The sequence below is a fragment of the Triticum dicoccoides genome, chromosome 5B (genome assembly GCF_002162155.2).
Source record: "Triticum dicoccoides isolate Atlit2015 ecotype Zavitan chromosome 5B, WEW_v2.0, whole genome shotgun sequence".
Classification (NCBI taxonomy): domain Eukaryota; kingdom Viridiplantae; phylum Streptophyta; class Magnoliopsida; order Poales; family Poaceae; genus Triticum; species Triticum dicoccoides.
This window is the reverse complement of record NC_041389.1, coordinates 522219183-522291271: the sequence shown is the minus strand read 5'-3', so window position 1 is coordinate 522291271 and position 72089 is coordinate 522219183.

The window sequence follows — 72089 nt, the reverse complement described above, 5'->3', positions numbered from 1 at the left end:
CTCGGTACAAGGAGGACCCGTAACAAAGGAGCTTACCACAGATCCGAAGACAGGCGCTTGAGCTTGTTCTGGTAAGGAATACAGCCCCGCGTAATTAGCTACATATGGTTGCATTCAAATTAATTCCCTAATATTTCTAAATGGTTCAGGTTCCTTCTGCAGGACACTGAAAGCAGTAGCGCGGGGTCGTCTTAGAGCTCTCCTTTCGACACCCCTTTAAATAGAGCGTTGAATGTAATGAAAAACAAGGATAAGCTCAGTAAGCAGTCGTCAGCTGGTTGTGTGGCCGGCAAAGGCTTGTACACAAAATGGTCGTCATACTATACTGCTGGTGGGCGAAAGGAGAAAAAGACCAGCTCAGAAAGCCAGTCACGTGAGGTTCAAGAACTCAAGGCACAAGTGGCGCGGATTCCGGAGATTGTCCAAGAGCAAGTGCAACAACAACTGGGAACGACGCTCACCGCCATGGTGCCTACCTTGATTCAGGGGCTGACGACATGGATTGCGGGCGGCCAACAGGGGCCGCCCCGGTTCCCAGCTTCACGGCCAGCAACTCGCACAACGCGCAGGCGGTGCCATTGGTGTCTCCGGCGGAGGCGGTATTCGTGTCTCCGGCACCGACACAGGCATTGGAGCTTAATGCACCCAGGTGTACGCCGGCCGACACCTCGCCAGCAAGCGGCCCCTCTGTCAGTTGCATGCCTGCCGTTGGCGGTGCCTCGGCATTAGCCGAGCTCGACGGCATCATGGTAACTAAGCCTCTCGGCCAATGACTTCATCTCCTTGCCTTTGACTAGGCATCCCTGACACCCTACATGTTTTCACAGGGTGCCGCCGATGTTCCGTGCACTCTCCTGCACTTCATGGGCGGCGAGTTGGTCAATGTCGCCAAGGGCAGAATCGTTCAATCGGGCAACCCCGTGTTCCACGGTAATCCGATGCCACCCACCGTGTATAGGGTTGAACTGGTTCGGGTGCTGCCAGGCTGCGACGAGTTGTTACCTCTGATTCGACCCGCTGGGGCAACGAAGATGATGTGATGACCCTCAGCGCCTGCGTAAGCTGGCCCCTGCTTTGGCCGAAGATCCAGATTCATTTGGGGCGGGGGATACCACCCCACAGACAAGACCGCCACTCGTGCCGAAGCCAATCCATGGCAAGACCGCCGCAACGCTACCGGACATGTCGGACATCCCTATGGCACAGGATCCGGACATGCATATGGCACAGGATCCAGACGACGACGACAATGACGACAGTACATTCACCAACGTCGATAAGTACTTTGCCAAACATGGGTATGGTGACGAATTCTGTGGGCCTCCTTCTCAAGAACCCAACCCTGAAAAAGACGACCACGATCTAGCTGGTACCGCGGAGAAACCCAATTGCAATATGCGTCGTCTGGCGTTCAGTTCTCAGGAGAATCCTCCAGCTGCCGCCTTCACCGAGCCTCAGATAGCCGAGGTGCGAAATATTATCAGCCCCAACACACTCAAGAAGGCGTTCTATGAGCAAAACTCGATCCCATTACAGCAGATCAAGAAGAAGGGACGGAAACGAAAGACTAACAAGGGCGCCGGTGCGAGCCAGCCGGCACCGAGTATGATCCATGCTCAGGACGGGCCACCTTCACCTAAGGATATCTCGAGGAGGGTGCATGTGGCGGGTAGGGCGATGCGACCGACAAATATGCTCAATGCTGCAATCGGTGCTATGCGGAGTCTACATGACAGTGTTCTTTATTTGGAGAAGCAGTGTCTCTCCTAGAATGATGTGGCATACCCGGTTTTCGTGGCCAAGGTGCCAGAGGGCAAGGGATTTGTCGATAGCGCCATCGGGGGTAACAATCGTCCTGTGGTTTGATGACATCTTTGCTATGTTTAACCTTCATCCGCTGCACTACACCTTCGTTCAGCTATTTTCGCTGAGTATGGAGATGCGGATCATTAGAGACAAGACCCCAGACATCAGGATAGTCGACCCCTTCTACATGCGTGCCAAGATCTTGGGCAGCGCTGGGGACCGGCAAGTCACGAGTTCACACCTCGAAGGCGTCATTCTGGCAAACCCAGATAAGGATAACTTCCTCATGCCTTACTGTCCCGAGTAAGTCATCCCCTCACCACCCCGTAACATATGATTTCTTAGATTTCGATCGTTCTTTTTTTTCTAACATTCCGTGTTTTGTGCAGTGACACACCTTGCACACTCATCCTCTTAAGCCCGAAATATTCCATGGCCACGTATTTCGACCTGGACCGTGAGTCCAAGATAGACTACACAAATATCAAGAAAGTTCTTGATGATGCTCTCCCCGGCTACGCCACATCTGGAGGCACCTTTAAGAGGCAAGTTCATAGGTACAGCAAGCACGTGTTCACCAACAATACGACATTCCCCTACGTCAAGCAGCCTCATGGCGGTCAGAAGGATGCCTACTATGCACTCCATCACATGTGGGCGATCGTACGGGACCATAATGACCTTCTGCTACCAAATAATCTCAAAGATTGGGTCGCAAGCTTGTCGGCAATCCAGGACGCGAACATCAGACAAGAATTCTTTTGCATCCAGTCAGAGTTTGCAGAAATCATCCATCAAGATTTCCTTCGTACCTCGGGGCATTTCTACCTTAGATATCAACCGTCCAATAGTGAGATAGACACAACGCTACAAATGCAGGCTGACAACGCCCGCGACTTCATGACCATCACGAAAGATGGCGGCTTCATCCACGCTCCAGTCCCATGAGTCGAGTCGAAAGTAGTGATGCTATGTGTAGTTCTGAAACATCGATTAGCTCATGTTGTAATTAAACTTTAATGAACTTGTATGTCTCTTTGGTTTGGACAGTCGTTCAACTTAGATGTAATCAATGCTATTTATTAGTAGGACCATGAATCGTGCTATTAATGTCTTACTTTTCTCTTCCGATCCTTTTGTTGCATACTTATATATTGCTTATGTATTGTGTGTGAATTGCTACTAATGTTTTGTTTGGCTAGTGCATAGAGATGCCGTCGTATGTCGTGTACAAGGGTAAGGTTCCCGAAGTCTACGACGACTGGGAGGAGTGTCGGAGACAGGTTCACCGTTTTAGTGGTAACAGTTACAAAGGGTACACCACTAGGGCGGAGGTGGAATCTAGATATGCGCTATCTAGCGGGAGAGAGGAGGGAGCGTTGGAGGAACCGGATGAAGACCAGTTTCATCGCGATGATGCTCATCGTGATGACCGCAGCTCTCTTCTATGTGATGGTAGTTTAGATGATCAATATCGACTTGTAATGCGAAGACAAACTCGCTACTCGCGGTCTCGAGACTTGTAATGTTTCTATCTTTGTTCGGTCTTTTGAATTTGGAGACTAATATGATGAATTGTATTTGGAGACTAATCTTCTATTGTATTCGATGAATCTGCTGTTGCTGTGTGGTGCTGTCTATATTCTGTCTAATAATATATTTTGTAACCTGTGCAAATATCAGAAAAGAAAAAATCCCTAATATTCATACTAATGGCGCACCACTTAGCACTCTAATGGTGCACTTTAGAAAGGATACTAATGGCGCATCACCCCCAAGTGCGCCATTAGTATGCCAAAGCACATGGGTAAATATGGCCCCCTAGGAGGCATACTAATGGCGCACATTGGGCTATACTAATGGCACACTGCTTTGTGCGCCATTAGTATACCAGATACTAATGGCGCACCAGTGGTGCGCCATTAGTATTTAATACTAATGGCGTGGTGCTAGTGGCACACCAGTAGTGTGCCATTAGTAGGCAAAACTGGTGCGCCACTAGTAGGCCTTTTCCTAGTAGTGTAATTAATGTCAACATATCTCTCGTTGGACTAATACTTCTACCTAATATGTTTCAGATAAGTTCAACAGTGGAGTGGCATGGACAAGAGGATGTGAAACCCCTTCAAGATGCTAAGGACAAAGGATTGGCTCAAGCTCAAAGCTCAGGACTCTACATTTTCTATTTTAGTGATCCAATATCACATTGAGTCCATAGGAAAGCCAATACTATTAAAGGGGATGAGGTGTTGCTTAATGGCTTGCTTGCTCAAAGTGCTTAGTGATATGCTCCAAAGCCCTCAACCACTTTCTCATATCCACATACATCCCAAACCAAAAGTCAAACTCAGCCCCACCGATTTGATCTATCCGGCGTGATAACCCACAAGTATAGGGGATCGCAACAGTTTTTGAGGGTAGAGTATTCAACCCAAATTTATTGATTCGACACAAGGGGAGCCAAAGAATATTCTCAAGTATTAGCAATTGAGTTGTCAATTCAACCACACCTAGAAGACTTAATATCTGCAGCAAAGTATTTAGTAGCAAAGTAATATGGAAGTAGCGGTAGCGGTGGCAAAAGTAACAGTAGTAGTTTTGTAGCAATTGTAACAGTGGGAACGAAAAATTAACTAAGCAAAGATCAATATGTGAAAAGCTTGTAGGCATTGGATCAATGATGGATAATTATGTCGGATGCGATTCCTCATGCAATAGTTATAACATAGGGTGACATAGAACTAGCTCCAGTTCATCAGTGTAATGTAGGCATGTATTCCGAATAGTCATACGTGCTTATGGAAAAGAACTTGCATGACATCTTTTGTCCTACCCTCCCGTGGGAGCGGGGTCCTATTGTAAACTAAGGGATATTAAGGCCTCCTTTTAATAGAGTACCGGACCAAAGCATTAACACTTAGTGAATACATGAACTCCTCAAAGTACGATCATCACCGGTAAGTATCCCGATTATTGTCACTTCGGGGTTAACGGATCATAACACATAATAGGTGACTATAGACTTGCAAGATAGGATCAAGAACTCACATATATTCATGAAAACATAATAGGTTCAGATCTGAAATCGTGGCACTCGGGCCCTAGTGACAAGCATTAAGCATAGCAAAGTCATAGCAACATCAATCTCAGAACATAATGGATACTAGGGATCAAACCCTAACAAAACTAACTCGATTACATGATAAATCTCATCCAACCCATAACCGTCCAGCAAGCCTACGATGGAATTACTCACACACGGCAGTGAGCATCATGAAATTGGTGATGGAGGATCGTTGATGATGACGACAGCGATGGATTCCCCTCTCCGGAGCCCCGAACGGACTCCAGATCAGCCCTCCCGAGAGAGTTTAGGGCTTGGAGGCGGCTCTGTATCGTAAAACGTGATGAATCCTTCTCTTTGATTTTTTTCTCCCCGAACGTGAATATATGGAGTTGGAGTTGAGGTCAGTGGAGCCTCAGGGGGCCCACAAGGCAGGGGGCGTGCCCAGGGGGGCGCCCCCACTCTCGTGGACAGGGTGTGGGCCCCCTGGTCTTGATTCTTTCGCCAGTATTTTTTATAGATTCCAAAAATATTCTCCATGAATTTTCAGGTCATTCTGAGAACTTTTATTTCTGCACAAAAATAACACCATGGCAATTCTGCTAAAAACAGCGTCAGTCTGGGTCAGTTCCATTCAAATCATGCAAGTTAGAGTCCAAAACAAGGGCAAAAGTGTTTGGAAAAGTAGATACGATGGAGACGTATCAACTCCCTCAAGCTTAAACCTTTTCTTGTCCTCAAGCAATTCAGTTGAGAAACTGAAAGTGATAAAGAAAAACTTTTACAAACTTTGTTTGCTCTTGTTGTTGCAAATATGTAAAGCCAGCATTCAAGTTTTCAGCAAAGATTATGAACTAACCACATTCACAATAACATTTAGGTCTCATGTTTACTCATATAAATGGCATAATCAACTAGTGAGCAATAATAATAAATCTCGGATGACAACACTTTCTCAAAATAGGCATAATATGATATAACAAGATGGTATCTCGCTAGCCCTTTCCGAGACCGCAAAACATAAATGCAGAGCACCTATGAAGATCAAGAACTGACTAGACATTGTAATTCATGGTAAAAGAGATCCAGTCGTAGTCATACTCAAAATAAATTAACAGTAATGGATGCAAATGACAACGGTGCTCCCTAACTAGTGCTTTCAAATAAGAGGGCGATGACTCAACATAAAAGTAAATAGATAGGCCCTTCGCAGAGGGAAGCAGGGATTTGTAGAGGTGCCGGCGCTCGATTTTTGAAACAGAGATAAATAATATTTTGAGTGGTCTACTTTCATTGTCAACATAACAACCAAGAGATCTCAATATCTTTCATGCTACACACATTATAGGTGGTTCCCAAAGAGAAAGGTAAAGTTTATACCCCCCCCCCACCACCAACAAGCACACTCCACGGCTGGTCCGAAACAATGGGTACCGTCCATACAAACAACAGTCCTGGGGGAGTTTTGTTTGCAATTAATTTGATTTGATTTGAGCATGGGACTGGGCATCCCGGTTACCGACCATTTTCTCGTGAGTAAGGAGCGGAGTTCACTCCTCTTGAGAATAACCCGCCTAGCATGGAAGATACAGACATCCCTAGTTGATACATGAGCTATTCGAGCATACAAAATAGAATTTCATTTAAAGGTTTAGAGTTTGGCACATACAAATTTACTTGGAACGGCAGGTAGATAGCGCATATAGGAAGGTATGGTGGACTCATATGGAATAACTTTGGGGTTTATGGAAGTGGATGCACAAGAAGTATTCCCGCTTAGTACAAGTGAAGGCTAGAAAGAGATTGGGAAGCGACCAACTGGAGAGACAACAGTCATGAACATGCATTAAGATTAATAAACACTGAGTGCAAGCATGAGTAGGATGTAATCCACCATGAACATAAATATCATGGAGGCTATGTTGATTTTGTTTCAACTACATGTGTGAACATGTGCCAAGTCAAGCCACTCGAATCATTCAAAGGAGGATACCACCCTATCATACCACATCACAACCATTTTAATAGCATGTTGGAAGGCAAGGTAAACCATTATAAACTCCTAGCTAATTAAGCATGGCATGAGCAACTATAATCTCTAATTGTCATTGCAAACATGTTCATTCATAATAGGCTGAATCAGGAACGATGAACTAATCATATTTACAAAAACAAGAGAGGTCGAGTTCATACCAGCTTCTCTCATCTCAATCGGTTCATCATATATCGTCGTTACTGCCTTTCACTTGCACGACCGAACGGTGTGGATAATAATAATAGTGCACGTGCATTGGACTAAGCTGGAATCTGCGAGCATTTAATTCGAGGGAGAATACAAGGTAATATGGGCTCTTGGTTAAATCAACAATAATGCATATGAGAGCCACTCAACATTTTCATCATGGTCTTCTCCTCTTGACCACCAAAGAAAATAAAAGAAATAAAACTATTTACATAGGAAAACTACCAACAAGCAAAAGAAGAACGAGAAATCTTTTTGGGTTTTCTTTTAATTACTACTACTACAAGCATGGAAAGTAAACTAGCTAAAAGCTACAACTAATTTTTTTTGGTTTTTCTTAAGGTTTTTAAAACACACAAAAAGAAAAGTTAAAAGAAAATAAACTAGCATGGATAGTACAATGAAAAAGTATGAGCACCGACAACTAGAATGAGTGTGTGAACATGAATGTAATGTCGATGAGAAATACGTACTCCCCCAAGCTTAGGCTTTTGGCCTAAGTTGGTCTATGGCCACGGCTGGCCTGGCGGATATCCAAAATTGTAATTGGGGTTGTACTGAGATGCAACAGCTACTGCCCTCCGGGCTGCAGCTTCGAGGCGTTCTGCTTCCGGCCTCCTCTCGTACTCGTTTTCCTCCTCCCTGGTTATGACATATCTCCCCTTTGCCTGAAAGTCAAAGAAAGTAGGAGCAGGGAGAGCAATATGGACAGCGCGACGTCTATCAAAGATTAGTCGGTACTGGAGAGGCTGTTCATTCCTCTTAAACTGATGGCGAACCATAGCATTGTAATCTAGATAAGCAGGAGGCAACTCCATATCATTTTCACAAATGGGTACTTCAAGAAAATTAGCTATACGGGTTGCATAAATTCCACCAAACAAATCTCCGCTAATACTGTTGTGATGCAACCTTCGTGCTACAATAGCTTCCAAGTTATATTGTTTATCTCCTAATACAACACTCTTGAGAACATTAAGATCAAGAATGCACATGTGACATGCCTCGTCCTTACCGTTAATGCATCTGCCTATAAAGAGAGCAAAGTAATGTATGGCAGGAAAATGAATGCTCCCTATGGTAGCTTGCGTGATTTCCCTAGATTCCCCCACAGTTATACTAGCAAGAAAGTCTTTATATTCAGATTTGCGAGGTTCACTAGCACTACCCCACTGCGGGAGTTTACAAGCAGTATTAAAATCCTCTAAATCCATGGTATAAGATTTATCATAAAGATCAAACGGGACCATGTGAGAATTGCGTGATGTTGTAAACTTAAACCTTCTCACAAAAAAATCAGTTAGGTAATAATGCTAGGGGCACTTATCTGACACGAAGCCCTCAAGTTCAGCATTACGCACATACGCGTCAAATTCATCCTTAATTCCTGCTCGTACCATGGAATTTTCTGACGGCCATTCACAAGGCCGCACTTGAGCTTCTCTTGGTGGTTCATGGTCCGGTCACGTATTGCAGGCCTGGGTCCTTCCTTCCTTGAAGAACCACCTTAGTATATTTTCCTAAACATATCTCTCCCTCTGAAAAATTTCTGAAATTTTTAGTAACTCCAAATAAAAATGAACCAAACTCAACAAGATTGAGAGAAACTACTCCCACAAGTGCCTAGAAACTATGTCATGCATTAGAACTACTTGAGACCATATAAATTTGACATGCAATCTCAAGAACAGGGTAACCTTAGCAGCAAAAATTTGCAATGAATAAAGTACTAGAACAAAAACTAATTGGACCATTGGAGGAGTCACATACTGAAGAACAAACCCCCAAAGCAGTTTTTTGAATGGGGCTTTGAGCAAAGAGATCGAAAATTGCAGCAAAACGAGCTAGAACGCGAGTTTGAGCTATGTGGTGATTTTTTCTGGAGGAAGACGGAGTGTGTGGTAGCAGGAATAAGTGGAGGGGGCACGTGGGGCCCATGAGGCAGGGGGCGCGCCCAGGGGGGTGGGTGCGCCCTGGACCCTCATGGCCAGGTGGTGGCTCCCTCTGCTGTGTTCTCGGTGCCAGTTATTCTTAAATATTCTAGAAAAAAATCATATTTCAATTTCGGGCCATTTAGAGAACTTTTATTTTCAGGGTATTTTTTTATTGCAAGGATAATTCAGAAAATAGATAGAAAAATAGTATTTTTGATTTATTTATTATGAATAACAGAAAGTAAAAGGAGGGTACAGAAAGTTGTGCTTTCTAACTTCATCCATCTCATGCTCATCAAAAGGAATCCACTAACAAGGTTGATCAAGTCTTGTTAACAAATTCTTTCTGAATCGCATGAAACCGGAGAATTTTTTAATAGCACTAATTTACCTCAATGGGGATATGAATGTCCCCAACAATAAGAATATCATATTTCTTCTTGACAGTAGGAAGAGGAAATTCAAAACCTCCAATAGTAATCGTTGAAATTTTTCCAATAGAATTGATACTGTGGACTTGAGGTTGTTTCCTCGGAAAGTGTACCGTATACTCATTACCATTAACATGAAAAGTGACATTTCCTTTGTTGCAATCAATAACAGCCCCTGCAATATTCAAAAGGGTCTACCAAGAATAATCAACATACTATCGTCCTCGGGAATATCAAGAATAACAAAGTCCGTTAAGATAGTAATGTTTGCAACCACAACAGGCACATCCTCACAAATATCGACAGGTATAGCAGTTGATTTATCGGCCATTTGCAAAGATATTTCAGTAGGTGTCAACTTTTTCAATTCAATTCTACGATATAAAGAGAGAGGCATAACACTAACACCGGCTCCAAGATCACATAAAGAAGTTTTAACATAGTTTCTTTTAATGGAGCATGGTATAGTTGGTACTCTTGCATCTCCTAGCTAGTTTCTTAGGTATTCCACCTTTAAAAGTATAATTAGCAAGCATGGTGGAAATTTCAGCTTCTGGTATCTTTTTTTATTTGTAACAATATCTTTCATGTACTTAGCATAAGGATTCATTTTAAGCAATCAGTCAAACGCATACGCAAAAAGATAGGTCTAATCATTTCAGCAAAGCGCTCAAAATCCTCATCATCCTTTTTGTTGGATGGTTTGGGAGGAAAAGGCATGGATTTCTGAACCCATGGTTCTCTTTCTTTACTGTGCTTCCTAGCAACAAAGTCTCTCTTATCATAACGTTGATTCTTTGATTGTGGGTTATCAAGATCAACAGCAGGTTCAATCTCTACATCATTATTATTGCAAGGTTGAGCATCAACATGAACATCATCATTAACATTATCACTAGGTTCATGTTCCTTACCAGATTGTGTTTCAGCATCTGAGATAGAAATATCATTGGGATTCTCAGGTGGGTCAACAACAGGTTCACTAGAAGCATGAAAAGTCCTATCATTTTTCTTTTTCTTCCTCTTAGAAGGACACTAGGTATATCAACATTAGTTCTCTGATAATCTTGCTCAATTCTCTTAGGGTGGCCCTCAGGATACAAAGGTTCCTACGTCATTTTACCCCCTCTAGTCATAACTCTAACAACATTATCCTTTTCATTATTATTTAATTCATTGAACAAATCATTTTGAGCTATAAGCACTTGTTCTACTTGAGTGGTAACCATAGAAGCATGGTTTACTAATGAGTTTAAGTTCACCTTTAACTCTAGCCATATAATCACTCAAGTGTTCAATCATATAAGCATTGCGTTGCAATTGTCTACCAACATAAGCATTGAAGTTTTCTTGTTTAACAATAAAATTATCAAACTCATCTAAACATTGGCTGGCAGACTTATAACGAGGAATATCACCTTCATCAAATCTATAGAGAGAATTTACCTTTACTACCTGTGTCAGGTTACCAAGACCATGTATTTCTTTAATAGGTGGTAAATTCTTAACATCTTCAGCTTTAATACCCTTTTCTTTCACAGATTTCTTTGCCTCTTGCATATCTTCAAGACTGAGAAATAGAATAACCCTTTTCTTCAGAGTTGGCTTAGGAGTTGGTTCAGGAAGTGTCCAATTGTTTTCGTTAGTCAACATATTATTCAATAACAATTCAGCTTGATCAACAGTTCTTTTCCTGAAAACACAACAGGCACAACTATCCAGGTGGTCTCTGGAGGCATCGGTTAGTCCATTATAAAAGATATCGAGTATTTCATTTTTCTTGAGAGGATGATCCGGCAAAGCATTAAGTAATTGTAGAAGCCTCCCCAAGCTTGTGGGAGACTCTGTTCTTCAATTTGCACAAAATTATATATTTCCCTAAAGGCAGCTTGTTTCTTATGAGCGGGGAAATATTTAGCAGAGAAGTAATAAATCATATCCTGGGGACTACGCACACAACCAGGATCAAGAGAATTAAACCATATTTTAGCATCACCCTTTAAGGAGAACCGAAATAGCTTATGGATATAGTAGTAACGAATTTTTTCCTCATGAGTGAATAGGGTTGCTATATCATTTAATTTAGTAAGATGTGCCACAACGGTTTCAGATTCATAGCCATAAAAAGGATCAGATTCAACCAGAGTAATTATCTCAGGGTCGACAGAGAAATCATAATCTTTATCAGAAATACAGATAGGTGAAGTAGCAAAAGCAGGGTCATATTTCATTCTAGCATTCAAAGACTTTTCTTTTAGCTTAGCTAATAATTTCTTAATATCAGATCTATCATTGCAAGCAAGAAAATCTCTAGCAGTTTCTTCATCCATAACATAACCCTCACACACAATAGGCAATTTATATTTAGGGGGAGAATCTTCATCATCACTTTCATCAATATTATCGGTTTCAATAATTTCATTCTCTCTAGCCCTAGCAATTTGTTCATCAAGAAATTCACCTAGTGCCATAGTATTATCAAGCATAGAAGTAGTTTCATCATAAGTATCATCCATAGCAGAAGTGGCATCATCAATAACATGCGACATATCAGAATTAATAGCAGAAGCAGGTTTAGGTGTCGCAAGTTTACTCAAAACAGAAGGAGAATCAAGTGCAGAGCTAGATGGCAGTTCCTTACCTCCCCTCATAGTTGAGGGATAAATCTTGGTTTTCTCATCATTCAAGTTCCTCATAGTGACCAGTAGATATAAATCCCAAGTGACTCAAAGAATAGAGCTATGTTCCCCGGCAACGGCGCCATAAAATAGTCTTGATAACCCACAGGTATAGGGGATCGCAACAGTTTTCGAGGGTAGAGTATTCAACCCAAATTTATTGATTCGACATAAGGGGAGCCAAACAATATTCTCAAGTATTAGCAGTTGAGTTGTCAATTCAACCACACCTGGATAAATTAATATTTGCAGCAAAGTATTTAGTAGCAAAGTAATATGGAAGTAACGGTAACAGTGGCAAAAGTAACAGTAGCAGCTTTGTAGTAATTGTAACAGTGGCAACGGTAAAGTAACTAAGCAAGGATCAATATGTGAAAAGCTCGTAGGCAATGGATTAGTGATGGATAATTATGTCGGATGCGATTCCTCATGCAATAGTTATAACATAGGGTGACCCAGAACTAGCTCCAGTTCATCAATGTGGTAGTGGGGTCCTATTGGAAACTAAGGGATATTAAGGCCTCCTTTTAATAGAGTAACGGACCAAAGCATTAACACTTAGTGAATACATGAAGTCCTCAAACTACGGTCATCACTGGTAAGTATCCTGATTATTGTCACTTCGGGGTTAACAGATCATAACACATAATAGGTGACTGTAGACTTGCAAGATAGGACGAAGAACTCGCATATATTCATGAAAACATAATAGGTTTAGATCTGAAATCATGGCACTCGGGCCCTAGTGACAAGCATTAAGCATAGCAAAGTCATAGCAACATCAATCTCAGAACATAATGGATAATAGGGATCAAACCCTAACAAAACTAACTCGATTACATGATAAATCTCATCCAACCCATCACCATCCAGCAAGCCTACGATGGAATTACTCACGCATGGCGGTGAGCATCATGAAATTGGTCATGGAGGATGGTTGATGATGACGACGACGACGGATTCCCCTCTCCAAAGCCTCGAACGGACTCCAGATCAGCCCTACCGAGAGAGTTTAGGGCTTGGCGGCGGCTCTGTATCGTAAAACGCGATGAGTCCTTCTCTCTTATTTTTTTCTCCTCAAACGTGAATATGTGGAGTTGGAGTTGAGGTCGGTGGAGCCTCAGGGGGCCCACGAGGCAGGGGGGCACGCCCAGGCAAGGAGGCGCGCCCCCCACCCTCATGGACAGGGTGTGGGCCCCCTGGTCTTGATACTTTCGCCGGTATTTTTTATAGATTCCAAAAATATTCTCCGTGAATTTTCAGGTCATTCTGAGAACTCTGCACAAAAATAACACCATGGCAATTCTGCTGAAAATAGCGTCAGTCCGGGTTAGTTCCATTCAAATCATGCAAGTTAGAGTCCAAAACAAGGCAAAAGTGTTTGGAAAAGTAGATACGATGGAGACATATCACGGCGCCACCGAGTTCACTTGACATAGCTACTGCTAGAGACCCTAATCAATTCGGTCTCACTGATGGGATCTCGGTCTCACCGAGATGGGCTTGCAAACTCTTTGTTGCCTGTTGCAATAATTTCAGTCTCACCGAGATTTGCAATCGGTCCCACCGAGTTTGCTTGACCAACTCTCTGTTTTGCTTATTACCAAAATCGGTCCCACCGAGTTTGTGTAATCGGTCAAACCGAGATGAGGTTTTACCCTAACCCTAGCACATCGGTCCGACCAAGTTGATCATATCGGTCCCACCGAAATGCCTAACGGACACATTTTGAACTAAATCGGTCTGACCGAGCTTTCTGATTCGGTCCCACCGAGTTTGTTAAATTGTGTGTAACGGTTAGATTTTGTGTGGAGGCTATATATACCCCTCCACCCTCTCTTCATTCGTGGAGAAAGCCATCAGAACATGCCTACACTTCCAGCATTCATTTTCTGAGAGAGAACCACCTACTCATGTGTTGAGACCAAGATATTCCATTCCAACCACATAAATCTTGATCTCTAGCCTTCCCCAAGTTTCTTTCCACTCAAATCATCCTTCCACCAAATCCAAATCTGTGAGAGAGAGTTGAGTGTTTGGGAGACTATCATTTGAAGCACAAGAGCAAAGAGTTCATCATCAACACACCATGTATTACCTTTTGGAGAGTGGTGTCTCCTAGATTAGTTAGGTGTCACTTGGGAGCCTCCGTCAAGATTGTGGAGTTGAACCAAGGAGTTTGTACGGGCAAGGAGATCGCCTACTTCATGAAGATCTACCCTAGTGAGGCAAGTCCTTCATGGGCGATGGCCATGGTGGGATAGACAAGGTTGCTTCTTCGTGGACCCTTCATGGGTGGAGCCCTCCGTGGACTCGCGCAGCCGTTACCCTTCGTGGGTTGAAGTCTCCATCAACTTGGATGTACGATAGCACCACCTATCGGAACCAAGGATAAAAAATCTCCGTGTCTCCAATTGCGTTTGCACACTCCAATCCCATCCCTTTACATTCTTGCAACTTGCATGCTTTACTTTTCGCTGCTCATATACTCTTGTCATGCTTGCTTGATATGTATTGTGAATGTTTAAACATGTGCTAAAACTCCACCTCAACTTGAAGAAATTAAAAACTGCCACTTTTCTTGCTAAGAGTCTATTCAACCCCCCCCCCCTCTAGACACCACTTCTCGATCCTTTCACGGGCAGCGGGAAGAAGGAGATGAGCAGGGGGCTCCGCCCCTCTCCCCATTTATAGCCAGAGGGAGGCCAACCGCCGGCATCCACGATCCCAAGTAATGATGATTTTTCTGCATGCAGCAGGCTCTAGTCAAGTCAGACGGTTGCCGAGGCAGCGTGGGGAAGCGGACACGCCCACGTCCCATCAAGCGCCACGTGGCGACCAGGTACGCAGGCGGTTGGGCCCGTGGCGCTCCGCCCTTGCCCTTTGGCTTTGCCTCGAAGCCAAGTCCGAGCGCGCCTTGGCCCCGGGGGCTACTGTCGGTGTTCTGGGAATCGGGGTACCCAGACTTGCCTGCCTGTGGCCCGCGGCGTGGCTCTATTGGCAGCCTGGTACGACCCATCTTCAGCACCAACAACACAAGACCCTCGCGAGGGGCCAAGCCTCGCGAGGCGGATGACGCCAAGGCCTCCAGAAGGAGCTGCCTCCTTAGGCTGGCTCTTGAGAAGCGGAGATTTCTATGCGAGTCCTCACCTCGTGAGGTTCATATGATGCAAGCCATGGCGACCAAGGCCAGGCGGGCGCCAGCGGGCGTAGGATGGTAGGTTTCCTCTTTGGTTCTAAAGAGGCAAGCACAGGCGCGGAGTACCGATGCATCAAAAAAAGGTTTCCATTTCCATGCTACAAGACCAAGGCCGCCAGGAAAGCAGGATGGAGGTCATCGCCGAGCCCACCATGACCTCACGACCAGAAGCTTTGCAGGCGAAGACCACCTTTCGTCAGGATAAGATGTACTAGTTGTCCCCCTTCGAAATTGGTCGTTGTGGGATCCCTTCCCGCCTTCATTTTGGAAGAGGACCAAGGCCACTATAAATATAGCCTAGCCACCACCATAGAGAGGGATCCGGATCCAGCCGATCCACACCCTCGTCAGCTCACACAAACACAAGAACACACCTCCTGAGGTTGTTCTTCCACTGTTCTAGTTCATCCTCAGCCCACCTTGAGGCTAATCCACCATAAAGCGGGAGTAGGGTTTTACACCGCAAGGTGGCTCAAACCTGGGTAAACTGCCGTGTCCCATTTCCTTCCAGTTCATCGAGCTAGGCCGTGAGATCGACAAGTTGGCAGACTGGGGAGGTTGAGTTCTTCGCACGCACCCTAGATGGGTCTGCGGAGCCCCGAATCTGATAGACATTGATCAAAGAAGGTAGCTTTGTGATACCAAGTAATCTTCTTTCCAAGTGACTGAAAAAAACTTTCCTGAAAATGCCACCTTAGTGATCCGTGGCATGGCCTGTCACCTCACTGATCCAAGGCATGGCCTGCCACCTCGCTGATCCATGGCATCCCCTCCCATCTGGCTTCGAACTCCCAAGTCCAAACCAGCCTTCTTCCAAAACCATCTCCATCTCTATATATACTAGAGATAGCGATCCATCCGCGTGTGGGGTGCGCGTGCGACGTCAACTTGGACTTTGTACTAAATAAGAAAACTAATGAAAACCGACAAAGGAGCAAAAAAGCAAAGAAAATAAAATAGAAAGGTATAAAACTGAGAAAGAAACAAAGCAACCCGAAAGTAAAATAAAGAAACAAGAAAAGAAAAACTGAAGAAAACCAATGCAACAAAGTGAATACATTGAAAACCAAGAAAGAAACAAATAAAAAGGAAAAAAACTATGAAAACAGTAAAGCAAAACATAAGAATAAAAGAAATGAAACATGAATAAAACAGGAAAGAAACTAAAAAAACACAAAAAAGAGAAAACCAGGAAAAAAACCCCAAAGAAAACCAAAAAATAGTGAAAACCAAATAAACAATGAAAACCATAAAGAGAAACATGAAAAATGAAAGAAAGAAAAGAAAACCCACCAAAAACTGGACCAGTCCAATCGTTGTACAAAAAACAACTTAAAACTGAAACTACAACAACTCAACACAACAACAGAAGCAAACGGGCGAAAACTGGCGAGCGAGAACGCGCTAATGGGCTGGCCAATATGCGCGGGCGCTACGGGCGAGGGGAGCTACCATCTCCCTATAAGCGAGATATAGCTCCGGTATGTCTGTTATGCTACACAAAGATGTATGATTGGATTGATCAGACCATATCCAATATAGTGCACAAGAAAAAAAAGTACATGTGTCCATCGTCCATAATATAAAGATGCACATTTATTCATGTGTATGCTAGTGAGTGGCTATCCAGGCTGTTTTAAGTACTCCCTTTGATCCATATTACTACCTCTCAAACGGATGCTTTTAGGAGAGAGTTATAAATCTAAGAGCATCTTCAATTGGACTTCCCACTTCTTTATATGTCTGTGTATGCATGATAGTCTGAATAAAAAATTCCATCCAACCAGCCCATAGTCAGCCCATATGTCTTGGTTGTTCGTTACCCCTCAACTCAAACCATATGTAGGGTGGATTTGAGACCGTCTAGATTCTTATGCGACGTCAGACTCATACCAAAGCCCTCAAATCAACCTCCACTCTCGTTTGGCATGTTGATGACCCACAAATATAGGGGATCAATCGTAGTTCTTTCAATGTAAGAGTGTCGAATCCAACAAGGAGCAGAAGGAATTAATAAGCAGTTTTCAGTAAGGTATTGTGTGGCATCGCGGTCTTCTCACCAAGTCACAGCAAGTGGGACCGTGTGTGCATGCAACTAGCTTCCCGGGTGTGACCGGACCCCCTCATTCGGACCCTAGATTTGAGATGGATTTGAGGGGTGCCGGCTAGTCCGGACGTTTAGGGACAAAGTGGGGGTCCGGTTGGGTCATATTTTTTTGAACGGGTGGGCGTTTCGGACGTTTAGGAAGAAAGTGAGGGGTCCGGTTGTAGATGCTCTTAGACTGTAAGCCATGATGCCCTCCGATTCCAAGAATGTACAATCTCCTAAACGACACGAGGATGACAACCTTATCAATTGTGTGTACTTGATAAGGTTGCCATGTCTTGTTTCTTGCTCGTATCGGGTGGTCATCCAACAAGAAAGAATTACCACTTGTATCCATGCAAAAAAAGCCAGATAACTCCCACACATCATGTTCGAGCACATAGCAACTTCAAGCTTTTTTAGGCAGGTTTAGTGATGCGAGGATAACAACCAACATGCGTGCCACTCGAATATAACATCCTTGCATGAATGGAATTTGCCATCCTTGTATTTGACTGGAATCTACCATCCTCACATGATTGAATTAAAATAAAAAAAGTTAGAGCTGGAGTGTCACGAACCTGACATGTGGCACTTATCAATTGGGAAAAATAATTACACTTGATGAATGAATGAGTGGTATTAGTGAAAACCATCATGCATGCATGGTCATCATGAAATACGTACGTTGCTGTGGAAAGAAAATATTGTGTCGTGCTGGGCGCACGGCAGATGCCAAGGGATGGCTAAAGAGAGGAGGAGGCTCGAGGGCACTGGTGGGCTCCAGAGGCGAGGTTGGCATGAGCAGGCGCGGGACGCCGGACATACCCAGGTTTGTGGCTCTCCGGAGAGATAATACCCCTAGTCTTGCCAAGTGTAGTTGGATGATCGATAGTACAATGTCGCTCCTGGAGCTGTATGGAGGAGGAAGGAAGCTGGCCAAGGCTTGGTGTCACGATCGGTTTTCTGGGTATTAATTTCCCAGAAAATGGCCTTTGTGCTCACCAGCCCCAGGATTACTGTTAGCTGATGAGGCACCAACTTGATACAGAAACTCCAAGCAAAAATACATAATATGTAGTACAAGACCATTCTGGCCTATGAGTACAACATAAGGTTGCTAGTGGTTGATGGCGGAAGCGGTTTGTGGATCATCAGCGTTATGGGACTCCATTTCCCACAGGAACAGCTGAACAGGTTAACTCCTATCTTCGTGAGGCTGCTATCATCGTTGCTTAGGTTCCAGGGCTGTCATCGCAATGCTCCTCTCCATGCAAGAAATCTGGCCAAGACAATAGCCAAGGACAAGCCAGTGAGTACTTTCAATGTACTCGCAAACATTATGAACACGGGTATAATATAACAAATCATGCTCTAAAATATTCTATGATCACAACGTCAGTCAAAAAATAAAATCCCTGATGCATGCAAGCAGGTTATTTATATGCAACATGAATATGTAATCAAAGAGTAGTAATAAAATGCACTGATCGGGTGTCTGAAGCGACGCCTCGAAAGGATAGTAAATAACGAGCATGCCTCAGTCGGGCGTCTGAGCGACACCACATAAAGGGCTTATAAAGTAAATAAATAACAGCATGCCACAATCGGGCGTCTGAGCGACACCACATAAAGGGCTTATAAAGTAAATAAATAACAGCATGCCACAGTCGGGCGTCTGAGCGACACCACATAAAGGGCTTATAAGAAAAATAATCACAGTGAATATCCAGGAGGTAGAACCGTCCCAGGGATACTCAATACTTCAAATAATATAAAGGGGTTAGTCCATGATAATAATAATCATCATCATCATAAGTCACACATCATGATCCATGTTCTGGTTTAGTAGTTTCTCCTCCGAAGACCGACGCTAAGACCGACACTTGACCCATCCCAGACTGTAATCCTTAACCATGGACACGGCTATTCGAATAGATTTAATCTCTGCAGAGGGTGTACTCTTTACCGACGAGTAACGGATTCCTTCAGTCCATTGGGACTAATTCCGTCTATGGTCTTTTAATTGAAAACACACCTGACTTGCACACACCAGCTTAACTTACCGGTGTCTGGAATCACACACGACACATGTCAAGCAAAACTCTAAGTGGGGAGGCTACAACCTCGAATAGCATGGGATCAAATTTATATCGCGCGCTCTAAGGGGTGCCCCCCTCTCGGTCCCAACCGGAAACACCCATGCCCCCGGACCAGGTGGCCTGCCTACCAGCTACAACCGGTATCTTCCACCATGGCCTCTCTGTACGGTGTGTGCTAGAAAGGGGTTGACAACTTAATGAACCGTACCCTGCCTGCTGCAGGGACTAGTGGTAGTACGAAACAAGTATGGGGGTTACTGGAACAAGACTCGATCTATGGTCGACTCGGGAGGTTTAAGTATTCCCTGCATGATTAGCACAACAAATATATTCCATCCAACAGACAGAATCACTACTCGTCATACCCCATCATGCCATACCGGACACACTCGTCTCGACGAGGAACTAGGGACAAGCTCAGGTCTACCCAAGACAGAGACTTTCCCGGCTTCCTTCCGACAGGCACAAAAAGCATACGAGGATGATTACTGTCACACGCATGTCCATTTCCAACAGCAAGGAAATCTCCAATATGCACTCATGTGTATGATCGTATCATCACATAAAATAACGAGTTCTCCGTATCACGGTGGTGTTGTAACCGTATCAAATAACCCACAAAGATATTATGCCAGGGTTCAAAATGCTTGCCTTCAAGTTGTGGAGGGGTGAGGTGCACTCCAAAACTTTTGAAAGTTATAATCTCCCCTCCAAATTCCTATTTTCAAAAATATTCAAATAACACATACTTTGAAAATAGTACAAAAAAGTTTCTTGAATTTTTTTCAAATAAATATGAAAATAAACTAGACAATATTTGGGAAACAACAGAAAAAGAATCAAGTCATTTGGAGTTTTATTTAAAAAGATAAGCCCAGTCAAAGTTTAGTCAAAGTTCTGTTTTTAAAAAAAAAGAAAAAGGAAAACGGTTCGCCTGGACTACGTCTTCTGAGATTCGTCGCGTACTTACCGGAAATACGCTTCCACTAGAGGAAAACATATCGGCCGGGTTGCGCCACTAGTGGCTTGGGTTGGCTCACCGACAGGTGGTCCCCACCGGTCGGGTTCATCTTCTCCCCCGTGCGCGCCTCGACAAAGAAAGGGGCCATTTCCAACGGCGATACCCGGTGACACAAGCCACCATTCAATGCGCTCGTGATATGGGGGTGATCGGGAGGAGGCAACGCATCCATCTGAAGTGGTTAGGGGTGCGGGGGAGCTCGAGGGTGAGAGCACCTTCCTCCATGGCGGAGGGGAAGCTTCGGGAGGGAATGGGATTTGGCATACCGTGGCTCCCGGGTGAAAATGGAAGTGGGAAAGGGTTTTCGGGGTCATGATGGAGCTAATGGTGGTGATAGGGTAGAGGGAGGGGCTCTGGTGTTGTCGGAATGAACAGAAGGGCGGCGGTGAGCGTCTCGGCTGGAGGTGAAGGGGATGGCCTCTGCGGGTCAATTTGATGCGCGGGATTGGTCTAAGGGGAAGATACGGTGCTACCTGAGGCTGATAGAGCGAGGGGGTTTCGTTTTATAGGCGCCAGAGGTCGGTCCGTCGGCTTCCCGAGGATAAGCACGACGGCGGCGGCACTATTGCAGAGCAGGGGAGGTTGGGACTGGCTGGCAGAGCTTGCAGAGGTAGGCGACGGGGTTGTGGATGAGCACGGCGGGCTGGGGTACTTAGGGGCGCACCAGGTGTCCCGTACGGCACCGACCACAGCAGGCGGCGATGGAAGCTAGCTTCTGGCTTGCCGGAGACGTGGCGAGGGGCTGTGGTGCTCGTGAGGGAGTACATGTCGAGGCTTGGCCCTACGCTGCGAGCGGCAGAGGGTCAGGATAAGCTCGGGGAACAGACCAGGGGCGCGGCGGCTCGGGCGCGGCACATGCAAAACACGCGCTCTGGCCGCGCTCCGGGCACACACGACAATCGTTCGACGAAATGCCAGAGCGACCAAACTTGCCTGAATGCCAATGTAAATCAAAAGACCTAGGTTAGAGACAGTTATAAGGCTACTAGACAACCTGGTTTGGACAGAGGGGGAAGTTCACAATACAATCTTACAACCATACCAAAACTAGCCATGCGCTACAGGTGTTTGATGAAATGCCAGTGGCATATAAAGGACTCTCATGGAAACAAAACATTCCAGATTGGTGTCTACTTCATTCAAAAAGATGGTGGTGGAGTTGGTTTGGTAAAACAAGAAACTTTACAATGCAAGTTTTGGTGAAACTCAAATCTGGACAGAAAAGGAAAGGGGCAAGCTGGTCAACTTAAAACATGCCTATGGGGCTGATCTCTTGGACTTAAGGGTTTTGCAGGGTGGTCTATAAGCAGGAAAAAGAATCATGGGTAAAGGAGCAAGTTAAAATATGGTTGCAGTACAAATCATCAAGTTGGACCAGAATGAAAATGAGGTTGATTCACTCAAATTTATCAAAGGACATAACTGGGTTTTTGCATAAAGATGGATAATATACTCCTACTGACATCCCATAATTTTGGTGGAAGTTTTAAAGAAATATTTAAATAGGTTGCAGTGCAAAAGTGAAATCTGACCAGATTTAAAAACTTGTGGTAAACTCAAAACCTTCAAATGACTAAGGAATATTTTTGCATAAAAGTGATTTAGGGACATCATATGTCACCCCCAAATTTTGGTGGGATTTTTAAATAAATTTATCAAAGGGTTGTAGTGCAAAAGAGGCCCTGAAACTTATAAAAATCATTTTTAAAGAAATAAGGCTTAGGGAAAAATAATTATGCAAATAATCCTACTGATAAAAGAAATGTTTTTCTTGACAGGTTAAACAAGTCCAATAATATAATTGGAAAGTTTTCACTTGGGGTTAAACTCCATAAAAATAAAGAAAAGAATGGTTCTGAAATCAAAAGAGAATCCAAAAAATAAAAGTTTAAGTTTCCTGGCAAAATTTTAATTTAATGAAACAAGGTTAAAATTTTGGGGTGTCCCCGGTGTTGCTGTTGGGTGGCTAGTCCTATGCTCGCTGGCTCTGTCTGTTTATCACGGGCATATTTTGCCTTACATGTCATATGCTCTTCTCCCTCTTTCCTGGGGGGTTTTATAGACCAACCCACCCAGGGCTACAATGGTAATATGCCAAGTTGGTGGGTCCATATTGTCGATGTTCGAGACGCCGGGTTGGGTTCCGCTTGAGGGCTTGAGTTTCGCTGGGTTCCCCTAGGTGCGGGTCCCGCATGCCTAGGGGAACTGTGCGCCATCTTGTCGATCGTTAGGGCGTGACCGAGTCGAGTCGTGTACAGTGCTCTCCGTCAGGCTGCCATTTGTTGTCGTCAGCAGTGAGGGCGGGAGCATTGTTGTCATGCCATCCTTGTTCAGCGGATAGGTGTGGGGCACTGTTGCCACGCTCCGGCTGACCACAGGCATGGGTGGAAACACTATGTCTTGGTCATCGGTGGTTGAGGTCTCGTCCCATTGTACGGCCTGGATGGGATGGGAGCTGACCTGTGGCTGGGTTGTCGTGAACGCCACGGGTGGGGCTGGTTTGCTGGGGAAGCCTTGGTTGCACCGGGTCGGGTTGTCTTGCGCCAGTTGCTGAGGCCGGGTCGACGTACCTTGCCGGGTCGAGCGACCCGGCCAGGCGCATGCCGGTTTGCGGGGCGATACTGGCCCCACTATTTTTGAAAAGGGATCCGGGTTCCGTTGCCTGCCTGGGGTTCATCCCCCAACAGTAGTCCCTGAAGCTATGAAGGTCCGCCGTCTTTGGATGAGTGGGCCTTCGCAGTTCCCCCCTTTAGCAAGGCGGATTATGTGAGTGCCGGGTCCGGTAGCACCCACTGTGTGTCGGTTTTCTCGGAAACTGGATCGCGGCATCCCGGTCGTGGCAAGAACCGAGGAGTCTGTCGAATCTTGAGGCGATCCATTGGGCTTCGCGCAGGTGCCATGTGGCGCCCAGAAGTCGGAGGGGCCTGACAGGCCACGCGCATGACGGGACTGGGCGATGGGCCGGGGCCCGACGCCGCGCGCCCTTGGCCCACGTGCGTGGATTTATTGCAGCGTATGGGTGCCGGTTACACTTCCCCGATCAGTTATTGCACATGTACGTGCGCACTTATTGTGGGGTAGTGGAACAGGTGCGTGCAGACGATCCCACTCCCCCACGTTTGAACCGGGGGCTATAAATCGGGGGGGGGGGGCAGGGGCGGTGGACATTATTCTCGCTCGCGCCCTCCTGACCCTCTCCTTTCGCCCTGCCCTTTGCAACCGACGCACTGCGGCGCCCGCTGCTCCAGGCAGAGCTTCCTCCGTCATCCATCTTCGTCTTCCTCTTCTTCTGATCATGTCGCTGTCGTCGGGCTCCTGCATGGGCTCGAACGTCACCGCCGACGACATCACCCGGCTCTGGTCGTCGCGATGACTGCCGCGGGAGACGGACGTCGGTGTTCTCCTGCCGTGCGGAGAGCAGAGGCCTCGGCCTGAGGAGCAGGAGTGCGTGGTCTTCCTCACGCACTTCGAGCGCGGATTTCGGCTGCCGACGAGCACCTTTTTCCGCGCGTTCATGGAGTTCTTCGGGCTCAAGCCGCACCATCTTGGCGCCGGCGCCATTGTGCAGCTTTCTGGCTTCGTCACACTCTGCGAGGGATACCTGGGGCTCGAGCCCATGATCGACCTCTAGGCGCGCTTCTTCTCCTTGAAGCGGTAGGGGCCGTCGGCCGGGGAGTTCGCCGACTGCGGCGCCGCCATCAACTCGAAGCAGTCGGGGGCCGATTTCCCCAAGATCCCGCTGGAGAATTCTGCCAAGAAGTGGCAGAACTCTTTCTTCTATGTCTGCAACCAGGGCACGGACCACATCAACCTTCGGCCCTTCGCCATCACGCAGCCGCAGGCGAAGACGAACTGGGGCTACTCGCCCCAGCGCCCATCGTAGGAGATCGTAAATCTCTGCGAGCGGGTGATGGTGATGAGGACGCGGGAGGGGCTCACCGGCACCGACCTCCTTGCCACGTTCATCACCCGTCGGGTCCTTCTGCTTCAGAGGCGCTCCTGCCTCATCGGCGATATGATCGGCATGTAGGACCCCAACCGCATGGGGTCGACATGTCTATCTGCGGAGCAGGTCGCGCGTGGTGTGAACGACATCTCCAAGGCCAACCTTGGAGAGGACTGGCGGTTCGGCAAGGCGCCATAAAGCCAGGAAAACCCGGTGCCGCAGGTTAGTTTTTAGTCTTCTTATTTTGCTGCCGCACATCTTCTCATCCGCCCTGACGCAACGCGGGAGATTCTTCTGAACGCGATTCGGCATCCTTATGCCCGGGCTCCGTCGCAGGTGGCACCTGCGGCACCAGAGGAGCCCGCGGCTCTTGGCGAGGAGGAGGTGGCCGAGTTCGACACCGGCACAAGGCGTCGCGCGGGTAAGTCTTGCATCTTTCTTTCTTCATTTGAATTGTTGATCGTGTCGCACTGCGGGCGATGCTGACGCCGGCTGTTGGTGTAGTGGCATTCGGCAGGGGAGGCGGCGACACGGGCGGAGCTGGGTCTTCTCATGGGGCGGTGCCGGGCCGCCCGCATGGAAAACACAGCGTCGCGCTGCGACCCCGGGCCCCGAAGCGCACGGCGGACCCGGCGGTGGCCAGGAGGCCGACCAAGAAGAAGCGCGGCAGCGGTCATGGGAGGACAGCCCCTGTCCCGGTCTTGACAGGGTAAGCTTCATTTCTTGTTTGCGCCTGGGTTTTTCGAGCTTAGTCTTGCTCCCTTTTTTGCTCATTCTACCTTCTTCTTTAGGTCGCCAATCACGTTGGCCAGGGAGGCGGCGGAGGCCGCGGCCGCCGAAGGGGCCGCGTTCCGCAGGAGCCGGTCCGACCTCGCCGAGCAGGGAGAGGTGGAGAGGCGGGACGACTTGGACCTCGGCTTGGATCCCAATGATGCCGAGGCCTTGGCCTGGCGGGACAGGAACCGGGCCGAGGCGGAGCTGGAGGCGGCGGTGGTCCAGGCTTGGACCGACACGGCGGCGGCATGGGCGCGATCCGGCATGGAGCCAGCCTGGCGCGAGATGCCAAAGGGTATGGTGGTGGCGGCGACGGTTTTTGAGCCGTCGTCATTGAGGGAGCGCGGCCGTGGAGGCCGGGCTGAGGTGGTGATCCTCGACCAGGAGGTCGTGGAGGTGGGGAGCGATACCCCGCCGCGGGCCGATGTGGTCGAGCGCGCGGGGGTTGATGGTGGTGGGAGCGGCGTCGTCTCGGAAGAGGCACTGCGAGCGGCAGCTCCAGAGGTGCCGTCGGCCATGGGGGAGGTACCGCGGGTGGTGGTGCCAGAAGCCACCCCTGCAACTACGCCGGAGGTGGCGACGCAGGGCATCCCAGCGTCCGAGTCGTCATCGGCGCCCGGAGGGACGTTGGAGGAGGTGCTGGCCGCGTCGCAAGCGGCCAGTGGGGGGCACGCATTGGTGCCCCCGCAGGGGGGCGCCGAGCCGCCATGCTGCAGCCAGCGCGGAGCGGGGGCGCCACTGTCTTCGGGCCCCAGACCCAAGAGGAGGCGGTGCTGGACGCTGTCAACCACCGCCTGCGGGGTCGGACGGAGCGGCTTGAGGCCTTCGCCCAGGCCGAGGTGGAGCGGACGCGCGACCTGGAGCACGCCGTGCTGGTAAGTCTTTTTGCCTCTTCGTAATTTCTTCTTTGTGGGGGCGCGCCAGTGCACCCACTGGGTGTAGCCCCCGAGATCCGGGCCAACTATGTAGTAGTTGGGTCGGATCTTCTAGAGTGTTGGCCTTGTTTTTGACTTCTGATTTCTTCAGCGTCTTGACGCCTTCCGAGTTACCGCCTACAACCGTCTCCTGGGCAAGCACCGGGAGGTCGTGGAGCAGCTTGCCGCTAAGGAGGAGGAACTCCGCGTCGCCGCAGGTATTCTTGTGCTCTTTTATAGTGGGAGCGCGCTAGCGCACCCACTGGGTGTAGCCCCCGAGATTCGGGCCAATTGTGTAACAATTGGGCCAAATCTTATGTCTCGCTGTTTTTTCTTCAGCTGATTCCTTCATTTTCATAGCCGAGGTGCTGTCCTGGCGGACTCGGCTGCTCCGGGCCGGTCATCTTTACGACCGGCTTGTTGCCGACTCCGGACGTCTTGGCGTGGAGGCGGCGCATGCAAGGGTGGAGGCGGCCACGGCCCGGCGATCTCTTGACGAGGCCAACCGGCTGCATGAGCAGTTGGCGGGTCACAAGACCCGTCTTGAGGCCGAGGTGGAGCTTCTCAAGGCGGAAGCCGCCAAGGTCGCGGAGGCGCAGCGGGCCCTGGTGGAGGCGGACCAGCAGCGCGGCCAGCTGGCCGACGACAAGGGCCGGCTCCACGCGGAGATGGAGCGCCTGCGGGGGCAGGTCACCACGACCGAGGGGGCCCGCGAGGATGAAGCCCGCCACCGCGAGGCAGCCGAGAAGGCGGCTGAAGACAAGGACGCCGAGCTGAAGGCGGCCCTTACCAAGGCGACCACTCTGGAGAAGGCGCTCGAGGAGCGCAGCCACGCCATGGAGCGGGAGCGGCGTGGTATGTTGCTTGAGGCGCAGCACCTGGAAGAGTCATTTTCCATTAAGTGCTGCTCCTTGTAGATTGCCGGGTCGGGACCCGGATTTTCTTCCTTGTTGTTCTTCTAACTTGCTTCTTTCTTTGCGGCAGGGGCCTTCCCGGAGACGCAACGGCTGGCGGAGGAAGCCGTCCGCTATCAGCATGACCCGACCGGCGTTGTTGGGTCTGGGACGGATCTGCGGATAGCCTGGACCTTCCCGGAGATCATCGCCCCTGCTGAGGCTCGTCTACGAGTCCTGGGGACGCAGATGGAGCGGCTGTCCCGGGCTGGTACCGTGATGACGATGGCCCTTTGGCCGGGTGCTACCGTACCGAGCAGCTTCACGCGCCTGGCGCGCTGGCTGGAGGCGGGTCTAGACTGTCTTGGCGAGTGGTGCGTCTCCGCCGCTCATGCCGGTGCCGAGATGGCACTTCGGTTTGCGTTGTCTTGGCATCCAGATCTTCAGCTAGACGCATTGATGGGCCAGCGGGCCGGCTCGGAGCAGTTGCTGGAGGAGCAGGCCGGCCAGATCGCCTCCCGGGCCAGCTACATCGCCGAGTTCACCTTCCACGACGAGTTCCATCTGGAGCGGATGGAAGACGGCAAGGTCATGGATGGCAATGACTACGGCTTGCTTCTTCATGACCCGGAGGGGAGCTCGGAGGAGACGGGCGTCTACGGCAACACGGATGCCGAGGAGGACACCGGTGTCTCACCGGACCCGAAGGCCGCCAGGGGAGAGCCGTCGACGTCGTGACACAGCGCTGGAGATGCCTGAGACACTTTATGCAGAATCTGTTAAGTAGCAGGTCCACCCATCCACTGGGGGGTTTAGGGTGTAATGAACTCGGGCCTTGGGCCTTCTTAAATATTTATGTGTAAATGTCGTGAGTTGTTTTGCTTTTGCCTTCTGTTTTTTGAACCGCTTTCCTGCGTTTCCCCCTTCTCAAACCTCCCCCTCGCGAGTCAGACTGCCGAGGCTCCGGTCCGTGACAAGGAGTTCGGTTCTTCGAGAGGAGCATGTAGGAGTTGGGTTTTTCCAAATGTTGAGCGCGAGTGAAACACCCACTAGGCCGGCTGGCGGCAATCCGGCGAAGCCGGTTGGCGAGCAGCCGGTCATGCGGTTGTCTATTTGGTGAGTGGCGGGCCGGGTTGAGACCCGGCGGCCTTTGACTTAGTGTATGAAACGTGCAGGAGCTTTGGCCCATGGTGCTTGCCAGCCGACAACGAAAGCTAGATCTGTGGCTTTTAGCTAGGGCGAAGTGAGGGACCGCGGCATCCTGACTTTTATCAGAAATCACCAAGTAAGGCGGTGGGGTGGCTATCGAGCCGGCCAGCCCCCGAGCCCCCAGGTCGAGCGAATCGGACCGATGGCCGGGTTCAGTGGTATAGTGATGCATAAAAAATAAGGACGCAATAAATTGGTCGGCAAAAGGTAGCCCCCGAGTCTCGTTCGGGGACCCCATAGTTTCATCCGTTTACAAAAGGCGGCGATACATACACTCATGCGGCTAACTGTAAAACGGGCGGAGGAGTTCCGCGTTCCACGGCCGTGTCGTTTCTTCACCGGTGGTGTGCTTCTTGCGCTTCTTTGATTTGCGTGCATCGATGAGGTAGTAGGCGTTGCAATCGTGCAAGGCCCTGCTCAGGATGAATGGGCCCTCCCATGGAGGGGACAGCTTGTGCTGGCCTGCTTGCTTTTGGACGAGGCGGAGGACGAGGTCGCATTCGCGGAATGCGAGGGGCTCGATCTTCTTGCTGTGGTAGTGCCTCAGACCTTGCTGGTAGATGGCCGAGCAACTGAGCGCCAGGAGATGTGCTTCTTTGAGCAGGTCGACGCCGTCTCCGCGAGCTTCTCTGGCTTCGGCTTCGGTGTACATCACAACACGCGGTGAGTCGAACTCGACGTCGGTCGGGATTGTGGCTTCGGATCTGTAGATGAGGAAGAACATGGTGAACCCGGTCGACCGATTCGGCATGGTGCGGAGACTCCAGAGAACGGCCGGCAACTCGTCGAGCCAACTGTCGGGTGAGAAGATGAGTGGCTCGACGAGTCGCGGCTAGATGCCGGATAGGATGAGTCCGTTGGCCCGCTCGACCTGCCCGTTGGACTACGGATGCGCAATGGAGGCCAGGTCGAGGCGGATGCCGGAGACGGAGCAGTATTGCTCGAGCGCGCCCTTGGTGAAGTAGGTGCCGTTGTCGGTGATGATGATGTTTGGCATGCCGTAGCGCACCGCTATGTCCTTGACGAACCGGACGGCTGTTGGCCCGTCCAGTTTCTTGATTGCTCTTGCCTCGATCCATTTGGTGAACTTGTCCACTGCCACCAGAAAGTGTGTCATGCCGCCTCGAGCGGTTTTGAAGGGTCCCACCATGTCGAGTCCCCAGACCATGAAGGGCCAGGAGATCGGTATGGTGCGGAGTGCTGACGCCGGCTGGTGGCTGCGTTTGCTGAAGCGTTGGCACCCTTCACATTTGAGAATGAGCGACTCGGCGTCTTAGAGGGCCGTGGGCCAATAGAAACCGTGGTGGAACCCCTTGGCCACCAGGGATCGTGATGCGGCATGGTGACCGCACTCGCCCTAGTGAATGTCGAGGAGGATGTCGATGCTGCGATCCTGCTCGACACAGCGCTGGAACATGTCGGTAGAGCTGCGCTTGACGAGCTCATTGTTGATGATGCTGTAGGTGGATGCCCTGCGCTGAACTTGCCGAGCTTCGGTCTCGTCCATGGGGAGAACCTTGTTCTCCAGAAATTCTAATATTGGGATGGCCCAGGATGGACCTGCTACTACGGCGAAGACGGCCACCGGGGTGGGTTCCGAGTCAGCAGCCACCGAGTCGGGTTGAGTGATAACCCACAAGTATAGGGGATCGCAACAGCTTTCGAGGGTAGAGTATTCAACCCAAATTTATTGATTCGACACAAGGGCAGCCAAAGAATATTCTTGAGTACTAGCAGTTGAGTTGTCAATTCAACCATACCTGGATAACTTAGTATCTGCAGCAAAGTGTTTAGTAGCAAAAGTGGTATGATGGTAATGGTAAGAGCAGTAACAGTAAAGATAAACATTTTTGGGTTTTTGTAGTAGTTGTAACAGTAGCAACGGAAAAGTAAATAAGCGAAGAACAATATATGAAAAGCTCATAGGCAATGGATCAGTGATGGATAATTATGTCGGATGTGATTCCTCATGCAATAGTTATAACATAGGGTGATATAGAACTAGCTCCAGTTCATCAATGTAATGTAGGCATGTATTCCGTAAATAGTCATACGTGCTTATGGAAAAGAACTTGCATGACATCTTTTGTCCTACCCTCCCGTGGCAGCGGGGTCCTAGTGGAAACTAAGGGATATTAAGGCCTCCTTTTAATAGAGAACCAGACCAAACCATTAACACATAGTGAATACATGAACTCCTCAAACTACGGTCATAACCGAGAAGTATCCCGATTATTGTCACTTCGGGGTTGTAGGATCATAACACATAGTAGGTGACTATAGAATTGCAACATAGGATCAAGAACACACATATATTGATGAAAACATAATAGGTTCAGATCTGAAATCATGGCACTCGGGCCCTAGTGACAAGCATTAAGCATAGCAAAGTCATAACAACATCAATCTCAGAACATAGTGGATACTAGGGATCAAACCCTAACAAAACTAACTTGATTACATGGTAAATCTCATCCAACCCATCACCGTCCAGCAAGTCTATGATGGAATTACTCACACACGGCGGTGAGCATCATGAAATTGGTGATGGAGGATGGTTGATGATGACGACGGCGACGAATCCCCCTCTCCGGAGCCCCGAACGGACTCCGGATCAGCCCTCCCGAGAGAGATTAGGGCTTGGCAGCGGCTCCATGTCATAAAACACGATGAAACTTTCTCTCTGATTTTTTTCTCCGCGAGACGATATATATGGAGTTGGAGTTGAGGTCGGACGAGGTCCAGGGGGCCCACGAGATAGGAGGGCGCGCCCAAGGGGGGCGCCCCCCTATCTCGTGGACAGCCTGTGGGCCCCCTGGCCTTGATTCTTTTGCCAAAAATTCTTATTAAATCTGAAAAGTGCCTCCGTGGATTTCCAGGACATTCCGAGAACTTTTATTTTCTACACATAAAACAACATCATGGTAGTTCTACTGAAAATAGCGTCAGTCCGGGTTAGTTTCATTCAAATCTTGCAAGTTAGAGTCCAAAACAAGGGAAAAAGTGTTTGGAAAAGTAGATACGTTGGAGACGTATCAACTCCCCCAAGCTTAAACCCTTGCTTGTCCTCAAGCAATTCAGTTGATAAATTGAAAGTGATAAGGAAAACTTTTACAAACTCTATTTGCTCTTGTTGTTGTAACATGAAAAGCCAGCATTCAAGTTTCAGCAAATATTACGAACTAACCATACTCACAATAACACATCGGTCTCACAATTACTCATATCAATAGCATAATCAGCTAGCGAGCCATAATAATAAAACTCGGATGACAACACTTTCTCAAAACAATCATAACATGATATAACAAAATGGTATCTCGCTAGCCCTTTCTGAGACTGCAAAACATAAATGCAGAGCACCTTTAAAGATCAAGGACTGACTAAACATTGTAATTCATGGTAAAAGAGATCCAGTCAAGTCATACACAATATAAATCAATAATAATGAATGCAAATGACAGTGTGCTCTCCAGTTGGTGCTTTTAATAAGAAGGGTGATGACTCAACATAAAAGTAAATAGATAGTCCCTTCGCAGAGGGAAGCAGGGATTTGTAGAGGTGTCAGAGCTCGATTTTAAAAATAGAGATTGAATAACATTTTGAGTGGCATACTTTCGCTGTCAACGCAACACCTATGAGATGATTGTACCTTCCATACTACATGCATTATAGGCAGTTCCCAAACAGAATGGTAAAGGTTTATACTCCCCCAACCACCAACAAGCATCAATCCATGGCTTGCTCGAAACAACGAGTGCCTCCAACATACAACAGCCCTGGGGGAGTTTTGTTTAATTATTTTGATTTGCTTTGATCTTTTAGATCATGGGACTGGGCATCCCAGTTACCGGCCCTTTCTCATGAATGAGGAGCGGAGTCCACTCCTCTGAGAATAACCCACCAAGCATGGAAGATATAGGCAGCCTGTTACATGAGCTGCTCGAGCATACAAAACAGAATTTCATTTGAATGTTTGGAGTTTGGCACATACAAATTTACTTGGACCGACAGGTAAATACCGCATATAGGAAGGTATAGTGGACTCACATGGAACAACTTTGGGGTTTAAGGAGTTTGGATGCACAAGTAGTATTCCCGCTTAGTACAGGTGAAGGCTAGCAAAAGACTGGGAAGCGACCAACTGAGAGAGTGACAACAGTCGTAAGCATGCATTAAAATTAATTCACACCGAGTACAAGCATGAGTAGATAATAATCCACCATGAACATAAATATCGTGAAGGCTATGTTGATTTGATTCAACTACATGCGTGAACATGTGCCAAGTCGAGTCACTCAATTCATTCAAAGGAGGATACCATCCCATTATATCACATCATAATCATTCTAATAGCATGTTGGCACGCAAGGTAAACCATTATAACTCATAGCTAATCAAGCATGGCACAAGTAACTATAATCTCTAAATGTCATTGCAAATATGTTTACTTCATAATAGCTGACTCAGGAACGATGAACTCATCATATTTACAAAAACAAGAGAGGTCGAGTTCATACCAGCTTTTCTCATCCCAATAAGTCCATCATATATCATCATTATTGCCTTTCACTTGCACGACCAAACGATGTGTATAATAATAAGAGTGCACGTGCATTGGACTAAGCTGGAATCTGCAAGCATTCAACTCAAGAGAGAATACAAGTAATATGGGCTCTAAATTAAATAAACAATCATGCATATAATAGTGACTAAGCATTTTCAATATGGTCTTCTCGTCCCCCAAAGGAAAGAAAAGAAGATAAAACTATTTACACGGGAAAGCTTCCAACAAGTAAAAGAAGAACGAAAAATCTTTTTGGGTTTTCATTTTAATTCCTACTACAGGCAAGGAAATTAAAGTAACTAATTTTTTTGGTTTTTCTCAAGGTTTATCAAACACACAAAAAGAAAACTAGAAAAAGAAATTTAAACTAGCATGGATAATGCAATGAAAGAGTATGAGCACCGACGACTAGTGTGTGAACATGAATGTAAAGTCGGTGAGAGATACGTACTCCAACCAAGCTTAGGCTTTTGTGTTGGGGAATGTAGCAGAAATTCAAAATTTTCCTACGTGTCACCAAGATCTATCTATGGAGAGACCAGCAACGAGTAGAAAGAGAGTGCATCTACATACCCTTGTAGATCGCTAAGCGGAAGCGTTCAAGTGAACGGGGTTGATGGAGTCGTACTCGTCGTGATTCAAATCACCGATGATCCTAGTGCCGAACGGACGGCACCTCCGCGTTCAACACACGTATAGCCCGGTGACGTCTCCCACGCCTTGATCCAGCAAGGAGAGAGGGAGAGGTTGAGGAAGACTCCATCCAACAGCAGCACAACGGCGTGGTGGTGGTGGAGGAGCGTGGCAATCCAGCAGGGCTTCGCCAAGCACCATGGGAGAGGAGGAGTAGGAAGAGAGGTAGGGCTGTGCCAGAACTTCGTGTATAGCTCCCATGCGCCTCCCCACTATATATAGGGGTGGAGGGGCTGGTTTCTTGCCCTCCAAGTCCATTGGGGCGTTGGCCAAGGTGGGAGGAAAGAAATCTCATTATTTCCTTCCCCACCGATTGTTATCCCCCCTTTTTAGGGATCTTGATCTTATCCCTTCGGGATATGATCTTATTCCTTCTAAGGGGGGACCTTGGTGCGCCTTGACCAGGGGTGTGGGGCCTTGCCCCCACTACCCACGTCCATGTGGGTCCCCCCATGCAGGTGGGCCCCACTCCGGAACCTTCTAGAACCTTCCCGGTACAATACCGAAAAATCCCGAACATTTTCCGGTGGCCAAAATAGGACTTCCCATATATAAATCTTTACCTCCGGACCATTCCGGAACTCCTCGTGACGTCCGGGATCTCATCCGGGACTCCGAATAACATTCGGTAACCACATACAAACTTCCTTTATAACCCTAGCGTCATCGAACCTTAAGTGTGTAGACCCTACGGGTTCGGGAGACATGTAGACATGACCGAGACGTTCTCCGGTCAATAACCAACAGCGGGATCTGGATACCCATGATGGCTCCCACATGTTCCACGATGATCTCATCGGATGAACCACGATGTCAAGGACTTAATCAATCCCGTATTCAATTCCCTTTGTCTATCGGTATGTTACTTGCCCGAGATTCGATCGTCGGTATCCAATACCTTGCTCAATCTCGTTACCGGCAAGTCACTTTACTCGTTCCGTAACACATCATCCCGTGATCAACTCCTTGGTCACATTGCGCATATGATGATGTCCTACCGAGTGGGCCCAGAGATACCTCTCCGTTTACACGGAGTGACAAATCCCAGTCTCGATCCGCATAAAACAATAGATACTTTCGGAGATACCTGTAGTGCACCTTTATAGTCACCCAGTTACGTTGTGACGTTTGATACACCCAAAGCACTCCTACGGTATCCAGGAGTTACACGCTCTCATGGTCGAAGGAAGAGATACTTGACATTGGCAAAGCTCTAGCAAATGAACTACACGATCTTTTGTGCTAGTCTTAGGATTGGGTCTTGTCCATCACATCATTCTCCTAATGATGTGATCCCGTTATCAACGACATCCAATGTCCATAGCCAAGAAACCATGACTATCTGTTGATCACAACGAGCTAGTCAACTAGAGGCTCACTAGGGACATATTGTGGTCTATGTATTCACACGTGTATTACGATTTCCGGGTAATACAGTTATAGCATGAATAAAAGACAATTATCATGAACAAGGAAATATAATAATAATACTTTTATTATTGCCTCTAGGGCATATTTCCAACAGTCTCCCACTTGCACTAGAGTCAATAATCTAGTTCACATCGCCATGTGATTAACACTCAGAGGTCACATCGCCATCTGACTAATACCCAAGAGTTTACTAGAGTCAGTAGTCTAGTTCACATCACTATGCGATTAACACTCAATGAGTTTTATATTTGATCATGTTGCTTGTGAGAGAGGTTTTAGTCAACGGGTCTGAACCTTTCAGATCCGTGTGTGCTTTACAAATCTCTATGTCATCTCCTAGATGCAGCTACCACGCTCTATTTGGAGCTATTCCAAACAACTGTTCTACTTGGAGCTATTCTAAATTATTGCTCCATTATATGTATCCGGTCTCTCTACTCAGAGCTATCCGGATAGGTGTCAAGCTTGCATCGTCGTAACCTTTACGATGAACTCTTTTACCACCTCCATAATCGAGAAAATTCCTTAGTCCACTAGTTACTAAGGATAACTTTGACCGCTGTCCTGTGAGCCATTCTTGGATCACTCTTGTACCCCTTGACTGACTCATGGCAAGGCACACTTCAGGTGCGGTACACAGCATAGCATACTGAAGAGCCTACGTCTTAAGCATAGGGGACGACCTTCGTCCTTTCTCTCTATTCTGCCGTGGTCGAGCTTTAAGTCTTAACTTCGTACCTTACAACTCAGGCAAGAACTCCTTCTTTGACTGGTCCATCTTGAACACCTTCAAGATCATGTCAAGGTATGTGCTCATTTGAAAGTATTATTAAGCATTTTGATCTATCCTTATAGATCTTGATGCTCAATGTTCAAGTAGCTTAATCCAGGCTTTCCATTGAAAAACACTTTCAAAATAACCCTATATGCTTTCCAGAAATTCTACGTCATTTCTGATCAACAATATGTCAACAACATATACTCATCAGAAATTCTATAGTGCTCCCACTCACTTCTTTGGAAATACAAGTTTCTCATAAACTTTGTACAAACCCAAAAATTTTAATCATCATCAAAGCATACATTCCAACTCCGAGATGCTCACTCCAGTCCTTAGAAGGATTGCTGGAGCTTTGCATACTTATTAGCATCTTTCGGGATTGACAAAACCTTTCGGTTGTATCACATACAACCTTTCCTCATTAAAATCGTCGAGGAAACAATGTTTTGACATCCTATCTGCAAGATTTCATAAATAATGCAGTAATCGCTAATATAATTCCAACTGACTCTTAGCATCGCTACGAGTGAGAAAATCTCATCGTAGTCAACTCCTTGAACTTGTCGGAAAACATCTTAACGACAAGTCGAGCTTTCTTAATGGTGACATTTACCATCATTGTCCGTCTTCCTTTTGAAATCCATCTGTACTCATTAGCCTTACGACCATCGAGCCGTTCTGCCAAAGTCTACACTTTGTTTTCATACATGGATCCTCTCTCGGATTTTATGGCCTCAAGCCATTTATCGGAATCCGGGCCCACCATCGCTTCTCCATAGCTCGTAGGTTCATTGTTGTCTAGCAACATGACCTTCAAGACAGGATTACGTACCACTCTGAAGTAGTACGCATCCTTGTCATCCTACGAGGTTTGGGAGTGACTTGATCCGAAGTTTCATGATCAATATCATAAGCTTCCACTTCAATTGGTGTAGGTGCCACAGGAACAACTCCCTCTGCCCTGTCACACACTAGTTGAAGAGACGGTTCAATAACCTCATCAAGTCTCCACCATCCTCCCACTCAATTCTTTCGAGAGAAACTTTTCCTCGAGAAAGGACCCGATTCTAGAAACAATCCATATTGCTTTCAGATCTGAATTAGGAGGTATACCCAACTGTTTTGGGTTTCCTATGAAGATGCATTTTATGCGCTTTGGGTTCGAGCTTATCAACCTGAAACTTTTTCATATAAGCGTCGCAGCCCCAAACTTTTAAGAAACGACAACTTAGGTTTCTCTAAACCATAATTCATACGGTGTCATCTCATCGGAATTACGTGGTGCCCTATTTAAAGTGAATGTGGTTGTCTCTAATGCCTAACCCATGAACGATAGTGGTAATTCGATAAGAGACATCATGGTACGCACCATATCCAATAGGGTGCAACTATGATGTTCGGACACACCATCACATTATGGTGTTCCAGGCGGTATTAATTGCGAAACAATTTCCACAATGTCTTAATTGTGTGCCAAAACTCGTAACTCAGATATTCATCTCTATGATCATATCATAGACATTTTATCCTCTTGTCACAATGATCTGCTACTTCACTCTGAAATTACTTGAACCATTCAATAATTCAGACTTGTGTTTCATCAAGTAAATATACTCAACATTTACTCGAATCATCTGTGAAGTAAGAACATAATGATATTCACTGCATGCCTCAGCACTCATTCGACTACACACATCAAAATGTGTTACTTCCAACAAGTTGCTATCTTGTTCCATCTTACTGAAAATGAGGCTTTTCAGTCATCTTGCCCATGTGGTATGATTTGCATATCTCAAGTGATTCAAAATCAAGTGAGTCCGAACGATCAATTTGCATGGAGTTTCTTCATGCATATACACCAATAGACATGGTTCGCATGTCTCAAACTTTTCAAAAACGAGTGAGTCCAAAGATCCATCAACATGGAGCTTCTTCATGCGTTTTATACCATTATGACTTACATGGCAGTGCCACAAGTAAGTGGTACTATCATTACTATCTTATATCTTTTGGCATGAAAATGTGTATCACTACGACCGAGATTCAATAAACCATTCCTTTAGGTGCAAGACCATTGAAGGTATTATTCAAAAATAGAGTAACCATTATTCTCCTTAAATGAATAACCGTATTGCGATAGACATAATCCAATCATGTCTATGCTCAACGCAAACACCAATCTCGGTGGTAGAGGGAGCGTGCGATGCTTGATCATATCAACCTTGGAAACACTTCCAACATATATCGTCAGCTCACCTTTAGCTAGTCTCCGTTTATTCCGTAGCTTTTATTTCGAGTTACTAACACTTAGCAACCGAACCGGTATCCAATACCCTGGTGCTACTAGGAGTACTAGTAAAGTACACATTAACATAATGTATATCCAATATAATTCTATCGACCTTGCCAGCCTTCTCATCTACCAAGTATCTAGGGTAATGCTGCTCCAGTGGTTATTCCCCTTATTACAGAAGCACTTAGTCTCGGGTTTGGGTTCAACCTTGGGTTTCTTCACTAGAGCAGTAGCTAAATTGCCGTTTCATGAAGTATCCCTTTGTTCCCTTGCCCTTCTTGAAACTAGTGGTTTCACCAACCATCAACAATTGATGCTCCTTCTTGATTTCTACTTTCGCGGTGTCAAACATCATGAATATTTCAAGGATCATCATATCTATCCCTGATATGTTATAGTTAATCACGAAGCTCTAGCAGCTTGGTGGCAATGACTTTGGGGAAACATCACTATCTCATCTGGAGGATCAACTCCCACTCGATTCAAGTGATTGTTGTGCTCAGACAATCTGAGCACAAGCTCAACGATTGAGCTTTTCTCCCTTAGTTTGCAGGCTAAGAAAATCGTCGGAGGTCTTATACCTCTTGACGTGGGCACGAGCCTGAAATCCCAATTTCAGCCCTCGAAACATCTCATATGTTCCGCGACGTTTCGAAAACGTCTTTGGTGCCTCTACTTAAACCATTTAATTGAACTATCACGTAGTTATCAAAACGTGTATGTCCGATGTTTGCAACATCGACAAACGACGTTGGGGTTCAGCACACTGAGCGGTGCATTAAGGACATAAGCTTTCTACTGATCGCATAATCGCTACTATCAACTTTTAACTATATTTTCTCTAGGAACATATCTAAACAGTGGAACTAAAGCGCGAGCTTACGACATAATTTGCAAAAGGTCTTTTGACTATGTTCAGGATAATTAAGTTCATCTTATGAACTCCCACTTAGATAGACATCCCTCTGGTCATCTAAGTGATCACATGATCCGAGTCAACTAGGCCGTGTCCGATCATCACGTGAGACGGACTAGTCATCATCGGTGAACATCTTCATGTTGATCGTATCTACCATACGACTCATGCTCGACCTTTCGGTCTCCGTGTTCCGAGGCCATGTCTGCACATGCTAGGCTCGTCAAGTTAACCCTAAGTGTTTTCGCTGTGTAAAACTGTCTTACACCCGTTGTATGTGAACGTAAGAATCCATCACACCCGATCATCACGTGGTGCTTAGAAGCGACGAACTGTAGCAACGGTGCACAGTTAGGGGAGAACACTTCTTGAAATTTTGTAAGGGATCATCTTATTTACTACCGTCGTCCTAAGCAAACAAGATGCATAAACATGATAAACATCACATGCAATCAAATAGTGACATGATATGGCCAATATCATTTTGCTCCTTTTGATCTTCATCTTCGGGGCTCCATGATCATCATCATCACCGGCACGACACCATGATCTCCATCATCATGATCTCCATCATCGTGTCTTCATGAATTTGTCACGCCAATGACTACTTCTACTTCTATGACTAACGCGTTTAGCAATAAAGTAAAGTAGTTTACATGGCGTTCTTCAATGACACGCAGGTCATACAATAAATAAAGACAACTCCTATGGCTCCTGCCGGTTGTCATACTCATCGACATGCAAGTCGTGAATCCTATTACAAGAACATGATCAATCTCATACATCACATATCATTCATCACATTCTTCTTGGCCATATCACATCACATAGCATACCCTGCAAAAACAAGTTAGACGTCCTCTAATTGTTGTTGCATGTTTTACGTGGCTGCTATGGGTTTCTAGCAAGAACGTTTCTTACCTACGCAAGACCACAACGTGATATGCCAATTGCTATTTACCCTTCATAAGGACCCTTTTCATCGAATCCGTTCCGACTAAAGTGGGAGAGACTGGCACCCGCTAGCCACCTTATGCACCAAGTGCATGTCAATCGGTGGAACCTGTCTCACGTAAGACTACGTGTAAGGTCGGTCCGGGCCGCTTCATCCCACAATACCGTCGAAATAAGATTGCACTAGTAACGGTAAGCATATTGAACAACATCAACGCCCACAACTACTTTGTGTTCTACTCGTGCAAAGAATCTACGGAATAGACCTAGCTCATGATGCCACTGTTGGGGAACGTAGCAGAAATTCAAAATTTTCCTACGTGTCACCAAGATCTATCTATGGAGAGACCAGCAACGAGTAGAAAGAGAGTGCATCTACATACCCTTGTAGATCACTAAGCGGAAGCGTTCAAGTGAACGGGGTTGATGGAGTCGTACTCGTCGTGATTCAAATCACCGATGATCCTAGTGCCGAACGGACGGCACCTCCGCGTTCAACACACGTACAACCCGGTGACGTCTCCCACGCCTTGATCCAGCAAGGAGAGAGGGAGAGGTTGAGGAAGACTCCATCCAATAGCAGCACAACGGCGTGGTGGTGGTGGAGGAGCGTGGCAATCCAGCAGGGCTTCGCCAAGCACCATGGGAGAGGAGGAGTAGGAAGAGAGGTAGGGCTGTGCCAGAACTTCGTGTATAGCTCCCATGCACCTCCCCACTATATATAGGGGTGGAGGGGCTGGTTTCTTGCCCTCCAAGTCCATTGGGGCGTTGGCCAAGGTGGGAGGAAAGAAATCTCATTATTTCCTTCCCCACCGATTGTTATCCCCCCTTTTTAGGGATCTTGATCTTATCCCTTCGGGATATGATCTTATTCCTTCTAAGGGGGGATCTTGGTGTGCCTTGACCAGGGGTGTGGGGCCTTGCCCCCACTACCCACGTCCATGTGGGTCCCCCCATGCAGGTGGGCCCCACTCCGGAACCTTCTAGAACCTTCCCGGTACAATACCGAAAAATCCCGAACATTTTCCGTTGGCCAAAATAGGACTTCCCATATATAAATCTTTACCTCCGGACCATTCCAGAACTCCTCGTGACGTCCGGGATCTCATCCGGGACTCCGAACAACATTCGGTAACCACATACAAACTTCCTTTATAACCCTAGCGTCATCGAACCTTAAGTGTGTAGACCCTACGGGTTCGGGAGACATGTAGACATGACCGAGACGTTCTCCGGTCAATAACCAACAGCGGGATCTGGATACCCATGATGGCTCCCACATGTTCCACGATGATCTCATCGGATGAACCACGATGTCAAGGACTTAATCAATCCCGTATTCAATTCCCTTTGTCTATCGGTATGTTACTTGCCCGAGATTCGATCGTCGGTATCCAATACCTTGTTCAATCTCGTTACCGGCAAGTCACTTTACTCGTTCCGTAACACATCATCCCGTGATCAACTCCTTGGTCACATTGTGCATATGATGATGTCCTACCGAGTGGGCCCAGAGATACCTCTCCTTTTACACGGAGTGACAAATCCCAGTCTCGATCCGCATAAAACAATAGATACTTTCGGAGATACCTGTAGTGCACCTTTATAGTCACCCAGTTACGTTGTGACGTTTGATACACCCAAAGCACTCCTACGGTATCCAGGAGTTACACGCTCTCATGGTCGAAGGAAGAGATACTTGACATTGGCAAAGCTCTAGCAAATGAACTACACGATCTTTTGTGCTAGTCTTAGGATTGGGTCTTGTCCATCACATCATTCTCCTAATGATGTGATCCCGTTATCAACGACATCCAATGTCCATAGCCAGGAAACCATGACTATCTGTTGATCACAACGAGCTAGTCAACTAGAGGCTCACTAGGGACATATTGTGGTCTATGTATTCACACGTGTATTACGATTTCCGGATAATACAGTTATAGCATGAATAAAAGACAATTATCATGAAGAAGGAAATATAATAATAATACTTTTATTATTGCCTCTAGGGCATATTTCCAACAGTCTCCCACTTGCACTAGAGTCAATAATCTAGTTCACATCGCCATGTGATTAACACTCATAGGTCACATCGCCATGTGACTAATACCCAAGAGTTTACTAGAGTCAGTAGTCTAGTTCACATCACTATGTGATTAACACTCAATGAGTTTTATGTTTGATCATGTTGCTTGTGAGAGAGGTTTTAGTCAACGGGTCTGAACCTTTCAGATCCGTGTGTGCTTTACAAATCTCTATGTCATCTCCTAGATGCAGCTACCACGCTCTATTTGGAGCTATTCCAAACAACTGTTCTACTTGGAGCTATTCTAAATTATTGCTCCATTATATGTATCGGGTCTCTCTACTAAGAGCTATCCGGATAGGTGTCAAGCTTGCATCGTCGTAACCTTTACGACGAACTCTTTTACCACCTCCATAATCGAGAAAATTCCTTAGTCCACTAGTGAAACCGGGGTTGTACTGAGATGCAGCGGCAACCGCCTCCTGAGCTGCAGCGTGTTGGCGAGCTGCCTCCACTCCCCTCTCGTATTTAGCTGCTTCCTCTCTGGTGACAACATGTCTTCCTTTTGCCTGATAATCAAAAAGGTAGGGAGCAGGAAGAGTAACAGGGACGACGTTGCGTCTGTCATAGATTAGTCGATAATGGAGGAATTGTTCATTCCTCTCAAGGAATTGATGACTAAACATAGCTTCTTTATCCAAATAAAGAGGAGGCATTATCATATCTCCTTCTCGTGGGGCTATACCAAGAAAATTAGCCACATGGGTTGCATAAATTCCTCCAAAGAAATCTCCCTTTCTACTATTATTCTGCAACCTACGTGCAACTATTGCCCCTAAATTATAACCTTTAAAACCAAACACCGCACTCTTGAGGACACAAAGATCGGGGGCACACATGTGACATACCTCATCCTTACCGTTAATGCATCTACTAATAAAGAGAGCAAAATAATGTATGGCAGGAAAATGAATGCTCCCTATGGTAGCTTGTGCTATGTCCCTAGATTCTCCCACAGTAATATTCGCAAGGAAATCTCTAAATTCAGATTTGGGAGGGTCATTAATATTACCCAACTTAGGGAGTTTGCAAGCAGTTGTAAAATCCTCTAAGTCCATGGTATAAGATGTATCATAAATATCAAATACGACACTAGGAGAATTACGCGTACAGTTATATTTAAACCTCCGCACAAAGGAATCAGTCAATTGAGAGTACTGAGGACACTTATCTTGTAAGAAGTCCTCCAGCTCAGCATTACGCACATACGCGTCAAATTCCTCCTTGAAGCCTGCTTCGACCATAAAATCATCGGATGGCCACTCACAAGCCCGTACAATTGTGTCCCTTGGAAAATTAACATCTTGTTCACGTATAGCAATTCTTGGCCCTTTCTTTGCCGAGGAACCACCTTGGTACATTCTCCTAAGCATGTTTCCTTTTCTGAAAATTTCTAAAATTTTAGTAACTTCAAAATAAAAGTGCATAAAACTAAACAAGAATGATAGCAACTACTCCTACAAGTGCGTAGAGCCCATGTCATGCATTAGAATTTGTGGCGACCGGTTTTCCGGGTATTAGTTTCCCAGAAAATGGCCTTTGTGCTCACCAGCCCCAGGATTACTGTTAGCTGATGAGGCACCAACTTGTTACAGAACTCCAAGCAAAAAAAATACAAAATATGTAGCACAAGACCATTATGGCCTGTGAGTACAACAAATGGTTTCTAGTGGTTGATGGCGGAAGCGGTTGTGGATCATCAGTGTCTATGGGACTCCATTTCCCACAGGAACAGCTGACCAGGTTAACTCCTATCTTCGCGAGGCTGCTATCACAGTTGCTTAGGTTCCAGGGCTGTCATCATGGTCGGTCCTCTCCGCGCAAGAAATCTGGCCAAGACAATAGCCAGTGACAAGCCAGTGAGTACTTTGAATGTACTCGCAAACATTATGAACACGGGTATAATATAACAATGATGTTCTGAAATATTTTATGTTCACGACGTCAGTCACAAAAGATAAAAAAACTCTGATGCATGCAAGCAGGTTATTTATGAATATGCAATAACATATTAATAATAAAATGCACCGATCGGGTGTCTGAAGCGACGCCTCGAAAGGTTAGTAAACAAAGAGAAATGCCTCAGTCGGGCGTCTGAGCGACACCACATAAAGGGCTTATAAAATAAATAACAAGCATGCCACAGTCGGGTGTCTGAGTGACACCTCATAAAGGGCTTATAAGGTAAATAAATGACAAGCATGCCACAGTCAGGCGTCTCAGCGACACCACATAAAGGGCTTATAATGTAAATAAATGACAAGTATGCCACAGTCGGGCGTCTCAGCGACACCTCATAAACGTCTTATAATGTAAATAAATGACAAGCATGCCACAGTCGGGCGTCTCTGCGACACCACGTAAAGGGCTTATAAATAATCATAGTGAATATCTAGGAGGTAGAACCATCCCAGGGATATTCGATAATGCCAATAACATAATGGGTTAGTCCACAACAAAATAATAATCATAATCATCACAAGTCGCAAGTCGTGATCCCAGTTCTGTCTTAACAGTTTCTCCTCCGAAGACCGACACTAAGACCGACACTTGACCCATCCCAGACTGTAATCCTTAACCATGGACACGGCTATTCGAATAGGTTTAATCTCTGCAGAGGGTGTACTCTTTACCCACGAGTAGCGGATTCCTTTAGTCCATCGGGACTAATTCCGTCTACGGCCTTTTAGTTGAAAACACACCTAACTTGCACACACCAGCTTAACTTACCGGTGTCCGGAATCACCCACGACACTTGTTAAGCAAAACTCTAAGTGGGGAGGCTACAACCTCGCGTAGCATGGGATCAAATTTATATCGCGCGCTCTAAGGGGCGGCCTCCCCTCTCGGTCTCAACCGGAAACACCCATGCCCCCGGACCAAGTGGCCTGCCTACCAGCTACAACCGGTATCTTCCACCATGGCCTCTCTCTACGGTGTGTGCTAGAAAGGGGTTGATGACTTACTGAACCGTACTCTACTTGTTGTAGAGACAAGTGGTAGTACGAAACAAGTATGGGGGTTACTGGAACAAGACTCGATCTATGGTCGACTCAGGAGGTTTTAAGTATTCCCTGCATGATTAGCATAACGAATATATTTCATCCAATAGACAGAATCACCACTCATCATACCCCTCATGCCATGCCGGACACACTCGCCTCGACGAGAAACTAGGGACAGCTCGGGTCTACCCAAGACAGAGACTTTCCCGTTTTCCTTCCGGTAGACACGAAAGGCATACGAGGATGATCACTATCACAAGCATGTCCATTTCCAACAGCAAGGAAATTTCAAATAAGCATTCATGCAAACGATCACATCACCACATAAAATAACGAGTTCCACGTATTGAGGTGGTGTCATAATCGTGTCAAATGATGCATGCAAAATATTTTGCCAGGGTTCAGAATGCTTGCCTTCAATATGTGGAAAGGCAGGGTGCACTCCAAAACTTTTGAAAGTTTGCTTCTCTCTCTCCAAAGTCCTATTTTAAATAAAATTTGAATCAACACACAAATTCAAAACAGCACAAAAAGTTGTTTGAAAAATTTTCAAATAAATCTTAAAATAATCTAGATTAAATCTGAGAGAGGTAGGAAAAAGAATCAATTCATTTGGAGTTACCATTAAAAAGTTATAGGCAGTCAAAGTTGTGGTCAAAATCTGGTTTTAAAAAAAATAGAATAAAAAGAAAACGATTCGAACTGACCACGTCGAAGGCGTATTCTAAAAATATGTTTCCACTTATGCCAGCGTGGATCGGCACTGGGTCACTGACAGTGGACCCGCCTGGCCCACTGGTCAGGTTTGACCAGTCCACGCGCGCGTCGCCTCCTCCAACCGAACAGAGGCAGAGCTCTAACGATGCTCGCCGGCGAATGGCGGCACCGTTCGGGAAACGGAGGCCATCCGCGGGTTCAAGGGATCGAGACGGTCACTCCGGTGGTCGATACGGTGTCTGGGGTGGACGGAGCTGCCAGCGGCGAGCTTCGCAGCGGACGGTGGTCGTCGGGCAAAGTGATTTTTCTCCTGCAGTGAGTCCAGATCAAAATTGAGCAGGAGGGTGGATTCACGAGGGGGAGAGGAAGCTCCTGGTGAAGAGAATGGAGAGGGGGAGGCTCTGGTTGCGCCGGAATGGCCGGGGCAGTGGCGGCGGCTGCGGTTGCCGGAGATGGGGAAGAAGACCTCCCCGGGGCGATTGGCTGCCACGGGAGAACTAGGGGAGTGTTTTGGGGCTGCCTGTGGAATGGGACGTGCTCGGGGCCTCTTCTTATAGTGCAACGAGGTCGGTCTGCGACGGTCGTGGATAAGTTCGTCGGCGAACCGCCTCTCTGTAGCGGCAGGGCGTCGTGGCAGCGACGAGAGCTAGAGGACACGTGAGAGGATGAGGCTGAGCTCTTCCAGGGGCAGGTGGCGAGCGGGAGAGGCTTGGGCGGCACCGACCTGGCAGAGACGCGCTGCGGATGCCGGCGTGCCGCCAAGGGCTCTGACGGCGGTGCTACAGGGCACCAGGGCTGCTTGGCGTGAAGCGGTGAGAGGGGGAGTACGTGGCGCGGCTCTGTGGTGTGGGCAAAACCAGGGGCGCGACGTGGCGGCTCGGGCGCGGCACGTGCAAAATGTGTGCTCTGCTCGCGCTTTGGGCGTGCACGGCACTCGTTCGACAAAATGCCAGGGCATGCTAGAGGTCTCGGGTGAGGCTGGGAATTAGCAGACCTAGGTTAGGGGTAGCTAGGAGTTTATTGGACAAGGTGGTTAGGCAAGGGAAGCAAGTTCATAGTGCAAACTAAAACTCATGTCAAAACTGGTCATGCCCATAAAGTGTTTGACAGAATGCCACATGCACCTAGGCATTTCTTGGAGTGGCCAAATCTTCCAGAGTGGGATCTCTTTAGATGCAAGAGAGGGTGGTGAGGTTAGTTTGCCAAATGAAGAAACTTGTTAGTGCAAGTTTTGCAAATCTTCAGTTTTGGACAGAAGGTAAATGGCATCAATGCATGGACCAAAAATCTCCCAATGGGTTCATGCTCTTGGACTTAAGGGTTTGGTAAGGTGTACTACAAGTAGGAGAAAGCTCATGGGTAGAGGAGCAAGTTAGAAGATGGATGCAGTGCAAATCACCAAGTTGCACTAGAATGAAAAAGAGGTTGTTTCACTCAATTTTTTCAAAGAACATCCCTGGATTTTTGCATATAATGGAATAATATGCTCCTACTGACATCCCAAAATTTTGGTAGAAGTTTTAAAGAAATCTTTAAATAGGTTGTGGTGCAAAACTGTCCACTGGACCAGATTTGAAAACCTGGTGTAGAACTCAAAATATCCAAGGAATGAAATATATTTTTGCATAAAAGTGTTTTAAAAACATCATATGACATCTCCAAATTTTGGTGGAATTTGTGAATAAATTTATCAAAGGGTTGCAGTGCAAAAGAGGCCCTGAAGCTTAAAAAATCATTTTTACAGAAATAAGGCATCAGGGAAAAATAATTATGCAAATAATCCCACTGATAAAAGAATTGTTTTATTTGAGAGGGCAAATGAGTCCAATAATAATTGAAAAGTTTTCACTTGGGGTAAAAACTCCATAAAAAATAAAGGGAAGAAAGGTTCTGAAATCAAAAGAAAATCCAGAAAACAAAAGTTTAAGTTTCCTGGCAAAATTTTAATTAATAAAACAAGGTTAAAAATTTTGGGGTGTCACAACACTATCCCCCTTAAGAAAAAAAATCTCGTCCTCGAGATTTGCTAAGAGCTGTTTTGAAAAACAAATACTCCACGGTTACGTGCTTTTGCAAGAAGTGTATGAGTTCGAGCGGTGGTGAGTCTGCTGTCGTGGTGCTGTGTGAAAAAATATAATCCACGTCGTGAGAAGATATATGATGCAGCAACTCAGGGAAAAGAAATCTCACTCCAGGATTTTTCGCGAGAGAAACAGTAATATATGAGAGTCAAACCGCAATAGAACTACTCACATTAATAGAAACTTAATAATTTACTCGCCGCGCAAACTCGGGGTACCACGCATAAGTGACAACACATAAGTAAAAGTTGCAAGAATAAACACAGCAGCGACGTCTATAATGCAAACGGTAACTGGACGGGGTCCCGAGAAAACATCTCTGGTACTGGGATGCACTCCTCCTCTATCGGGGAAAGCGGATTGATCAGCCGATGAATGTGTCTCTCCTGGTCAGGCCTTAGTGGTCTGCCGATGGTGTTCTGAGGATTTAGATCCGCGAGACTCTGGAGATATCCCATTACTCGCTGGGTCAAACCTTCTTGAGCGATGACGTACTGGACCAGGTTGGCCAGTACTGGGTCTCTCTCAATCCGTCCACCGGGAAAATATGTTACTTCTCCGGGTGCTGCACGGCTCAGAAAGTAATAATACCCTCGTTCGCTGGCATAGGGTACCGCGAATCGAAGGCGAGCGAGTGCTTCGCAAGCAGCAGCTTCTATGGCCATATGTGGGGTCGGCATAGATTTCCTCACGAAGGAAACTTCCGTTGGGTCTTGGTTGGAGTCTACAGGAGGGATGTGTATTGCTGCCCAATATTTCGAGGTGGAAGGTGTGATTCTCGATTTGAATAGCTCGTACTGGGGTGGCTGGGTAGAACCCATGGTACTGCAGGTAAAGTCCCACAATATTTGGTGACTTAGTCTACATTGTTTATATCTAAATGAGCCTGCCTTGAGGACATCGAGGCTTCTCCATGTTTCTCACCGTCGGGGTCAGCTGGAGGTGGTTGAGGAACTGCAGGGTCGGGGTAGCGATGATGACCATCGCGGGGATTGCTAGCCACAATCCCGTTGGAGTGTGCTCCCAAAAGGCGACGAAGCACTTCTGGGGTCATCAAGGTACCTTGGTTGATGGCTGGGGCTGACCTCAAGGTCTCGATTGGTTGTCCGAACAGCACGACTGGGTTGTCGGCGTCGGGCTCGTCTTCTCCTCTCGCCGGGGCTCGACGAACCAGCTCTCCACGAGCTACGATCAGACCAATGGTGATTTGATCGACTAGTGCCTCTAGTGCACCTACATAGCGCACTAGGTGCAATAATGCAGGATCCGTCTCGTGATCTCCGTTGGCAACTTGGGGTGGTCTACCATACCCTTCACGCCTGGGGTAGTAGTAGAACAAGCGACAGTTAACTCTAGGGGACAACTGCCGGAGTTGAACTATAGCCTCTCGGGCAGCTAGCTGGATGGCTTGTGGCTCAAAGGAAGTTGTCCTTCCGGTGAACCTATAGGGGCGTTCTGGCGACAGACCCCTACCGTAGATGTGGACAGTGGCCCAGAATTGACGGCTTTCACCGCCCATGGGTCCTTGGTACACAACATATTCTGGGGGCTCTTATAACGCATAGGCACGACAGGTGAGGTTTGCGAGTATGGTCACAAAACCTCCAAGGTTGGTTGCTGTGGTCTCATTGTGCACTACGGGGCCAGGCATTATGGCTAGGTTCGGGGAAGAGGTTGTGCTGTGCTGGTTGAGGCTAGCGTGCCCTTTTTATAGAAAAGGGGATGGAGTCTTCCTTCGCACGCTTGCGGATGGGACATATTGGGCGTCAGTCACTAGCGCGTGATCGATAGGCTAAGATGATAGGTTGGGCACCGACTGCCAAAAAGTGTCAGAGTCACTGTGTGGCTATCTTGCACGAGAAGCTTGGCTAGGTTTTGGTTAAGGTCTGGTGGTTTTGCTTACCTAAGTTTTTCGACCTGGCTAAGATAGGATTAGCAAATGGTCAGCCTAGCTCGGATACCAAGTCTGTGGCGACCGGTTTTCCGGGTATTAATTTCCCAGAAAATGGCCTTTGTGCTCACCAGCCCCAGGATTACTGTTAGCTGATGAGGCACCAACTTGTTACAGAACTCCAAGCAAAAAAAATACAAAATATGTAGCACAAGACCATTATGGCCTGTGAGTACAACAAATGGTTTCTAGTGGTTGATGGCGGAAGCGGTTGTGGATCATCAGTGTCTACGGGACTCCATTTCCCACAGGAACAGTTGACCAGGTTAACTCCTATCTTTGCGAGGCTGCTATCACCGTTGCTTAGGTTCCGGGGCTATCATCACGGTCGCTCCTCTCTGCGCAAGAAATCTGGCCAAGACAATAGCCAGGGACAAGCCAGTGAGTACTTTGAATGTACTCGCAAACATTATGAACACGGGTATAATATAACAACGATGTTCTGAAATATTTTATGTTCACGACGTCAGTCACACAAGATAAAAAAAACTCTGATGCATGCAAGCAGGTTATTTATGAATATGGAATAACATATTAATAATAAAATGCACCGATTGGGTGTCTGAAGCGACGCCTCGAAAGGTTAGTAAACAAAGAGAAATGCCTCAGTCGGGCGTCTGAGCGACACCACATAAAGGGCTTATAAAATAAATAACAAGCATGCCACAGTCGGGCGTCTCAGTTACACCTCATAAAGGGCTTATAAGGTAAATAAATGACAAGCATGCCACAGTCGGGCGTCTCAGCGACACCACATAAAGGGCTTATAATGTAAATAAATGACAAGCATGCCACAGTCGGGCGTCTCAGCGACACCACATAAAGGGCTTATAATGTAAATAAATGACAAGCATGCCACAGTCGGGCATCTCAGCGACACCTCATAAAGGGCTTATAATGTAAATAAATGACAAGCATGCCACAGTCGGGCGTCTCTGCGACACCACGTAAAGGGCTTATAAATAATCACAGTGAATATATAGGAGGTAGAACCATCCCAGGGATATTCGATAATGCCAATAACATAAAGGGTTAGTCCACAACAAAATAATAATCATAATCATCACAAGTCTCAAGTCGTGATCCCAGTTCTATTTTAACAGTTTCTCCTCCGAAGACCGACACTAAGACCGACACTTGACCCATCCCAGACTGTAATCCTTAACCATGGACATGGCTATTCGAATAGGTTTAATCTCTGCAGAGGGTGTACTCTTTACCCACGAGTAACGGATTCCTTTAGTCCATCGGGACTAATTCCGTCTACGGCCTTTTAGTTGAAAACACACCTAACTTGCACACACCAGCTTAACTTACCGGTGTCTGGAATCACCCACGACACTTGTTAAGCAAAACTCTAAGTGGGGAGGCTACAACCTCGCGTAGCATGGGATCAAATTTATATCGCGCGCTCTAAGGGGTGGCCTCCCCTCTCAGTCTCAACCGGAAACACCCATGCCCCCGGACCAGGTGGCCTGCCTACCAGCTACAACCGGTATCTTCAACCATGGCCTCTCTGTATGGTGTGTGCTAGAAAGGGGTTGACGACTTACTGAACCGTACTCTACTTGTTGTAGAGACAAGTGGTACTATGAAACAAGTATGGGGGTTACTGGAACAAGACTCGGTCTATGGTCGACTCAGGAGGTTTTAAGTATTCCCTGCATGATTAGCATAACGAATATATTTCATCCAACAGAGAGAATCACCACTCATCATACCCCTCATGCCATGCCAGACACACTCATCTCGACAAGAAACTAGGGACAGCTCGGGTCTACCCAAGACAGAGACTTTCCCGTTTTCCTTCCGGTAGGCACGAAAGGCATACGAGGATGATCACTATCACAAGCATGTCCATTTCCAACAGCAAGGAAATTTCAAATAAGCATTGATGCAAACGATCACATCACCACATAAAATAACGAGTTCCACGTATTGAGGTGGTGTCATAATCGTGTCAAATGATGCATGCAAAATATTATGCCAGGGTTCAGAATGCTTGCCTTCAATATGTGGAAAGGCAGGGTGCACTCCAAAACTTTTGAAAGTTTGCTTCTCTCTCTCTCCAAAGTCCTATTTTAAATAAAATTTGAATCAACACACAAATTCAAAACAGCTCCCCGGGTGGATTCACGAGGGGGAGAGGAAGCTCCTGGTGAAGAGAGTGGAGAGGGGGAGGCTCTGGTGGCACCGGAATGGCCGGGCAGTGGCGGCGGCTGCGGTTGCCGGAGATGGGGAAGAAGACCTCCCCGGGTCGATTGGCTGCCACGGGAGAACTAGGGGAGTGTTCTGGGGCTGCCTGTGGAACGGGACGTGCTCGGGGCCTCTTCTTATAGTGCAACGAGGTCGGTCTGCGGCGGCCGTGGATAAGTTTGCCGGTGAACCGCCTCTCTGTAGCGGCAGGGCATCGTGGCGGCGACGAGAGCTAGAGGACACGCGAGAGGATGAGGCCGAGCTGTTCCAGGGGCAGGTGGCGAGCGGGAGAGGCTTGGGCGGCACCGACCTGGCAGAGACGCACTGCGGATGCCGGCGTGCCGCCAAGGGCTCTGACGGCGGTGCTGCAGGGCACCAGGGCTGCTTGGCATGAAGCGGTGAGAGGGGGAGTGCATGGCGCGGCTCTGTGGTGTGGGCAAAACCAGGGGCGCGACATGGCGGCTCGGGCGCGGCACATGCAAAACGCGTGCTCTGCTCGCGCTCTAGGCGTGCACGGCACTCGTTCGACAAAATGCCAGGGCGTGCTAGAGTTCTTGGGTGAGGCTGGGAATTAGCAGACCTAGGTTAGGGGTAGCTAGGAGTTTATTGGACAAGGTGGTTAGGCAAGGGAAGCAAGTTCATAGTGCAAACTAAAACTCATGTCAAAACTGGTCATGCCCATAAAGTGTTTGACAGAATGCCACATGCACCTAGGCATTTCTTGGAGTGGCCAAATCTTCCAGAGTGGGATCTCTTTATATGCAAGAGAGGGTGGTGAGGTTAGTTTGCCAAATGAAGAAACTTGTTAGTGCAAGTTTTGCAAATCTTTAGTTCTTGACAGAAGGTAAATGGCATCAATGCATGGACCAAAAATCTCCCAATGGGTTCATGCTCTTGGACTTAAGGGTTTGGTAAGGTGTACTACAAGTAGGAGAAAGCTCATGGGTAGAGGAGCAAGTTAGAAGATGGATACAGTGCAAATCACCAAGTTGCACTAGAATGAAAAAGAGGTTGTTTCACTCAATTTTTTCAAAGAACATCCCTGGATTTTTGCATATAATGGAATAATATGCTCCTACTGACATCCCAAAATTTTGGTAGAAGTTTTAAAGAAATCTTTCAATAGGTTGTAGTGCAAAACTGTCCACTGGACCAGATTTGAAAACCTAGTGTAGAACTCAAAATATCCAAGGAATGAAATATATTTTTGCATAAAAGTGTTTTAAAAACATCATATGACATCTCCAAATTTTGGTGGAATTTGTGAATGAATTTATCAAAGGGTTGCAGTGCAAAAGAGGCCCTGAAGCTTAAAAAAATCATTTTTATAGAAATAAGGCATCAGGGAAAAATAATTATGCAAATAATCCCACTGATAAAAGAATTGTTTTATTTGAGAGGGCAACTGAGTCCAACAATAATTGAAAAGTTTTCACTTGGGGTAAAAACTCCATAAAAATAAAGGGAAGAAAGGTTCTGAAATCAAAAGAAAATCCAGAAAACAAAAGTTTAAGTTTTCTGGCAAAATTTTAGTTAATAAAACAAGGTTAAAATTTTTGGGGTGTCACAGAATTGCTTGGGACCTCAAAAATTTAACATGCAAGCTCAAGAACAGGGTCACCAAGACAGCAAGGATTTGCAATGAATAAAGCACTAGAACAAAAACTAATCGGACCAATGGAGGAGTCACATACCAAGCAACAATCTCCCAATGCACTTTTTTGAATGGAGCTTTGAGCTAAGAGATCGAAAATCGCAGCAAAACGAGCTAGAACTCGTGCTTGAGCTGGATGGGGATTTTTTTGGGTAGAAGATGAAGTGTGTGGATGCTGGCATAAGTGGAGGGGGCCACCAGGGGCCCACGAGACAGGGGGTGCGCCCTACAGGGGGGGGCGCCCTCCTCTCTCGTGGCCTGGTGCTTGCCCCTCCTGCAGTGTTTTTAGTGCCTAAAATCCTCAAATATTCCAGAAAAAATCATACTAAATTTGCAGGGCATTTGGAGCACTTTTATTTTCGGACTATTTTCTAATGCGCGGATAATTCAGAAAACAGACTGATAATACTATTTTTGCTTTAAATAATCTGAATAACAGAAAGTAAAAAGAGGGTACAGAAGGTTGTGCCTACTAGTTTCATCCATCTCGTGATCATCAAAATGAACCCGCTAACAAGGTTGATCAAGTCTTGTTAACAAACTCATTCTGAATAACACGGAGCCGGAGAAATTTTGAATAACACTAAGCTACCTCAATGGGGATATGAAAATCCCCAACAATAAGAATTTCATAATTTTTCTTGACAGTAGGGAGAGGAAATTCAAAATCTCCAAAAATGATAGTTGGAACTTTTTCAATAGAATTAATGCTATGAACTTGAGATTGTTTCCTCGGAAAGTGTACCGTATGCTCATTGCCATTAACATGAAAAGTGACATTGCCTTTGTTGCAATCAATAACAGCCCCTGCAGTATTAAGAAAAGGTCTACCAATGATAATAGACATACTATCGTCCTCGCGAATATCAAGAATAACAAAGTCCGTTAAGATAGTGACATTTGCAACCATAACAGGCACATCCTCACAAATACCGACAGGTATAGCAGTTGATTTATCAGCCATTTGCAAAGAGATTTCAGTAGGTGTAAAATTATTCAATTCAAGTCTACAATATAAAGAGAGAGGCATAACACTAACACCGGCTCCAAGATCACATAAAGCAGTTCTAATATAATTTCTTTTAATGGAGCATGGTATAGTTGGAACACCCGGATCTCCAAGTTTCTTTGGTATTCCACCCTTAAAAGTGTAATTAGCAAGCATGGTGGAAATTTCAGCTTCCTGTATCTTTCTTTTATTTGTGATGATATCCTTCATATACTTAGCATAAGGATTTACTTTAAGCATATCAGTTAAGCGCATACGTAAGAAAATAGGTCTAATCGTTTCAGCAGAGCGCTCAAAATCCTCATCATCCTTTGACTTGGATGGTTTAGGAGGAAAGGGCATGGGTTTCTGAACCCATGGCTCCCTTTCTTTACCGTTCTTCCTATCAACAAAATCTCTCTTATCATAACGTTGATTCTTTGATTGTGGGTTATCAAGATCAACAGCGGGTTCAATCTCTACATCATTGTTATTACTAGGTTGAGCATCTACATGAACATCATTATTAGCATTATCATCAGGTTCATGTTCATCTCCGGACTGTGTTTCAGCATCAGAGATAGAAGTATCATTGGGATTCTCAAGTGTTTCTACATTAGGTTCACTAGAAGTTTGCAAAGTCCTATCATTCTTCTTTTTCTTCTTCTTAGAAGAACTAGGAACATCTAGATTATTATTCTGAGAATCTTGTTCAATTCTTTTAGGGTGGCCTTCAGGATACAAAGGTTCCTGAGTCATTCTACCAGTTCTAGTAGCCACTCTAACGGCAAAGTCATTTTTATTATTCAATTCATCAAGCAAATCATTTTGAGCTTTGAGTACTTGCTCAGCTTGAGTAGCAACCATAGAAGCATATTTGCTAACGCGGTGGAGTTCATCTTTAAGTCTAGCAAGATTATCACCTACGCGTCCTATCTCGAAAGCATTTTTCTTTAACTCTCTACCAACATAAGCATTAAAACTTTCTTGTCGAGCCATAAAGTCATCAAATTCATCTAAGCATGGGCTATGAAATTTAGTAGAGGGTATTTCAACTTTATCATATCTATAGAGAGAATTTACCTTTACTACCTGCGTCGGGTTATCAAGACAATGTGGTTCTTCAGGCGGTAAATTAAGACCATGTATTTCTTCAATAGGTGGTAAATTCTTAACTTCTTCAGCTTTAATACCTTTTTCTCTCATTGATTTATTTGCCTTTTGCATATCTTCAGGACTGAGAAATAAAACACCTCTCTTCTTCGGAGTGGGTTTAGGAATAGGCTTGGGAGTTGGCTCAATTGGTTCAGGAATTACTTCAGGAACTGGCTCAGGAAGAGTCCAATTATTTTCATTAGTCAACATATTATTCAATAATATTTGAGCTTCGTCGACTGTTCTTTCCCTGAAAACACAACCAGCACAACTATCCAAGTGGTCCTTGGAAGCATCGGTTAGTCAATTATAAAAGATATCAAGTATTTCATTTTTCTTAAGAGGATGATCAGGCAAAGCATTAAGTAACCGGAGAAGCCTCCCCCAAGCTTGTGGGAGACTCTCTTCTTTGATTTGCACAAAATTATATATTTCCCGCAAGGCAGCTTGTTTCTTATGAGCAGGGAAATATTTAGCAGAGAAGTAATAAATCATATCTTGGGGACTACGCACACAACCAGGAGCAAGAGAATTATACTAAGTCTTAGCATCACCCTTTAATCAGAACGGGAATATCTTAAGGATATATAAATAGCGAGACTTCTCATCATGAGTAAATAGGGTGGCTGTATCATTCAACTTGGTAAGATGTGCCACAACAGTTTCAGATTCAAGGCCATAAAAAGGATCGGATTCAACTAAAGTAATAATATCAGGATCAACAGAGAATTCATAATCCTTATCAGTAACACAGATAAGTGAAGTAGCAAAAGTAGGATCGGGTTTCATTCTAGCATTAAGAGACTATTGCTTCCATTTAGCTAATAATTTCTTAAGATCATTTCTATCATTGCAAGCAAGAATAGCTTCAGCAGCTTCTTTGTTCATAACATAACCCTTAGGAACAACAGGTAATACATAATCATTGGGGGAATGTTCATCATCACTATCATCAATAATAGGTTCTTCAATATTTTCATTCCCCCTAACTCTAGCAAGTTGTTCATCTAGAAATTCACCTAATGGCAGAGTAGTATCACGCACAGAAGTATTTTCATCATGCATAGCAGAAGTGGCATCATCAATAACATGCGACATATCAGAATTCATAGCAGTAACAGGTTTAGGCGTCGCAAGCCTACTAATAACGGAAGGAGAATCTAGTGCAGAGCTAGATGGCAGTTCCTTACCTCCCCTCATAGTTGAGGGCAAAATCTTGGTCTTAGCGTCTTTCAAGTTCTTCATAGCGATCAACAGATATAAATCCCAAGTGACTCGGAGAATAGAGCTATGCTCCCCGGCAACAGCGCCAGAAATTAGTCTTGATAACCCACAAGTATAGGGGATCGCAACAACTTTCGAGGGTAGCAGTTGAGTTGTCAATTCAACCACACCTAGATAACTTAGTATCTGCAGCAAAGTGTTTAGTAGTAAAAGTGGTATGATGGTAATGGTAACAACAATAACAGTAAAGATAAATGTTTTTGGGTTTTTGTAGTAGTTGTAACACCAGCAACGGAAAAGTAAATAAGCGAAGAACAATATATGAAAAGCTCATGGGCAATGGATCAGTGATGGATAATTATGCCGGATGCGATTCCTCATGCAATAGTTATAACATAGGGTGATATAGAACTAGCTCCAGTTCATCAATGTAATGTAGGCATGTATTCCGTAAATAGTCATACGTGCTTATGGAAAAGAACTTGCATGACATCTTTTGTCCTACCCTCCCGTGGCAGCGGGGTCCTAGTGGAAACTAAGGGATATTAAGGCCTCCTTTTAATAGAGAACCGGACCAAAGCATTAACACATAGTGAATACATGAACTCCTCAAACTATGGTCATCACCGAGAAGTATCCCGATTATTGTCACTTCGTGGTTGTCGGATCATAACACATAATAGGTGACTATAGACTTGCAAGATAGGATCAAGAACACACATATATTGATGAAAACATAATAGGTTCAGATCTGAAATCATGGCACTCGGGCCCTAATGACAAGCATTAAGCATAGCAAAGTCATAGCAACATCAATCTCAGAACATAGTGGATACTACGGATCAAATCCTAACAAAACTAACTTGATTACATGGTAAATCTCATCCAACCCATCACCGTCCAGCAAGCCTACGATGGAATTACTCACACATGGAGGTGAGCATCATGAAATTGGTGATGGATGATGGTTGATGATGACGACGGCGACGAATCCCCCGCTCCGGAGCCCCGAACGGACTCCAGATCAGCCCTCCTGAGAGAAATTAGGGCTTGGCGACGGCTCCGTGTCGTAAAACGCGATGAAACTTTCTCTCTGATTTTTTTCTCTGCGAGACGGTATATATGGAGTTGGAGTTGAGGTCGGAGGAGGTCCAGGGGGCCCACGGGATAGGAGGGCGCGCCCTAGGGGGGCGCCCCCCTGTCTCATGGACAGCCCGTGGGCCCCCTGGCCTTGATTCTTTCGCCAAAAATTCTTATTAAATCTGAAAAGTGCCTCCGTGGATTTCCAGGACATTCCGAGAACTTCTCTTTTCTACACATAAAACAACATCATGGTAGTTCTGCTAAACACAGCGTCAGTCCGGGTTAGTTTCATTCAAATCATGCAAGTTAGAGTCCAAAACAAGGGCAAAAGTGTTTGGAAAAGTAGATACGTTGGAGACGTATCATTGAGCAGCCCCCGGGTCGGAGTTGGCAACGGTTGGGTCCAGGTTGATGGTGGCCGGGTTGAGCTGAGCAACCCCCGGGCCGGGTTCAGCAGTCCCTGGACCGGGTTCGGCGGTCCCAGGGCCAGGTTTGGCAGCCCCCGAGCCGGGTTGAGGAGCGGCTGGATCTTCTGGAACGTGAATGGACTCGGAGTCCGGTGATGGCTTGACGGACGGCTTGCGTAGGTGCTCGAGGGAGACGCCGGATGGGATGGCTTGTCGTGACGAGGCGATCTTGGCGAGCGTGTCGGCTGCTTCGTTCTCTGTGCACGGGACATGGAGGAACTCGCTGCCCTCGAAGGATCCGGACAGCTTCTGGACGAGGAAGCGGTAGCTTGCCATGTTTGAGTCGCGAGCGTCCCACTCGCCGGAGCATTGCTGCACCACCAGGTCCGAGTCATCGTAGCACAGGATGCGCCAGATGACGAGTTCCTTGGCAAGCCGGAGGCCGTGCACTAGGGCTTCATACTCGGCGACGTTATTGGAGGCGGCGAAGTGGATCTGGAGCACGTAGCGGAGCCGGTTGCCCTTCGGGGACGACAGTACGATGCCGGCCCCTAAGCCGAGTCACATTTTGGACTCGTCGAAGTGCAAGCGCCAATGCGTCGAGTCGGGAGGTGGCAGCAGGTACTGGGTCTCAGTCCAGTCGATGAGGAAGTCGCCAGGGCCTGAGACTTGATCGTGGTGCGGGGCTCGTAGAGGATGGTGTGGCCGGCTAGCTGGATCGCCCACTTGGCGACCCGGCCGGAGGCGTCCCGGCACCCGATGATTTCTCTGATAGGCGCCGTGCTGACGACGGTGACAACATGCTCTTGGAAGTACTGCTTCAGCTTCTTGGCGGTGAGGTACACGCCATAACACATCTTCTGGTAGTGCGGGTAGTTCTGCTTGGAGATGGAGATCACCTTGCTCAGGTAGTAGACTGGGCGCTGGATGGCTTAATCTTGCCCTTCTTTGGTCGCTCGACCACCAGCACCGTGCTGACCGCCCGTGAGGTCGCGGCTATGTAGAGCAACAGTGGCTCCTTGTCGGTCGATGCGGCTAGAACTGGCGCGGTGGAGAGCATGCGCTTGAGGTCTTGGAAGGCCTCGTCTGCCTTGCCGTTCCATTCAAACGGACTCGTCTTCTTCATCAGCTGATACAGGGGGAGCGCCCTCTCGCTCAGCCGGCTTAGAAACCGGCTGACCGAGGCCAAGCACCCAGTGAACTTCTGGACGTCGCGCAGCCTAGCCGGCTTGCACATGCGCTCGATGGCCCTGATCTTCTCCGGGTTCGCCTCAATGTTGTGTTTCGAGACGAGGAAGACAAGTAGCTTTCCGGCCGGGACGCCGAAAACGCATTTTTCCGAGTTGAGCTTGACCTTGTAGTCGCGGAGGTTGGCGAATGTTTCCTTCAAATTGTCGAGGAGCGTGAGGTGTTGCTTGGTCTTCACCACGAGGTCATCCATGTACACGTGGATGTTGCGGCCGAGTTGCTGCAGCAGGCATTTCTGCATGCAGCGTTGGAAGGCGGCGCCGGCGTTCTTCAAGCAGAACGACATGGGGATGTAGCAGTACGCCCCAAAGGGCGTGATGAAGGACGTCTTTAGGGCATCGGTTGGGTCCAGCTTGATCTGGTGGTAGCCGGATTAAGCGTCCAGGAAGGACAGGAGCTCGCACCCGGCGGTCGAGTCGATGACTTGGTCGATCCGTGGGAGAGCGAACGGATCCTTGGGACAGGCCTTGTTGAGGCTGGTGTAGTCGATACCCATGCACCAGGTCTTGTTCTTCTTCAAGACGAGGACTGGGTTGGCCAGCCACTCGGGGTGAATGTTGGAAATATGCCCTAGAGGCAATAATAAAAGAATTATTATTATATTTCCTTGTTCATGATAATTGTCTTTATTCATGCTATAATTGTGTTATCCGGAAATCGTAATACATGTGTGAATAACAGACACCAACATGTCCCTAGTGAGCCTCTAGTTGACTAGCTCGTTGATCAACAGATAGTCATGGTTTCCTGACTATGGACACTGGATGTCATTGATAACGAGATCACATCATTGGGAGAATGATGTGATGGACAAGACCCAATCCTAAACATAGCACAAGATCGTATAGTTCGTTTGCTAGAGTTTTCCAATGTCAAGTATCTTTTCCTTAGAGCATGAGATCGTGTAACTCCCGGATACCGTAGGAGTGCTTTGGGTATGCCAAACGTCACAACGTAACTGGGTGACTATAAAGGTAGACTACGGGTATCTCCGAAAGTGTCTGTTGGGTGACATGGATCAAGACTGGGATTTGTCACTCCGTATGACGGAGAGGTATCACTGGGCCCACTCGGTAATGCATCATCATAATGAGCTCAGAGTGACCAAGTGTCTGGTCACGGGATCATGCATTACGGTACGAGTAAAGTGACTTGCCGGTAACGAGATTGAACGAGGTATTGGGATACCGACGATCGAATCTCGGGCAAGTAACATATCGATAGACAAAGGGAATAGCGTACGGGATTGATTAAATCCTTGACATCGTGGTTCATCCGATGAGATCATCGTGGAGCATGTGGGAGCCAACATGGGTATCCAGACCCCGCTGTTGGTTATTGACCGGAGAGTCGTCTCGGTCATGTCTGCTTGTCTCCCGAACCCGTAGGGTCTACACACTTAAGGTTCGGTGACGCTAGGGTTATGAAGATATGTATATGCAGAAACCCGAATGTTGTTCGGAGTCCCGGATGAGATCCCGGACGTCACGAGGAGTTCCGAAATGGTCCGGAGGTAAAGAATTATATATAGGAAGTGCTATTTCGGGCATCGGGGCAAGTTTCGGGGTTATCGGTATTGTACCGGGACCACCGGAAGGGTCCCGGGGGTCCACCGGGTGGGGCCACCTGTCCCGGGGGGCCACATGGGCTTTAGGGGGTGCGCCTTGGCCTAGATGGGCCAAGGGCACCAGCCCCTATAGGCCCATGCGCCTAGGGTTTCCACCATGGAAGAGTCCATGTGGTGGAAGGCACCCCTAGGTGCCTTGGGGGGGAGGGAAACCTCCCCTTGGCCGCCGCCCCCCCTAGTAGATGCCATCTACTAGGGCCGGCGCCCCCCCTGGCACCCCTATATATAGTGGGGGGGAGAGGAGGGATTTTACACCAGCCCCTGGCGCCTCCACCTCCCCCCGTTACGTCTCTTCCTCGTAGTCTCGGCGAAGCCCTGCTGCTGTGACGCCCTGCATCCACCACCACGCCGTCGTGTTGCTGGATCATCATCAACCTCTCCTTCCCCCTTGCTGGATCAAGAAGGAGGAGACGTCTCCCGTCCCGTACGTGTGTTGAACGCGGAGGTGCCGTCCGTTCGGCGCTGGTCATCGGTGATTTGGATCACGTCGAGTACGACTACATCATCACCGTTCTTTTGAACGCTTCCGCTCGCGATCTACAAAGGTATGTAGATGCATCCAATGACTCGTTGCTAGATGAACTCCTAGATGATCTTGGTGAAACGAGTAGGAAAATTTTTGTTTTCTGCAACGTTCCCCAACAGTGGTATCAGAGCTAGGTCTATGCGTAGTTCTTCTTGCGCGAGTAGAACACAATTTGTTGTGGGCGTAGATTTGTCAACTTTCTTGCCGTTACTAGTCCTTTCTTGCTTCAGCGGTATTGTGGGATGAAGCGGCCCGGACCAACCTTACACGTACGCTTACGTGAGACCGGTTCCACCGACTAACATGCACTAGTTGCATAAGGTGGCTGGCGGGTGTCTGTCTCTCCTGCTTTAGTTGGAGCGGAATCGATGAACAGGGTCCTTATGAAGGGTAAATAGAAGTTGACAAATCACGTTGTGGCTTTAACGTAGGTAAGAAAACGTTCTTGCTAGAACCCTAATTCAGCCACGTAAAACTTGCAACAACAATTAGAGGACGTCTAACTTGTTTTTGCAGCAAGTGGTTTGTGATATGATATGGCCAAAGTTGTGATGAATGATGAATGATCTATATGTGATGTATGAGATGTTCATGCTATTGTAATAGGAATCACGACTTGCATGTCGATGAGTATGACAACCGGCAGGAGCCATAGGAGTTGTCTTTATTCTTTTATATGACCTGCGTGTCATCAAGAAACGCCATGTAAATTACTTTACTTTATTGCTAAACGCGTTAGCCATAGTAGTAGAAGTAATAGTTGGCGAGCAACTTCATGGAGACGCGATGATGGAGATCATGGTGTCAAGCCGGTGACAAGATGATCATGGAGCCCCAAGATGGAGATCAAAGGAGCTATGTGATATTGGCCATATCATGTCACGTTTATTATTTGATTGCATATGATGTTTATCATGTTTTGCATCTTGTTTACTTAGAATGACGGTAGTAAATAAGGTGATCCCTCATACTAATTTCAAGAAGTGTTCCCCCTAACTGTGCACCGTTGCGACAGTTCGCTGTTTCAAAACACCACGTGATGATCGGGTGTTTTATTTAGACGTTCACATACAACGGGTGTAAGACAGATTTACACATGCAAACACTTAGGTTGACTTGACGAGCCTAGCATGTACAGACATGGCCTCGGAACACGGAAGACCGAAAGGTCGAGCATGAGTCGTATAGAAGATACGATCAACATGAAGATGTTCACCGATGTTGACTAGTCCGTCTCACGTGATGATCGGACACGGTCTAGTTTAACTCGGATCATGTAATACTTAGATGACTAGAGGGATGTCTAATCTAAGTGGGAGTTCATTAATAATTTGATTAGTTGAACTTAATTATCATGAACTTAGTCTAAATATTTTACAATATGTCTTGTAGATTAAATGGCCAACGTAGTCCTCAACTTCAATGCGTTCCTAGAGAAAACCAAGCTGAAAGACGATGGCAGCAACTATACGGACTGGGTCCGGAACCTGAGGATCATCATCATAGCTGCCAAGAAAGATTATGTCCTACAAGCACCGCTTGGTGACGCACCCGTTCTCCCTGCAGAACAAGATGTTATGAACGCTTGGCAGGCACGTTTCGATGACTACTCCCTCGTTCAGTGCGGCATGCTTTACAGCCTAGAGCCGGGGCTCCAAAAGCGTTTTGAGAGACATGGAGCATATGAGATGTTCGAAGAGCTGAAAATGGTTTTCCAAGCTCATGCCCGGGTCGAGAGATATGAAGTCTCCGACAAATTCTTCAGCTGTAAGATGGAGGAAAACAGTTCTGTCAGTGAGCACATACTCACTATGTCTGGGTTGCATAACCGCTTGACTCAGCTGGGAGTTAATCTCCCGGATGATGCGGTCATTGACAGAATCCTCCAGTCGCTTCCACCAAGCTACAAGAGCTTTGTGATGAACTTCAATATGCAGGGGATGGAAAAGACCATTCCTGAAGTATTTACTATGCTGAAATCAGCAGAGGTAGAAGTCAGGAAGGAACATCAAGTGTTGATGGTCAATAAAACCACTAAGTTCAAGAAAGGCAAGGGTAAAAAGAACTTCAAGAAGGACAGCAAGGAGGTTGCCGCGCCCGGCAAGCAAGCTGCCAGGAAGAAGCCAAAGAATGGACCCAAGCCCGAGACTGAGTGCTTTTATTGCAAGGGAAGCGGTCACTGGAAGCGGAACTACCCTAAGTACTTAGCGGATAAGAAGGCCGGCAAAACAAAAGGTATATGTGATATACATGTAATTGATGTGTACCTTACTAGTGCCCGTAGTAGCTCCTGGGTATTTGATACCGGTGCAGTTGCTCACATTTGTAACTCAAAGCAGGGGCTGCGGAATAAGCGGAAACTGGCAAAGGACGAGGTGACGATGCGCGTCGGGAATGGTTCCAAGGTCAATGTGATCGCCGTCGGCACGCTACCTCTGCATCTCCCTTCGGGATTAGTTTTAAACCTTAATAATTGTTATTTAGTGCCAGCTTTGAGCATGAACATTGTATCGGGATCTCGTTTAATTCGAGATGGCTACTCTTTTAAATCTGAGAATAATGGTTGTTCCATTTTTATGAGAGATATGTTTTATGGTCATGCTCCTATGGTGAATGGTTTGTTCTTTATGAATCTCGAACGTGATGCTACACATGTTCATAATGTGAGTACCAAAAGAAGTAAGGTTGATAATGATAGTCCCACATACCTGTGGCACTGTCGCCTTGGTCACATAGGTGTCAAACGCATGAAGAAGCTCCATGCTGATGGACTTTTAGAGTCTCTTGATTATGAATCATTTGACACATGCGAACCATGCCTTATGGGTAAAATGACCAAGACTCCGTTCTCAGGAACAATGGAGCGAGCAACCGACTTATTGGAAATCATACATACTGATGTGTGCGGTCCAATGAGTGTTGAGGCTCGCGGTGGCTATCGTTATGTTCTCACCCTCACTGATGATTTAAGTACGTATGGGTATATCTACTTAATGAAACACAAGTCTGAAACCTTTGAAAAGTTCAAGGAATTTCAGAGTGAGGTTGAAAATCAACGTGACAGGAAAATCAAGTTTCTACGATCAGATCGTGGAGGAGAATACTTGAGTCACGAGTTTGGCACACACTTAAGAAAATGTGGAATAGTTTCACAACTCATGCCGCCTGGAACACCTCAGCGTAATGGTGTGTCCGAACGTCGTAATCGCACTCTGTTAGATATGGTGCGATCTATGATGTCTCTTACCGATTTACCGCTTTCTTTTTGGGGCTATGCTTTAGAGACTGCCGCATTCACTTTAAATAGGGCTCCGTCGAAATCCGTTGAGACGACACCGTATGAATTGTGGTTTGGGAAGAAACCTAAGCTGTCGTTTCTAAAAGTTTGGGGATGCGATGCTTATGTCAAGAAACTTCAACCTGAAAAGCTCGAACCCAAGTCGGAAAAATGCGTCTTCATAGGATACCCAAAAGAAACTATTGGGTACACCTTCTACCTCAGATCCGGAGGCAAGATCTTTGTTGCCAAGAATGGGTCCTTTCTGGAGAAAGAGTTTCTCTCGAAAGAAGTAAGTGGGAGGAAAGTAGAGCTTGATGAAGTATTACCTCTTGAACCGGAAAAAGGCGCAACTCAAGAAAATGTTCCTGAGGTGCCTGCACCGACTAGAGAGGAAGTTAATGACAATGATCAAGATACTTCTGATCAAGCCCCTACTGAAATTCGAAGGTCCACAAGGACACGTTCCGCACCAGAGTGGTACGGCAACCCTGTCTTGGAAATCATGCTGTTAGACAACGGTGAACCTTCGAACTATGAAGAAGCGATGGCGGGCTCGGATTCCAACAAATGGCTGGAAGCCATGAAATCCGAGATAGGATCCATGTATGAAAACAAAGTATGGACTTTGACTGACTTGCCCGTTGAGCGGCGAGCCATAGAAAATAAATGGATCTTTAAGAAGAAGACAGACGCGGATGGTAATGTGACCATCTATAAAGCTCGGCTTGTCGCTAAGGGTTATCGACAAGTTCAAGGGGTTGACTACGATGAGACTTTATCGCCGGTAGCGAAGCTGAAGTCCGTCCGAATCATGTTAGCAATTGCCGCATTCTATGATTACGAAATATGGCAAATGGACGTCAAAACGGCATTCCTTAATGGTTTCTTTAAGGAAGAATTGTATATGATGCAGCTGGAAGGTTTTGTCAATCCTAAGAATGCTGACAAAGTGTGCAAGCTCCAACGCTCGATTTATGGGCTGGTGCAAGCATCTCGGAGTTGGAACATTCGCTTTGATGAGATGATCAAAGCGTTTGGGTTTACACAGACTTATGGAGAAGCCTGCGTTTACAAGAAAGTGAGTGGGAGCTCTGTAGCATTTCTCATATTATATGTAGATGACATACTTTTGATGGGAAATGATATAGAACTCTTGGACAGCATCAAGGCCTACTTGAATAAAAGTTTTTCAATGAAGGACCTTGGAGAAGCTGCTTATATATTAGGCATCAAAATCTATAGAGATAGATCAAGACGCCTCATAGGTCTTTCACAAAGCACATACCTTGATAAGATATTGAAGAAGTTCAATATGGATCAATCCAAGAAGGGGTTCTTGCCTGTGTTACAAGGTGTGAAATTGAGCTCAGCTCAATGCCCGACCACGGCAGAAGATATAGAAGAGATGAGCGTCATCCCCTATGCCTCAGCCATAGGTTCTATTATGTATGCCATGCTGTGTACCAGACCTGATGTTAACCTTGCCGTCAGTTTGGTAGGAAGGTACCAAAGTAATCCCGGCAAGGAACACTGGACAGCGGTCAAGAATATCCTGAAGTACCTGAAAAGGACTAAGGAAATGTTTCTCGTTTATGGAGGTGACGAAGAGCTCGTCGTAAAGGGTTACGTCGACGCTAGCTTCGACACAGATCTGGATGACTCTAAGTCACAAACCGGATACGTGTATATTTTGAATGGTGGGGCAGTAAGCTGGTGCAGTTGCAAGCAAAGCGTCGTGGCGGGATCTACATGTGAAGCGGAGTACATGGCAGCCTCGGAGGCAGCGCATGAAGCAATATGGGTGAAGGAGTTCATCACCGACCTAGGGGTCATACCCAATGCGTCGGGGCCGATCAAGCTCTTCTGTGACAACACTGGAGCTATTGCACTTGCCAAGGAGCCCAGGTTTCACAAGAAGACAAGGCACATCAAGCGTCGCTTCAACTCCATTCGTGAAAATGTTCAAGATGGAGACATAGAGATTTGTAAAGTACATACGGACCTGAATATAGCAGATCCGTTGACTAAACCTCTCCCTAGAGCAAAACATGATCAACACCAGAATTCTATGGGTGTTCGATTCATCACAATGTAACTAGATTATTGACTCTAGTGCAAGTGGGAGACTGTTGGAAATATGCCCTAGAGGCAATAATAAAAGCATTATTATTATATTTCCTTGTTCATGATAATTGTCTTTATTCATGCTATAATTGTGTTATCCGGAAATTGTAATACATGTGTGAATAACAGACACCGACATGTCCCTAGTGAGCCTCTAGTTGACTAGCTCGTTGATCAATAGATAGTCATGGTTTCCTGACTATGGACACTGGATGTCATTGATAACGAGATCACATCATTGGGAGAATGATGTGATGGACAAGACCCAATCCTAAACATAGCACAAGATCGTATAGTTCGTTTGCTAGAGTTTTCCAATGTCAAGTATCTTTTCCTTAGACCATGAGATCGTGTAACTCCCGGATACCGTAGGAGTGCTTTGGGTATGCCAAACGTCACAACGTAACTGGGTGACTATAAAGGTAGACTACGGGTATCTCCGAAAGTGTCTGTTGGGTGACATGGATCAAGACTGGGATTTGTCACTCCGTATGACGGAGAGGTATCACTGGGCCCACTCGGTAATGCATCATCATAATGAGCTCAGAGTGACCAAGTGTCTGGTCACGGGATCATGCATTACGGTACGAGTAAAGTGACTTGCCGGTAACGAGATTGAACGAGGTATTGGGATACCGACGATCGAATCTCGGGCAAGTAACATATCGATAGACAAAGGGAATAGAGTACGGGATTGATTAAATCCTCGACATCGTGGTTCATCCGATGAGATCATCGTGGAGCATGTGGGAGCCAACATGGGTATCCAGATCCCGCTGTTGGTTATTGACCGGAGAGTCGTCTCGGTCATGTCTGCTTGTCTCCCGAACCCGTAGGGTCTACACACTTAAGGTTCGGTGACGCTAGGGTTATGAAGATATGTATATGCAGAAACCCGAATGTTGTTCGGAGTCCCGGATGAGATCCCGGACGTCACGAGGAGTTCCAGAATGGTCCGGAGGTAAAGAATTATATATAGGAAGTGCTATTTCGGGCATCGGGACAAGTTTCGGGGTTATCGGTATTGTACCGGGACCACCGGAAGGGTCCCGGGGGTCCACCGGGTGGGGCCACCTGTCCCGGGGGGCCACATGGGCTTTAGGGGGTGCGCCTTGGCCTAGATGGGCCAAGGGCACCAGCCCCTATAGGCCCATGCGCCTAGGGTTTCCACCATGGAAGAGTCCATGTGGTGGAAGGCACCCCTAGGTGCCTTGGGGGGGAGGGAAACCTCCCCTTGGCCGCCGCCCCCCCTAGTAGATGCCATCTACTAGGGCCGGCGCCCCCCTGGCACCCCTATATATAGTGGGGGGAGAGGAGGGATTTTACACCAGCCCCTGGCGCCTCCACCTCCCCCCGTTACGTCTCTTCCTCGTAGTCTCGGCGAAGCCCTGCTGCTGTGACGCCCTGCATCCACCACCACGCCGTCGTGTTGCTGGATCATCATCAACCTCTCCTTCCCCCTTGCTGGATCAAGAAGGAGGAGACGTCTCCCGTCCCGTACGTGTGTTGAACGCGGAGGTGCCGTCCGTTCGGCGCTGGTCATCGGTGATTTGGATCACGTCGAGTACGACTACATCATCACCGTTCTTTTGAACGCTTCCGCTCGCGATCTACAAAGGTATGTAGATGCATCCAATGACTCGTTGCTAGATGAACTCCTAGATGATCTTGGTGAAACGAGTAGGAAAATTTTTGTTTTCTGCAACGTTCCCCAACAGTGAAACACTTCCATTATGAAGTCGGTCGCCAAAAGCTTGGCGACCTCTTCACCAATGGTTCTTCTCTTCTCTTCAGAAAATCGTCGTAGGGGTTGACGGACAGGCTTGGCGTCCTTACGGACGTGAAGTTTGTGCTTGGCGTACTTCCTCGGGATACCCGGCATATCCTTGGGGGTCCATGCGAAGATATCCTGATTCTCACGAAGGAAGTTGACGAGCTCGCCTTCCTATTTGCTATCGAGGCGGGCGCCTACGATAACGTACTTGCTGCAGCTGGGGTCTTCTAGGTTGAGCTTCACTTTCTTGGTCTCCTTGGAGGGCTTGAAGGCAGCCTCGTCGGCCAGGTCCATGGTCGGGATCGACGCGGCGGAGGCCTCGCCTGCCATGGCGATGATCCGGTCGAGCTGGCGCCGCTCCTCGGCAATGACCAACGACTCGGCCAACTTGGTGTCGTCTCGGGCGCACTCCAGGGACTTGCGGTAATCGCTGGTGATCGTGATCAGGCCCTTGGGACCCGGCATCTTCATCTTCAGGTATGCGTAGTGGGGAACCGCCATGAACTTGGCGAGCGTGGGCCGGCCCAGCAGCGCGTGATACGCGCTGGACAGGTCCACCACCTCGAACTAGATCGGCTCGCGCCGGAAGTGGCTGCTGTCGCCGAACAGGACATCGAGCTAGATCCGGCCAATGGGAGAGCAGGAGAGGCCGGGCACGATGCCGTGGAAGATCGTCCGAGTTGGCTCCAGGTCCTCGGCCTTGAGGGCGAGCTTAGTCATCGTGTCGCAGTAGAGGATATTGATGCTGCTATAGCCGTCGATGAGGACTCGGGAGAACTTGCATGTGCGTCACGCGATGATGGTGGGGTTGAGGACGAGGGCGTATCCACCTGGACTCAGCATGATCGCCGGGTGATCCTCCCAGGTCCATGTGATCGGCCGTTCCGACCAATGCATGAACTCTGCCTTGGCCGGGATGACGGTGTTCACCTCCTGCCATAGAAAGCGCTCGCTGCGCTTGTCATCGCCGAGGCTGGTGAAGACAATGTAGGCCGCTTTCTCTTCCGGGTAGGCGTCGTTCCGGATCGCGCCGCCCGCGGGAGGCGGCGGTGGAGGCGGAGGCGGCTGCCCTGCGCCTGGGGCTGGAGCCAGAGCCAGAGGAGGCGGGACGTCTCCTCTCATGATGTGTTTGGTAATGGCGCACTGCCGAAGTGTGTGCGTGGAGGGTCTTGCGTCACTGTGGTGCTTGCATGGGGCGTCGAGCATCTCTTCGAAACTCATGGCGGGTTGCCACGCCATCTTGCCGGTCTGTCGGTGCTTCGCTGCCGGGTCCGCCGTGGGCTCGGCGACCGCGATGAGCTGGTTGCCGTGACGCTACGCCGGCTGCTCGGCCTTGCGCTTGTTGTTCTGGTGATGCTGTTGCCGGCTGCTTTCACCGGCCGGCTTTGGGGGAGGAACCGGCTTCGCCTTGCCGGCCTCATCCAGTGCCACCTGGATCTTCATGGCGGAGTCGGCATTGGTGTACTTGTCCGCCGTCACCATGAGCGCGGCCATGGTGGCCGGCTCGGAGTGCAAGAGCTTGTGCTTGAGGAGGGTGTCGTCTCGGCACCCGCTGACGAAGTACTGGATCGCCTGGACTTCATGGACGCCCTCGCAACTGTTTCGGAGCTTGGTCCAGCATGCGAGGTACTCACGACCCGTCTCTGTCGGCCCCTGCACGCATATGGCGAGCTGGCTAGGGCAGCCGGTTCTCTTGTAGGTCCCCGTGAAGTTGAGGACAAAGGCCTCCTCGAAGTCGACCCACGTGTTGATGCTGCCCATCGGCAGACTGTTCAACCATGTGCGGGCCGACCCCTGGAGCATGAGCGGTGCGTAGCGCACGACGAGACGACGATTGGCACCGGTGATGCCAATGGCCGTGGTGTAGTCGGTGAGCCAGTCTTCTGGCTTCACGGTCCCGTTTTACTTGGGGGTGTCGCGGGGAAGCATGAACCCTTTGGGGAAGGGCTCCTCCCGGATGCGTGGGCCGAAGCACGCCAGCCTGATAGCGCCGCTCTCCTCCACCTCCAGGGAGCGAGCGAGCTGATCGAGGCGGTGGCGCGTGTCGGCGTGGTCGATGGCGCGCGGGCTGAGTCGATTGCCGGCCAGGCCCCGAGGGGCCGGGTCGGTTGGAGTCGGACGTCGGCCAGGCTGGCCGGGTCCGCGCTGGGTCTTCGGGGCGGGCTCGTTGCCCAGGACGTCGGCGGCTGTGGCGGCCGGGTTGCGTCGAGTCCGGTTTTGGCTGGAGTGCGCCTCGCCGGGCGGCGAGGAAGCTGTGTGTAGAAGTTTGCCGGGTCCGCCAAGGCAGGCGGAACCGGACCCCGCCGGCTTGGAGAGCTGGTGCAGGTGATCCTACTAGGTGTTGGCGGCATGGAGGAGCTCACGCATCCGCCCGACGCGCTCTTTCAGCTCCTCACCCGTGAGCTGGTCGAGGCCGACCGCGGTCGCCTTGGTAGCGTGCATGTTCTTCACTAGGGTCTCATAGACGGTTCGGACGGCGCCGAGGGCCCGGCTGATCGCTCCTCCCCGGGTGCGTATATCAGCGACCCGGCTTGGCTCGGCCGTGGCGGGCGTGAGTCCGTGAGCGGCGTCGTGCTCCAACTGAGCAGCCTCCAGGCGACGCTTGGTGGCGGCGAGCGTCTCGGAGAGGTCCAGCATATGCTGGCGCCTTTCTTTGAGCTGTGATCGGGCCTCGACGACGTTGGTGGCGTTGACGTCGGTGTTGATGGGGATGCGGAGGCTCTACATCGCGGCGCGCAGCGGATCGGACGGCTCGGTCCCTTCCGCGGTGGCCCTGGCTTCCGCGGCCTTCCTCGTCTAGCTCGACGAGGAGGAGGCGTCGTCGCCGGTGACGTAAACCTCCACATGGATGTCCATCGCCCCGGCGGCAATGCCACCTCCGAGGAAGAGCGGAGAGTCGGAGTAGCTCAGCACCTCGCCGGTGTACTTGTCGGCCGCGAACGCATCAGAGATGCACAGCGCAGCGAAGGAGGCGGCAAGCGCGCCGACGATGTCGTCCGCCAATGTGACGGACTCGTCGGTGTAGG